The 54,202-nt window shown below is 34.8% G+C and overlaps 2 protein-coding genes across 5 annotated transcripts; one reads left to right on the plus strand and one right to left on the minus strand.

The window, feature by feature from the left end:
- Positions 1-13,383: 13,383 nt before the first annotated feature.
- On the minus strand, positions 13,384-25,801 carry Smp_144360 (myelin proteolipid-related; the record flags this gene model as incomplete). Its single annotated transcript, XM_018799600.1, has 7 exons — positions 13,384-13,509; positions 14,451-14,501; positions 15,604-15,695; positions 19,917-20,313; positions 21,846-22,005; positions 23,323-23,473; positions 25,798-25,801. 7 exons carry the CDS (start codon positions 25,799-25,801, stop codon positions 13,384-13,386), a joined length of 981 nt encoding a protein of 326 aa, XP_018651372.1.
- A 7,704-nt stretch (positions 25,802-33,505) lies between these two features.
- Smp_040720.1 (hypothetical protein) lies at positions 33,506-42,799 on the plus strand (the record flags this gene model as incomplete). Of its 4 annotated transcripts, XM_018799602.1 has the most annotated exons (6): positions 33,627-33,784; positions 33,822-33,893; positions 33,927-34,004; positions 35,090-35,237; positions 37,481-37,602; positions 42,370-42,799. In XM_018799602.1, 6 exons carry the CDS (start codon positions 33,627-33,629, stop codon positions 42,797-42,799), a joined length of 1,008 nt encoding a protein of 335 aa, XP_018651374.1. The 4 variants fall into 4 exon arrangements, with proteins under 4 accessions (XP_018651376.1, XP_018651375.1, XP_018651374.1 ...); XM_018799604.1 differs by having other exon boundaries at positions 33,506-33,893; XM_018799601.1 differs by having other exon boundaries at positions 33,506-33,784; positions 33,822-34,004.
- Positions 42,800-54,202: the final 11,403 nt, after the last annotated feature.

Here is a 54,202-nt window from a genome sequence, read left to right on the forward strand (position 1 = left end):
CATTCCACGAAGTTAAGCAACCGTTCACCAGTTGTCTTCAGTGAATTCCTATCTCACAACAGACATGGTTTGAACTCCATTAAATCTCCACAAAAACCCCTTCCGATTGTCATCATATACTCACTAGTGACTGACTTCAAGAGGTGATTCCTAATGCTTCTAGTGAGAAGCATTAACCAGTGGAGTTCAAACCACGTCTGTTGTGAGATGGGAACTCACTGAAGTTAACTGGTGAACGGTTGCTCAACTTCGTGGATTGCTTGGATTTTGATATTAACACCATCGGATGCCTGCTCAGTGGTCTATAGGTTAAGTGCTCTGGTGCGAGACTGGTAGGTCCTGGGTTTGAAACTCGTGAGGCGAGGTCGTGGATGCGCACTGCTAAGGAGTCTCACAAAATATCGGTAAGATTAGACTAATCAAAATATTACTTATTCATAGTGTCTAACTAAGATTGTTTTACTCATAACTTCAACCTTATATATATGGATATCTTAGCATTTTGTTTAAACTGAAGGATTAATTGGAAAAGTAATTAAGAAAGCAGTTTAGTAAAACTTTTAAATTAAGAAAACGGGAATAATACAAATCGATAGTAAACTAGTGTTGGGAGTCCCATGAGACGTTAAATGTAAACTTATTACTATTTGTTCAAGTCTGAAAACATGAAAATTGCTTGTGACATTATGTATGTTTTATTGAAATTATCAATTGCTCATAAGTAGAACAGGTTAATACAGTTATTTCAGCCTTGAATACATCAATAATGTCTGGATAACTATAAATATGACATATACTTATTTTAAACAGTTAGTAAGTAGTATCGTACATTTAGTCTATCGAAATTTAATAAAACATGAACTGTCAATTTAGTATGGGCATGAGTAATGAGTAATTGTCTGGATTTGACTGAATATTTTCGCTTTTTTTATGTATTTCTGGTCATAGTTATATAAATTATATAATATACCCTTGTGGGCTAGGGTAATTTTGCATTTGTTTTCAGGAGAACCAGACAACATCCAGACTTTCACGTAACGACCCAAACAGTACAGCTCAATCCCGTTTAACAGGAGAGCCAGACACTATATGGGCTTCACTTCTAGAATCTGAATAGTACAGCTCAATCCTGTGGCCCAACCACACAGGTACCAAGCACCCTGGTGGACTATTCGCACCATTCATATGCATATTCAAATCACATATATAATTATTCCTATCAGTGATCGCGTAAATCAATTATGCACAGCATGAACAGGCCTAGGTTGACCCATTCCATTTATACGACAGTCAAACTCATTAATGTTAGCGATGGCGACATGCCTTACAATGTACCAATAACAATGGTCCTTGAGAACACTGAAAAGCAACCACCAGTATGAATGAAATCGGTTAACCAGCAAACCAACTTATCACGTGAACAGCCAGCAAAACTTGCCAAAGCAATGCCGAACCATCCACAATTTCAATGGCGAACCTCAAGTCTCACATAAGACCTTCAGCTCTACATAACCATATAGCTTATACTGCATACAACACATATGTAGGGTAGTAAGCAAAATAGTCCAGCCTGAAGCGTTAGGTCATAAAGAACGCTTAAAACCCATTGTCTGGGATCGGATCATTTTTATGGCATTTGAAAAAATTTCATTTTTCCGACTTTCCAGACCCTAAGTTAGGGATATTATTCCTATGTATTTCTGGTTACAAAGTATAATCTAATCGAAATTGATTTTAAAAAATATCTGTCAATGTTACAATACATTAGCAATTTCTAGAATTACGACGCAATAGTAGGGCGGTAAAAATAAAACGTCAATTCAATCGATAAAGTTAATTAATTTTATTGACAAAGTGATATTACATTTTTCCTTTCTTTGATTTATACAATAAATAGTAAAAAGATCTTGAAAACATGTTTTTTATGGTCTGTTTATTTGTTGAAATAAAGTCTGTATAAGTTATATTTTATAGTACAGTTGAGCGTTTAAAAATACTTTCGATGGTGTATGCTTATTTTTAACTGAATGATTGATTTTCTCCAGGCTTGTGCTTTTACTGGATCATTTACTTGATTTACCGCTTCCAAAGTAGTCCATAACCTTATTAGAAGGGGGTTCGGTGGAGATTTTAGTAATTTTATATAGTCGAAATCATGAGTTAATTGAAGCTAGACCACCAGGACTCCTCAGCAGTGCGCATCCACGATCCCACCTTGCGAGATTCGAATCCAGGATCTATCAGTCTCGCGCCAGAGCATTTAACCAATATATCACTAAGCCGGCATCCAACGGTGTTGATGCCTAACTTCAACCGATCGACGAAGTTGAGTAACCGTTCACCATTGTCTTCAGTGAGTTACCATCTCCCAACAGACCTGGTTGAACCCCACTGGTTACTGTTTCTCACTAGAACTCCAGGAAATACCTCATGGAGCCAGTCACTAGTGAGCATATGATTATTATTAGAAGGAGCTTTTGTGGGTTCGAATCTCGCGAGGTAGGATCGTGGATGCGCACTGCTGAGGAGCCCCACAATGGACGAAACAGCCGCCCAGCGCTTCCAGGTTTTCCATGGTGGTCTACCTTCAATTGACTCATGATTTCAACTATAATATTATAAAGTTTCTTTAAAAAATTTGTTTTAATATACCAGGTAATTCAATTGGTATAAATGGTTTGAAGGCTTTATTGGAGGCAATTACATATCAAGTAAATTTATTAAATGTTGAAAATGCAACATTAAACTTGGGCACAGGAATTTTAACTTTGTTATTTGATGTAAGTAAATAGATTGTTCTTTCTAGTAGTTTAGTGTGTTTTTTCGCTTTTTTCTTTCACCGGGTTTACAAATTGATAATAAGTGTATAGTTATTTTTAAACTGACTACTTAAAATTGACTTTTAATTCGGGTTTTATTTATGTTTATTTATATAAATATACTCTGTAATTCATTTTTCGACTTACACTCTCTAACGTTATCAAAGATTTAGTTCATATCTGTTGAAACTGAATATCCCAGTTAGTGATTGCTCATTTAGAGGTTGAACTACATTCACAATATTTAATATTTACAATCTCAACTCAGTGGAGTTCATTAGAAGTATCGCATAATCAGTAAAGAATAGATCAAACTAAAGAAACTGTATATTTAATTCTTAATTTCTACTTTGTACAGAAATTTTTTTAAGCATTTATGTTGCCATGATTAGATGTCCTTAAAAAAACTGTCAGCAGTGTGATGAAACTGTATGTTAAAAAGGGTTCTATCGTCTTTTAGATGATATTCGGACTATACTTCAAGTAACCATAAACGAATAAACAGACAGTTAATTAACAATGCTTAACGTTTTATTGTTGCATAATTTCGTATAATATGTCTACTACTGTAATGAACGAGAACACCAGTGGTAACAATTAAACATATTTGAATAAAAAAATTACAAAATCTATTAGCAAAATCTGAGAAACATACATTAAATACTTCATTTGCAAAATGTTAATCAATTGTCGCAGTCTGAATGGTTCCTTCGTTTCCATACCGATCACTCTCTGTTCTCTTCTCCTTGATCTTCCTAACCTTCTGCCACCAGTCATTTCACTTCCGATTGGTGATGTATACTACTTATATCTGTCGACGTCAGTAGCCCACACCGCACTGCCAACACTGACAACGTTTAAACACAGTACTCTACTCCATTCCCATCAATTGTTACTAAAAGGATGAATATCTCTAAGATGATTTTATCTACACTTCAAACTTACACTAACATCGATTAAGAAAGACTACGTGGTGGCAACTAATAACTGTTGATGTATAAGTTGTTGGCGAGGCCTGAGTTCATTACCTTGCTAGTTTATGGATGTTCATTGCTTCAGATTGCCATACTAGAATGAAATAGTTAATCAATCATTCTTGGTTTTCTATGGATCTCTAACTCAAGTCAATCGGTAATGTTAACTATAAGCTAATTTATATTATGATGTAATACTCTGTTAAAGTTATACTGCTTACAGGTCTAAGCATAGTCTTATGTAATATGGCTCGAATATATGTCAGACTTGTTAATATTTCGTTACTTAAACTTATACATGAAAGTTGGAGAAGTGCATGGATAATTTTCATTACAAATTAGTATCACTGAAAAAGCAATATTTAAAACTTTCGATCCCTAAACAACATTACAAACAATGTAAACAATGATGGAGAATATCTAAAGCTCAAATGGATTCTTTCAGTGATATCAAATTGTCTCAATTAAACGGTTTAATTTCAAAGTTTCGATTATCATTCCAGAAAATATAATGTATAATAATTTATTTCATAATCAATGGTATTAAAGATTTCCATATACATAATTATGTAAACATCATATTTGTAGATATAAAACCTAACATAGTTCACTTTAATTTACATACAATATTGCTAACAATTTCAGTAATATATTTTCTAATGAGCACTGCTGAGGAGTCTCACAATAGAACGAAATGGCCTTCCAGTGCTTCCATATTTTTCATGGTAGTCTAGCTTCAATCGACTCATGATCTCAACTATTTTAATTAATAGTTTCTATGTTCTTTGATATGGATCATGAAGACATCAACATCTGGAGGGAAGCACGGGATACAATGGGCAGCTAGGATGAAGCTGAAAAATTTAGACTTCGCAGATGATCTGGCTCTTCTATCACACACGCAACAACAAATTCAGGAGAAGAAGACCAGTGTAACAGCAGACTCGGCAGCAGTAGGTCTCAATATAAACAGAGGGAAAAGCAAGATTGTCCGATACAACACAGCATGCAATAGTCGAATTACACTTGACGGAGAAGCTTTGGAGGATGTGGAAAAATTTACATATCTGGGCAGCATCATTGATGAACACGGTGGATCTGATGCAGATGTGAGGGTGAGGATCGACAAAGCAAGAGCAGCATATTTACAACTGAAAAACATCTGGAACTCAAAACAATTGTCAACCAACACCGAAGTCAGAATTTTCAATACAAATGTTATGACAGTTCTACTGTATGGGGCGGAGACGTGGAGAACTACGAAAGTCATCATCTAGAAGATACAGGTGTTTATTAACAGCTGTCTACGCAAGATACTTCGGATCCGTTGGCCAGACATTATCAGCAACAAGCTACTGTGGGAGACAACAGACCAGATTCCATCCAGGGGAGGAAGAAATCAGGATGAAGCACTGGAAGTGGATAGGACACATATTGAGGTAATCACCCAACTGCATCACAAAGCAAGACCTCACATGGAATCCCGAGGGCCGAAGGAGAAGAGGAAGACCAAAGAACACTTTACGCCGAGAAATGGAGACAGACATGAGAAGAATGAACAAAAGTTGGATAGAACTAGAAAGAAAGGCCCAGGACAGAGTGAGTTGGAGGATGCTAGTCGGAGGCCTATGCTCCATTGGAGGTAACAGGCGTAAATAAGTAATTAAGTATGTTCTTCAATCAAAACACTATAATTTAAGCAAAAGATTAAAAAAAATATATAATTTAAATAATAATATCTATTTTACTAGTAGTAATTTATTATTTTGATAAAATATTCAAAAAAAGGGACACAAAAAAAACAAAAAAAATTTTACTAGGAATAAAAGAATATCATAATTTTTTTTAACCTTAAATAATTGATCTGGAATCATTTTTTTTTATTGATTTATTATATTTTCCTATTTTTAATCCCTGTTATACCCTTATTATTATTATTACTATTATTATTATTATTATTATTATTATTATTATTAGGATAATGCATTCAATCCTGATTGTGAAATGATAACATCAATTCATGAACTTTTAGCATCACGTGATCCTACAGCAAGAATTATAAATAATGATAAAATCTTGGATTCTGAATTATCGAATTCAAATGTAAAATTATAATTAAATCAAATGATATTGTTGATATATATATATATAGTTTATGAAATATATACTACTTATATAGTTTGTATTTTCTATTTTCTTCTCTTCATGAAGGATTAGTTAGTTCTAATGTAGTGAACAAGAACACCGGTTGGAGACAATCGAATGTATATAAGTACAGATTACAGACTATCTCATTAAATTCTGATAACCATACAGTAAACAGTTAATTTGCAAAATATCAATCAATTGTCTCAATCTTCAGTGTTCCTTCAGTAAATATCAGTCCATCTTCTCTAATTTTATTGTTCATACATTTTTCTACCAATTGCGCTTTATTTTAGTTCTTTCCTTATCGGTCTTCTGCCAAAATACATTCTATGCCTGACCATCACCATATACTACTTATGTGGATATAAGTAGACCACACTACACTAATTGTGTAAAGAATTTATTTAAATTTCATCAATGATATTGATAGGTCTTCTTTATGTCATCATTATTTATTTTGCATAGAAACCATTAGGAAAGATTTCATCACAAATAGATACCATGTTTTTTTAATGAAAGGTTAAGAGTCACTATATTTTATGAACAATCTTAAGCATCATTTTAGGTAATTGAAAAGCAGATGATATAAATAAGTAATCTTTTTACATAAAACCTGAAAATTTAGAATGTATATGTATTTCACTAGAACTCCAGGAAATATCTCATGGAGCCAGTCACTAGTGAGCATACGATCATTATCAGAAGGGGATTTTAGTAATTTTATTTAGTTGAGATCATGAGTCAATTGAAGCTGCTTGATTAATAAACTTATTAGAGTTCTTAAAGGAATAAAAGGTTTTAAAATTAAGGTGGATGGCATACATAAGTTCCTTTGTATGACTTCAATACAATTTACTTTTTAAGCTTCAATAAAGATAAAAATAGTTCTTAAATCATGACAAAGCTGCTTAAATATTCTTAATATGAACCAGAGTTAGAGAGTCGGGTAAATAACTCGTAGTGATGACGGTCCGATGATTATAATCTTCAGGCTCTCCAACCTTTTTATAAACTAAATATTGGTAATTTTAACTTAACTCTTCAAACAGTACAACTTGTATGTCATGGAGTTTCAAGTTGTTATATCTCGAACTTAGATTCTTAGTATGTTGTATAATACCTGAGCACTTGAACGCTAGAACCCTCCCAAGTTACAAAATGAGGAGACAGAAGGCTAGTAAGTAGGAATGTTATTCCAAACAGTGTCAGACATGGTACAAAAATCTCATGTATTTATAGTTTTTTTGGCTGAAAGTAAATAATCATTTCAGACAGCCAATAGACATATAGAGGGGCCTTCTTATTCATCCAATAGGGAAGCTACACGTCGACATTTTGTAATGTTCCTCTAGCAGTGATTGGATGGAATGTCTTCGGCTCTTTTTGAGCTTCTTGAGTTTGCCAGTGAGCCATCCTGGCACAAGTTTAGCGCAAAGATCCAAAATCCATTATCTCTAATCTGATTGGTTCATCCATAAAAAATAGTACCATCAATGCATGGTAATGAACGACAGTTAATTAGTGTTAATATCTTAGATTACATTAGTTTTAACTCATGGTATCAAACGTATCACTATGACATTAGTTGGAGCGTTGTAGCCATTAGAAACCAAAATTATAATCACACTTGTTGACTTTTCGTAGCAATGTAGAAATTGGTGAACGTATTCAAACAATACAAATGTAAATAGCAACGTAAACAAAAGTCACTGTTGCACTTCCTACATGTATTTCGATAAGATTATTTATGTGTTTTAATACCACAGAGTAATAATGATAGCGATCAGAATCTCTAGTAATTATCCACTCTGTAATTGTCTAATACTACTATATATCAGCTATTTGTTAACACTCTATTTTTTGACATTTTCCTATTATTGTTGACATTGATTTTCATATGTTATGTCATTTTGCAGAGTAACTGATATTTCATAATAGTGCACAATTATGACCCCATAAAGAATTGAATACATGACTTTCAGGTACCGTTAAGTGCAATAATAAATTTGGATCATTGAGTAACAATTCAATGATCCGCGCTTTAAACCTCAATTTGTTTTATAAAGCACAATGGTCGTTAAATATTTTTCTCAGTTCTCTAACATCTATTGAACTCCACCGGTCAACAATAGGTTTTTACTAGAATTTTGGAAATCCACTACAAAGTTATTCATTACTGGACACAAGATTGTTATCAAAGTTGGATATTTCTGGGAATTATTCAATCTAAATTCAATTTTCATCAATAACACTTTTTTACTACTACATACTTCGTATAAAATACGTCAGAAACAATCACAGATCACTCCTATATTACCTTAATATATATTAATACTATCAAGACTCGTTTACTATTGTAGCATACTAAATTAGAATTTAAATTAGCAAAAATAATTTCTTGAATAGAAATCGTGTACTTTAATCAAATTCCATATGTTATTTCACAAAATATAACTAATCCAACATTTTCATAGTTGGAAGCGTAAGTCAATTGAAGCTAGACCACCAGAGAAAATCTGGAAGCACTGCTTGACGGCCAACTCGTCCCATTGTGGGACTCCTCAGCAGTGCTCATCCACGATCCCGCCTCACGAGATCCGAACCCAGAATCTATCAGTCTCGCGCCAGAACACTTAACCGAGAGGTAAATCCCGGAGTTCTAGTAAGAAGCAGTGACCAGTGAGGTTCAACCACGTCTGTTGTGAGATATCAACTCACTGAAGACAATTGGTGAACGGTTGCTCAAAATCGTGGATTGTTTGAAGTTAGACATTAACACCGTAGGATACCGACTCAGTGGTCTATCGGTTAAGTGCTCTAGCGCGAGACTGGTAGGTCCCAGGTTCGAATCTCGAGAGGCGGGATCGTGGATGCGCACTGCTGAGGAGTCCCACAATGGGACGAGTTGGCCGTCAAGCAGTGCTTCCAGATTTTCTCTGGTGGTCTAGCTTCAATTGACTCACGCTTTTAACTATGCAAATACTAAATCTCCACAAAAAACCCCTTTGATAATAATAATCCAACATTGAAGATGATTGAGAATAAATATGTTAAGATTTATGTATTTATAGAAAATAGGTTAGAAAATGAAATATTTCGGTGAGTAAACAACTCGTTTATTTTTTAGAAATATTTTGACCTTTTATGCTCAAATATCATTATATAAAAGTACATTCTTATTTTCGTAGTAACTGTTTTGCCACCATTTTCATTTTGCCTAGGACAAAAGAAAATCTAATTAAATCACAAACTCAATCGAATTACTCGTGATTATAATCTAACCATAAGCTGAGATTGTAAATTTTGTTTCCCTACTCCGATCTATCTCGGTTAAATGTAAATAACTAGAATAAAAATAGTGAATAAGAGAAGTTTTCATTTATATTTGACAGTAATATACAAACACTTGACTTCTACCCGAAGTTTGTGCTGATGATGTCGTTCAGAAGGACGATGAAAGCTCCACGATCAAACCATCCAGCTCAGAGAACAAACCCACATCAAAAACAGTAATATAGTTTGATTCAATGGATGAAAATATCAATGCAGATATTAAGAATGAAGTGATTAGTAGAAATAGTATTAGTTCAACGGAAAAAAGACATCTAGTCTTTTACGAATGTATTAACCTATGCATAAAAACTAATTGGTCACATTAATTCGATTCATGAGATTTCATAAACAGTTCATGTTTTCCATCAGTTTAATGGAGACATTATAAGCACCGGAAACATCTATTCCAGGTTAAACCGATATTTAAACAATATCAGTTTATTCTGTGGCAAGAATTCGTCCAATGAACTGCTTTAAAATCAGAAGAATGTTCTCATTAATTCACTAGGTTTTCAATTCTTGGGTAACTTAAAGCCCTTAACATTTTCAAACATTCATTAGTGACGATACATGGTTTACTTGTAATTCCTTTTGAAGTTTTAATATCATACCTACTGGTTATTCAACCTAGCTTAAGTTACTTCTTTTGTAAATTTGAATCCTTTCTAATAACTATTATATACATTTGGAGGTTGATTATTATGATTAAGATAACGTGATGCCAGTTAAATATAAGAATTAAATTTCTTACGTGAAAGCAGTTATAATGCTGGGATAAAATGAATTCGTTTGCTTTGGAGTTTATCAGCAAACCATTTGCTTGATGAGAAAACCAATGATCTCTTGAAGATTTTAACCCGCGTCACTTAATATTGCAGTCAGACATAACAGTTGAGCTTGACAAATAACCTATATTACAATTATTGTTGACGAGCATCAAGAATATCATATGGTTTACTCTTTTAATGTTGATAAGTTTCTACAAAGTTTGGTGTGTGAACTGAAAACTAAGTAGCTCAACACCATAGTCCGGTTTATTTATGAAGATGTGATTCTGAGTTTACAAAGTGAGACATAGTCGCTTCAAGGACATAGAGACTCAATCAGATGGATACTTAATAAACTTGCAACTACTCAACATTAACCAAAAGACGTTATAGTGTCAAGTCACTAACTCTAAGAACTACATTTTGAACTTCAGTTTATTAAACACCAAAAGATTGAAGCCTTTAACGCAAATATAGGATTTATCTGTGTACTAATTATATTCGACACTATACAATCAAGTCTACCTATAAATTTGCATAATTGCACGACAATAACCTTTCGGAACCATTTCTCCATATATTCAAAAAAATTACACTCTCAAAAACCCTGAGGAGTTATCATTCTTAGGAAAAACCTAAGTCAGTCAAACTATGTATAGAAGTGGAGAATTAGATAAGAATAATAATCTGATTTCGCCATCCAATTTGTAACATTTTGTGCGAACAATAAATAACTTTTTATTAACGCTTGATGAAACTTGGTTCCGAAAAAAGCATGCAGTTTTACAAGCCAGGCCAGAGAACGAAACTCCACAAAAATACAGTTTTACTGATAAATTCTTTTTGAGCAAATATATCACAGTGAAATTGTATCATGACAAAGATACTTTGTGGATGTCTTGAATCAGTGCAAAAATAGCTGGGATGCGTTTCATATCCGTTGAATGCAAAGAGTCGTTTCGCTCTGAAAAAAGTAGTGCGGTGGCTGAGTTGTCAACAAAACTATTTATACTAAGAATTACACGTTGATAAAATGGTGGGTGGTAAAAATTTTGCGCAAGTATGAAGGACTTATTTACCTAAACCTACTTACACTACTACTGTCACAAACGGGTTATCCTAATTCATTTTAAACCTCCCTTATGCATCAATTCGGAAATGAAACATTGATGATTGGATATGATGGTTTACATAGGAAATATTCTTAAGAATATTCTACGTGTTTTATTTTATTTGCATTCTATGGATTGATCATATTTTTAAGTTAGTTGATTATGTTGAATTATTTTTTCTGGTTAGCGTTTTTTTAGCGAGTTTGGTTTTCTACGGGATGGGGTCGCTAACCCCATGCCCAACCCTCCTCCTTTACCCGGGCTTGGGACCGGCAGTAGCCCCCGGAGGAACTACAGGCGGAGTTTTGAGGGATGTAATTGTATAACAACTCGAAAGGATTGCCCACGACAGAGTTGGATGGAGAATGTTGGTGAGCGGCCTATGCTCCTCCACGAGGGGTAACAGGCGTAAGCAAGTAAGTGATTATGTTGACATTCTATCATTTTCAGAAAATTCATAAAAATTAATCTTCCCCCATGGGAACTCTATACAATGGTAGATTAACTACTTAACAGTTTAACAACATTGAAATTTCTGTGAATTGTTGATAATTGCAAATGAAACAACAGAATGAATATAATAAGAACAATTTATTTATATGATTAAAATCAACCGAATAAAAAGAGTACACCAAAAATGCATTGATTTTCTCTTCACATGAATATCTCAAACGTAAAGTCAAACTAAAGAATAATAATCTGAAGTTCCAGTTTACCATAGTAGTAGTAGTGGTAGTAGTGATCATTATAATAATAACAAATATCATGGAATATTGAAGTAAACTATTGTTGTTTTTTTTGAGTTTGAGTATACATGTATATATAAACATAGAGGAAAGATTGATCCAAAGCTCTTTATCACTGAAACTTTTTAAAGAACTTTAGTTTACAAACAAACAAAAAAAGACATACGTACCATGTACCCATACATAAAGAAATAATTATGAGATCATTTTTTTTGGATTATAATGAAAATAAGTGAACAAGACTAGTATCATTTGAATTAAATACTTGGTGATAATACTTGGTTCTTTTCAAATTTAGGTTTTGCTGTTACCAACCCCTTGAACAAAATAAAATGCAACAAAAAAGGACATTTCATTCTATATAAAAAAAAACGTTGTACGTATGACATTGTAGAAAAGAAAAGGATAGTAAAAATGATAATGACAAGAGGAGAAAATAGCGAATAATGGTAGTAATTAACTGAGATAATATTGAATATATATATAAAAATATGTGTGTTATATCATTAAAAGTTTCTCTGTCCTGTATCATTTTTTACTGGGTTAATAGAAAAACAAACAAACAACAAAGCGGAATAAATGAATAGATAGGCAAAGTTTAGTAGATCAGAAATTATATGCGACAATCAGACAGTCAGATAGTACGATCATTATTGTCATCATTGTGTTATTATTCAATACATATATATGGTCTTGATTAACAATGTAAACAAAAATGTAAAAAGGGGGGAAATAGATGTAAAGTATGTTTGTGTTCGCATATACACAGATACTAATTAATAAATTATTGACTAGTTGTACCAAAAAAACACAATTTATCATTTAGTGAATACAAAAAAGGTATGTAAAAGATAAAATGGAATATCCTATGATAGGGATAGGCCAAAAATAGAAACAAAAACCAAACAAATGAATATAGAGTAAACACAGAACATATATTAAAAACTAATGTAATATATATATCCATATTGAGTATGGGGCAAAATACACGGTACTCATAATTACTTTTATTACTATAACTGATAGCAGTTAAACAAAAATACCTTGTCGAATTTGTATCTTTTTCTCCAAGCATACTATCATGTACATTAGGAATAGGACAGTTATCATTATTAAGTGGAAATAAAAGAGGCAAAATGCACATACAAACAAACAAATAGACAATGAATGGAACACATCATACATTGTCAAGTGTGTAGAACAACAACAACAATTGGAAAGTGTACACACACAGTGTATACAATTGTGAGAAATACAAATTAGAAAATAATTTAAACAAACCATGATCATTGTTATATTCCCCTTTTCTTTTCAACCTCTTTTCCATACCCACTTCTTCTAGTTTATCTTTCTGTTTATTGAGAAAATGCATTTTCACTACTTTGCTTTTAAAACAAACTAATCAACGTCATAAATATTGTCTTTTATTGTCTACAACACCGAGATTTTTATATAATAATAATAATACGTAGGGATTCTTCTATTTAAAAATAAGCTGATGGATCATGATTTTTGGGTGACCTTAATGCGATGCTCTGTTTGAAATCTGTCAGTTCTTTTGTCAATTTTAATCGAGTATAATAAGCTGACAATGAGCCAACAAATAGAGTCTGTGAAGGCAAACAAAAAATGGAGCAATAAAAAGAAACTCGTTAATCAAACAGAATATTATGTTAGACTTCTATAAAGTTAGTACACTTTACAGTATAGGTTATCAAAATAAACAAAAGAGTTTGATGTTAATCAGACGGCCTACGGCTTCTAAAACGCTACTAAACATAGCAGGGCAGGTAATCATCCAATCAGAAATGCAACACGTAACTCTTCACTTTCTAAATGTTTCTGAGAAACTTCTATCCAATGTTGATCAGATAAAATATTTCCTGGAATTTACAGGGACCGTATAAGCTTCTTTCGAGGAATAGTTTGGATCTCCCTAACAGTAGCAAAATAAAATCTGTACATGATTGTTGAGTCAGGCTTGTATTATGATACTACCTAACAATGATAATGATAAAAGCAAAATTATGCGCATTAGGCTTGATAAAAATCTTATTGGCTAGTAATTCATCTTTTCAAACATGAACTCTGAGTGCAAAAGAAACACGTGTAAGCCATCATTCGTCCGTGCCTCTAACACGGTAATCCGATTTCATTACATCCTTCTGTTTTTAATCTTTACATAACATATTTCTTATCCTTCCCATATCCGATTTCTTCCAATCATCTCTCCTCACTTCAATTTTCGATTATTAATCAACATTCTTTGACATATGATATGATGTAATCAACCTCTTGTCTTTCAATAGACTATTTTATTCGCAAATTAATTATAAATACGATTGTACAACTAGAGCAAATGATAGTCTCGAAAAGAAAAATTTCCTTCTTAATTGTCGTAATTCTTCTTCAATGACACCATACATTACTTTCGTTAATTTTACTAAAATCCTGTATGATAAGACTAAAATAGTAAAGTGTTTAATAAGTCTGTAAGCAAATAAAATAGACAAAAAAAAGAAAAGTACAAACGTTCCAAACCAAGTAGAACAAAAACAGCACCGCCAAGTGACAAAGCAAAAAGTGGACCCACTATCATAACCTAGATAAATGGGAAAAACGTTGTAGAAGCAAATGTGAATGTGATGGATCAGAGTAAATTGAAGGTAATAAACTTCATTCGTATTTCATAAGTTACATCACGAACTGATATTGATTAGACAGTTACTGAAACTGAAGAAGCACCGGACAGCTGTTTTGTCCTAACATGGGACCATACCTTGGCAATAAGAGAATGTCTTTTAAATATACTACACGCAACTTTTATCGAGAATTTCGTGACTATGACAGAATCGAAAAGTTAACTATCCATCATATGTACAATAGGAGAGAGACAACCAGAACATCGTTAAATTAGAAACTGAGTTAGAATGAATAAATAATTAGAGTATTCGAAATAGGATTGCAATGATTACCGACATTTAGAGTTATGACAATAGGTCTCACATGAAACAAATAGCTAAGAATTACTAAAATAGGGAATTCTGGAAGGGAGTAAGCATTAGTAGTTATTAGTCTATTAACTAAATAAATGCGGCTCAGAACATGTGCAATTTCAGTCATATTTTTTTTTACCTGAAAGGTAGAAATAGTGTTTTGATTGAATTTGAGCTAGTGACCTAATAGATACAAGTTTAAGTGTTCAAATCATTTGTCACCATAACTAGGACTTATCATAATAATAATAAGGCTTGACCTGAAGGTCTGCACTGACCGACATGGCTCAGACTAAAAATCAATAACTCCATGATCAAATGTCATATTTTAGTTTGGCTGCCGTTTCCAGTCTTAAACCGACCTGCTAACATATATGAGGTATCTAGATTTAGAAAATTGTGAAAAGCCAAGCACGTTGTTTACATTCGTGTCGAGAATTTGTCAGTCAATAGTCCACCATGACTGATGCAATATATATGTAACTTCGTATTGTGCATTAAACGTGAATTGTCCAACATCAGTTATACCCAATCATTCTACAGCAATCCATTTCCTAGTATTCCTCATTATTTTATTTATTCTCTAATTGCTTTTCAAGGTGTACTTTTAGTCCACCTACTATCCCATTCCATATTGATACAGTTAGTACTAACACCACAAGTATATGCTTGCCATTAATCAGTAACATAAGGATAAGTTAAACTTACTTCATCACAAAATCTTGCGAATTCATTCAGAGAAGTAATAGCTTCACGATAATTCAGTGACTCATCATACATCCATGGTTTAATATAAACACCTAGAAAAAAAAAGAGAAATATAGTGTACCCATAAAACACTGACACAGCACTAGGAAAACAAATAATTAATTTTCACTGGTAAATTTATAAAATGTTTGATATCACTTCAATAAACTGGAAATGTTCAACTCACTGTGTTCACTAAACAACTCTCTCTGTTTGTGGTTGTATTAGTAACAACAGATTTGTATAGCTGTTTAACAAAACGAATTTTTCTCCAAATTATCAGTTTATACTTTAATATATATCGTTTATTATTTAAAGCTACGTAAAATTTTTGTTAGCAGTAAAGGTTTTCAAAATGTTGTTGAGATCATTGCTCAAAAAGACGATCAGTCTTTTGAAGATCTGCATAAACAAGAATGAATATCTATAGCGGTCATCACATTCATTTAAACTATTATTCAGCTGTGGTGCAATAAGGAATAGAGGCGCTTCAAGGTCACGACACACTTATCAAAATAGAACGTTATCTATTGAACGTAAATGATAAGTACTGATGACGAAAACATTAAATACCTAAGGTTAGGGTTAAGGATTAAATGTAGAGTATAAGTTTAGGACGTACAGTTTAAAGTTAGAATAAAGGTTAAATATAAATTAAGCGTAAAGCCTAATCCCAATACTAAATTATAACTTCCACACATGAATCCTGATTGTAACTGCAACCATAAATTCTAAATTCTACATCCTGATCATAGTTGTAACCCAAACTCAAATTTTAAAATCTACATCATAATCTTAAATCACAATTGTAAATTTTGAGCCGTAATCATAACTTTGAATTCCATTGCTAAAACCTTAATCCTAGTTCTAGCATTACAAATCATTTATTTCCAATTGTTGTTTAATGGTTGGCTGAATATGATCAGAAATCTGTCACACTCATGATTTTCTCACAGTTGAACGTTACTGAAAATGAGTGTTTCACACAGTACATACACAGGCATTAAGATATTCATTTCAAATAGATGGGAACTTGATGATCGATAGGCTTATTCGTGCTTTTCAAAATCCCAATTCTAAATACACGTATTACATTGGAGTTAGAAATCGTTACATTGAATCAACTGTCAACAAACCCAATAGATGTACTTCTAAACAGACGAGATGGCTCAATAAAACGATCCATTTTTCGAAAACCGACGTGGACGGGTCAATATCTTAGTTACTATAGTTATTGCCCTGTACAATACAAACGTGGTTTGGTAAAGTGCCTTTTTAACAGGCTTCGTCGTATTTGCACAAATGACATCATTGATGACGATGTTAGGTTGTTAACCAAGACATTAATCGGGAATGGGTATCCACCTAAATTTATCAATAGATGGAAAGTTCAGGGCACAGCGAGACCTACTGTAGCCTTGGTAGAGAAAAAGCCTGTCTACATCACCTTACCATTTAGAGGTGATTCAAATAGCCTTTTATTGAAACAAAGGCTTAAATCTGTTATCAACAAAACGTATTGTGCTGCGAAAGTCATAATCAAGGGAAGAACGAGGTCCATGCTTCATTCAAAACCTAGACGACATGAAAACGATTGTGTCACATCCCACTGCGTTTACCAATTTAAATGTGTGTGTGGTCACACATACATAGAGAGGAGCAATCGTGATCTGAAAATTAGGGTGGGTGAACATGTACCAAAATGGTTGCAAAAACAAATACAGTCGAACGACCCAATAAGAGTAGAGGATACACATCCATCATCCTCTATTGCTAAACATATAATCGAAACAGGTCATAAGATTGATCTAAACTTGGCTTTTGTGGTGTTGTTTAAAAGTGTAAAAGGGCGTATACTAAGGTTTATTGAAGCCTTAGCCATACGAAAATTCAACCCCCCTTTGTGTATTCAAAAACAGTTTGCTCTCTCTTTAAACCTACCCTGGTAATATATGCTTATTATCCAGAGTGATTAGGTGTCAAATTGTTTTCACATTATTTTATCATTATTATCCTAGTCTATTCTTGTTATGACTTGACCTAGGCGGTAGCCAATTGTTATGACTTGATCAAGGTCGTCGCTGATTCGTTATGACCTTACGAATTTAACAAGGACGTAATCCGCGTAAATTATCCACCAATAGAATACGCCTTCTACGACCTTCACACTGTGACAATGACGTTCGATTAATATGAGTAATCTAGCGTCCTTATTGGTCCTTATCCGCCTAACCCGTCCACTTGAGTCCAAAAACACCAATAGCAGCTGCTGTAATGCGAATCGTTTATTTCAAACATACTTTATCTATATACCAGACAGGCAGACCACATCATACCATAAAATAGAAAATTATATTTGTACAAAACCAGGCCAAATGAGGCTGTAAGCGTGGGAGACAATAATCAATAAAACTGAGCATAACTTAGGAACAGTAAATCATACAATAATAATCAATATGTCAAAATGAAGCTTACAATAAGATGAATATAGATATAGATAATCTAGTTACCCGTACTTATGTCTTCGCTACTACATAACAATTCTTATACCCATTTCCAGTCTAGTTAACCTTTTATTTTTATATATAAATGTTCTTAACAAGTATATGTGTGATCAGATTGTTCGAAATGTATTCCTTTTATGTATTTCTTTTACAAACAAACTATTTAATGATCAATCAATTGTAGAATTATTCGATCAAATATTAGTGGCGATGTTCAAAAAGCGTATGTTTCTGTCGGAAAACAAGCGCTGAGAAAAATGAGATTCTGAGAGACAAATAATTGCCATAGATTCACTTAAATGATACGGATGATGGTATTATTCCTGATTTTACCGCTGCGTTAACATCTATTTTGTTAGATGCATAAAAATTATTCCAAAGCCACTCATTAAACTAGAAAAAAACCCATAACATTTTAAGGAATATAAAAGATAAGTAAATTATAAGTTTAGAATTATAAAAGGGGATTTTTCAGTACCAAATAAATAAAACACTTTACTGATACATAATATATGCAACTATACGATTTTCTAATCTGTCGTTCAAATGATATTCTGAAAGCCAAAAATAAAATGTTCCTCTAACCAGAATTACAACTACGAATAAATTACAGTTTAATATTATTTTCAAATTACCTAACAATATTCTTTAACTAAGGAGAAATCAGTGAAATGCTCGGGGTAAAAAATTGTAACCGGACACTATAATGTAATAAATGACCCTAATAGTAAATGGATGATATCTATAGGTGTAATTTTCATCGATGTAAGTGTATTATTCAAAGAAAATGAATGTATAAAAGGTTAAATCTATTTTTATGAGGATTTCGTCAGTTAACTACAATTATGAAAGCTTTGGAAAGAATACTGAGTGAATATACACTTGTATGTATGAAGTGTATAAAATGATTGATTTTGTGAATCATACCCTAATTTATCTTTGTTTAAATACAATCTAGGCTTCCAAATGCCCTGCTACAGTCGAAAGTGGGGAGAGTCAGCTCACCCTCTCCAAATGCTCTCACGAGACCACGCGTATATAGCCACTGTCATGAAAGTCCTACTCCCTGCCTTCTCGTTGCAGGGGTGTTGTTTACAAAATTGAGAGGGAAAGAAGCGAATGTCCGGCGCTTTAACCGGGTTGATGGATATGAAGGATCTACCTAGAGAATTTGGAAAACCCTAACTCCAAACGAACGATGCAGATAGGCTCCAGGATCCTGAGGGAACAAATGGCGTACGACCCTACTGTTCGTCACAGGGTACCATTGAACTGCATCTCCTAACGTTGCTCCACTGCCTTGTGGATTAAACCTTCAGGTCAAAGGCTCGAGGTGTGTCCACCTAAGAAAACCATCCGCCTCGGTTTGGGCACCCGGGCAGTAACCTAACGTTCACACAAATTAATGGTAACTACTACTAATCTCATTGTTATTGTGTGGCGCATATGTATTGGGTGACCCTTGTACCAATGTTTATGTGTTTAAATAATAAGTAATGTAACTAACCCTTATACACTGGACAAGATTACAGTCTAGTGCATAGCTAAGACGTACTTACATCATTATTATTTATAAAATTAAATGGACAATGCTCCCATCATGCCCACTGATTCGAATTCATATAGGTTCGTCTATGGAATATGAACTAGTTACTATTTTATACCAAATGGTTTAGTAACTATAAGAAAACAATATAAACATGTAAATGGTTTATTAAGTACAAGATTAGGAAGTAGCATTAATAATAATGCTTTCAAAAACATCCTTACCATAATGTGTCAAGTTAAAAATGTAGTTGAAATCAGGAGAATAATATCGATTGGCGTGATAATTTGGTAGATTAGGTGAGTTTCCCAGATTAACGAAAGGAGGTCTGAAGCTGTTCTGAGGATCGGAAGGATTATAGCCCAAATTGAGATTTTGATAATAGTAGGCAAGACGAGCTGTATACGTTTCCGCCAGATAATCTTTACGATCTCGTAACTCTGACAGAGAAGGAGCAACACGGCCATCAGGACCAGGACGTCGTGCACCTGGTCCATGCCAAACATCAGCTAACTCAGCAGTACAAATCGAGTTGAACATTGCCCAACAAAATGTAGGAACAACAAGGAATGCTAGGAATATTAACCATACAATTATGGTTACATATGTGGTGCACATGAACTAATTTTTTTAAGGAAAAGGAAAGAAAAAAATTGAAAATATATAATAATGAAGTGCAAAATAGTGTAGTGTCTCATAAAAATATGTTAGCTAATTATAAATACGAGACCTAACAATAACTACAGAGATACATACTCTTATTTCGTAAGTGCCATTGATAATTACAAAAAACTCCACATCCTTGGCTGGAAAATCTATCAGTAAGTCAATCCCCCAATACTTCGGAAGCACTGAGAATTGACTTCATCAGTATGTCAGTGACAAAAATATGTAAAAATGGGTAAACTGAATTTTCAATGAAAACATAATTAGTTTTGTCAAGTCAAATAATAAATAATCATAACCACTCAAACAATTATGGAAGTTTCAGTAGGAAGCCATTGGAACTGTGAAATAGATGTTTAGTAATTCGATTAATCGACAAATGTAACCAAAAGATATTTCAAACTGAATAATTTCCGATGTATTGATGAATGTCGACCAATGTTTCTTAGAATATTCTGGCATCTCCATTTTCTTAACACTGTCATCTAGTAGAAAGGTTTTTGACGTAGGTTTGTTCCCTGAGCTGGATGGTTTAGTCATGGAGCTTTCATCGTCCTTCTGAACGACATCCTCAGCACAAACTTCGGGTTTTAATTACATTTTAATTAATAACATTTTAATTACACGTGATGATTAAGTGAGGTTGCGAATGTAAACTACGAAACAAATAATATCCTCACACTCTGATCCCATAGTCAACTGATGACCTTAAAATTATCCAAATCCCTTCCGAAACGTTCGTTTTCTTTGGGGGATAGAATTAGATACAAAATCATGATAAAGATCATATTTTTAGTAAACTAAAAAACAAAACTCAATGCCCACTACCATCAAATATGCATGGGATGTGACAATTTGAAGAAACATCAATTGACATGGTGTAAGTGGATTCTGTCAAGGGAATAAAAGGTATTTCAGTACACTTGATTACAAACAATTCCAAACTAAAAAGTAGGTAAACTGTAAACTTTTAGTACATTTCAAGGGTATTTGCTCTACGAATCAAAATTAACCGCTAATCCGTATCAAGAAGAGCCATTGATTGACTTATAATCAATGGGTTGTAGGTTGAAACCGAATCTAACTAAGATTTGAGTAGCTTTTAAACAGTAAGTACGACTCGTAGCCTGAGAGGTAGGCTTGAGTTGTGTTTATTGAAATTTAATGTACTCAACTGATTAGTTGTTGGATGTTGTTGCCTACAAACTAGGAAAAATTTTTAGTATAGGAGTTTGTGGAGATTTTCGGATTTTATAGTTGAAATTACTGGCTGATCCGGGTCCTTGATGTAAACTACTAAAAATAATTTGTCTCTGATGACTCCGGGGTTACACTTAGAAACCCTGGAAAATAAACCACATAAAAGCATAACATCTTATGACTCTCTACACACGATAAAAGAATCCTAGTAAATTCTGTGCAGGCACACATACACACGATTTATAGCAAACAAACCGACTCGCCGAAAATAATTACAAACTTCTTACCAGAGCTGCTGAACAACGCCCACCCATAATGTAGCGATCACCACGATAGATGCGGCCACGAGTAGCATTATTCACAAGTGTTGAGAAAATTAGTATAAGAAAAGCGAGTAGAACGGCGACTGCCCCATTCACAACTGCAGCTATTCTTAGATAAGGTAAACTGAAAGTTAAAGAACATTTGATATAACTAACAACAATGGCTTCTAAAAAGGTCAGAAAGAAGAAAATCAAAGGCAACTCAGTGATCCAGTCGCAATCAAGATAGAACCTGGTACATGTGTACGTTGATTTAAGTTCCTGTAACTGTTAGCGGAATATAGATTGGATTAAAGCACGTTAAGTGCAGAAATATGTCGGTGCACGCTGATTGGCTATTTCCTAACCAATCAGCGCTAATGGATACTTGAAGAAGACTTTAGAATCTTCTCGTGCAAAAGCCATAAATATAGTAACGTTTTCCTTATTGTGCTTCTTACTTCCATCTACTCTTGCTGTTTGGAATATAATTTCGTTCCTGTTCAAACATTTTCTGATTCAGGGGCTTGTCGAGTGAATTGGTGTTCAAGAATACTAAGCAATAAGAATAACTGGGTTGTAATAAGAGGAATTATAACAGTAACCGACTAACACTACGAGATGAATAGCGAAGAAAGAAAAATAATGTATTAGCAATGATAACTAAGGTGCAACTTTACAGAAAAGATGTCTTGAAAGATAATCAAAGAAAGATTGGTTGACCGAAAATGATTAGTGAAGCTGATTGGTTTTCAATACTTATATCTAAAAAGCTCAGTAAATGGACACTATGGGATTAGTCATATGAAATATAAAAACACTCGCTAAAAACAGCGGGGCATAGTAGGACAGTTTTTCTTTTCAATAAAATTCTCTAGCTATAAGGCCTATGATGAGGATTTAATTTGTAAACTAAAATCTCAGAAAAGTTTGTTAGTATATAAATCATGTCAATTCTACTAAAATTATAGATGAGACCGAATAGGTTTTATCGAAACAGATGCCCCTGATCGAAAATGATTTATGTGCAGTATCTTATAAAAAACGTTGATGCACTTCGTGAAATTGAATTTACTAGAGAATAATGGATATATAAAACCAGTTAGATAATCAAAAAATAAAGTTTTGTGACCAATTAGTTACTGTTGTATTCCAGTTTGAAAATTCAATCTGGAGTATTCACTTGGAAAATGTGGTGGCGATAGACTTTCACAAAAAGTACAAGCTATATATAGATGTATGGATTCTATTTCATTTTGTTTTAAAAGGTTGGAAAATGCAGAGAATAATACTCACTGAATAGTGTACAATGTTAAATGTTGACCACAGTTTTAAGTTAAAATCAACTTGAGGATTCTCTGCAGTTGGTACAATTAGCAGTAACTTTACTAAAATAAAATGAATGCCAACATATTCTCCCAAATAAAATTATAAACAAAACATTAAAATGTTGTTAACTTACGAGTAAACAGGAAAAAAATACAACCGAAAGTATGTATCGATACGTGATATTCCAGAATAAATTGTACCGCACAGAACACCACCTCCAACAAGTACTAGGATAAATCCAATCACCGAGTTATAAGGAACACGACCAAGACAGCTTCCTTTATCTAATGTAAAATTAATTATCTTGATAAAAATTACAAGAATATATTTGTCTGGACACCAAGAGTAACCAGTGGTCTGATAATTTTTAAATACTTTTTATGGACGGAAACGAAGTTAGATAATAAAGTTAGAAAAATTATGCTGCATAAAACCAACACATTGGTTTTGAGATGAAGAATTCGAAAACTAGTTAGGTGCCACTTATCTTAAAATAATGATGCAATAGTGTAAAGAACAGAAATATCAGTTGTTCATTCATCACACCAAGACTGATTTTTATAAACGCCGTCAAAAAATTAACTTCAGAGCACAGAGATGACAAATGTGTTACTAGGTAGCACATTGACAGGTTAAAAATGCAGTTTTCAATAAGATTATTAGTCAGAACTTTTATTTAGCCAGTTCAGTGATATAACTGGGATACAAAACGAATCACTTTTTCATCTTGGATGAAATCACTCCAATCCTATAAATACGTTAAGCCCAGATAGATGTGGGAACTGGAAAAAAGGTTTATTACTTCAAAATCTCCGTAAGTAAAATCAAAAAATAAGAGCATCAACCACGATCTTAAGGACATTCTGGTGCTATTAAGTAGTTGGAAGCAATTGACTAGACGCACTGGATCTAGTTTTTGTGCTGGTCGAGATTAATCGGCGAGTTGTTTCGGGGATCTTGATAGAACTCATGTTTTTTATGGGATTAGAAGCCATAATTAAATTTTGAATAGTTGTACAACTTCAGCCAACACAAACTAAGACTATGATTCATAGACCTTTGAGCGACGCTAAATGACCTTGAGGATAGCCACCTACTAACTAGAACTAAATGGGGGTTATAAACCATTGTTAGGAATTAGAATTATGATTCAAAGTTAAGAGTCAGGGTTAGGAATTAGATTTAGGGTTTTCATCACGAACTGACGTCAGTTGAAGTGCCAAAACTTTATTTAGCCAAGTAGATGGATGAACTTGGCGTCAAAATCTCAGAGCTGTTATCTTATATCTGATTGGTCAGTCCACAAATTATAGTCTCGCCCTGATGAACATTTACTATAAACGTATAACAGACATTAAATATCGCAACTGACGATACACGCAGACATATCTATGAGTAGGCCAGACGTCCATTTACTAAGGGAATTAAAGCGCAGTCATATTACTGTCTTTTAATTAATTGAACGTGCATTACTTTGATCATCAAGCAACTACTTTTCAACAATCGCCAATGAAAACTTTTGCTTTGACGAATTATTATGGTGCTTCTGACTGAAAATATGTATACAGAACGACGGTTGTAGCAAATATCGATATGACTATCGTAACCAATGGTTGGAGACTCTAAGTGACATTGCCCAGAATCGATCACAATGGCGTAGGTGTATACACTCTTCATCTTCCCTTAAACTATGAGGTTAAAATTGCTTCATATCTTTTTTCTTCCTGTATTATATCTTTATATAGAACCTTTATACATATTACCACCACTAAATTATCTACTATGAATTCGGTGTTGATCTTGTTGTGCGAATGAGGTATGGCAACTTGGACCGATGTATATATGTGCCTGGTCCCACGTTGTAGCTGGATGTTGCTTCCCCAACAATTCGGCTGATAACAATTACTTGTCAAGACAGACGAGTTCAAAGCATAAGATTATGTGTTTAGCAAAAACCGCCATACATTGGAGAAAAAAACTAAAGGTCGTATATAATGACTAATTACTCAATCTAACCTAAAAAACAATGATTAAAACATAAATCAACGCTCTTAGCACTATGTACAATCGGTTTAATCTAGCCCTTTAATGGAGCAACAACATTATTTAACCCAGGTGAATTGAGAAAAAACCAACTGAATTTTATGCAATCATGGTGTTCAGTTATGATTACAGCAAGAAAGCTATAGTCTACAAAGATATTTACATCGAAGAGTCAAAAGACCAACTACACTTTGAACAGCGACAGGATATACATTTTCATTGGAGGGAAATTAGGATTTAGTGATTGCCTCTCTTATCAAACACCATACCACTAATTTAAAAACAGAGGTTCCGACGAAGTGAAAAGAGACTGAAAAATTGAATATAAGAACTCTTATGATGGTTATTTTGAGAGAACTAAGACCCACAGAGTCCACAAACTTAACTGAAATTAAGAAAATTACTGATATTTAAACCATTTTAGCTAATAATCAGGTATCAAAAGTAAACGAGGAATAGTATGAAGAACCGACAAGAATTATTAAATACTATTCACGAACTATCTAAGACAAAAATGTCTCCCAGAATATAACCAGACTCACTAAAAGAAGACACAGGAACTTACCCATCTAAAGGACATTTGAGGCGCAAGTAACGAAATTAGCGCCTTCAAACTCCCTCGATTTAAATTTGTTTATCATACCACAGTATTACGACTAACATGTTGCCAGCTATATTTATCCCGCTATTATTTGTTAGTTTGTAGTTCCTTCTCAAGTTATTTAACGCTTTAAATTTGTTTAGGGCTTAATGATTAAACAATCTTTTGATGCACTGCATAAATGTTGGTACAGTTTTCTTGATGAAAGGAAAGCAGTATCGCTCCTGTTCAGATATTTCAAGTAATTTTATAGAAGAATGTGGGGGTCAATGGATTCACGCGACAAATAGTTCCGCAGGTCATCGACATTGATACTGACCACATTGGTTTTACTCGGTACACCAACCTCAAGGTGATTGAGCATGCATCGGTACCAGATCACAAGTGTGAACGCCATTCTAAAAATCTCTTACATTCGTAAGCCGGCATAGATTAAAAGCTCTCCGATATATCGAAAGCCTCTCAAACATATTTTTGAACCTCTTGATATCTAAGTTCTGATTTGACAGGTTTGTTATACCTTACCTATGAAGGTGTTACCGATGAAGCCGTTGTCGAACTCCGAATACCTGCGGCATCTTTAAGTTTGAAGATGCTACAGGTATTCGGAGTTTGAAAATGCTTTAACCAGTAACACTTATTATGAATCGTACCCACCAAGTGAGATCAAAAGACTGAAGAGAGGAGATAAAAGATAGGTTACCAATACATTATGAATCAACTGATCTAATCTGACTATCGATTGCAGAGGATGTTGAGCACGGCGTTTCCACTCTTGATCTGATGCGGATGTACGACCAAGCTCCTTCAGCTACGTGAGTCTATTAAAACTTACATGCTTGGTATCAGATGTCAAGGACTTACAGAGTTGTTTATTTCGGGGATTTATTTACCACTACAAGCTCATTCGTGTTTATTACTAGGCGGACGTTCTCTGTAGCTCACTTTGATGTCATAACATGCTAGTGTTCAGTTGAAATGATGAGATTATGAGGAGTACCATAGATAAATTTCATTTGCCTTCTAATTATCATTTGGCTTCGGAGTAGGTAAACTAAAAGCTCTTATAAATTCTGAACAGAGTTTATCATTTAGTCAAAAGACGTCTCTCTTGTAGTTCTAAAGAAAATTTTCGAGAAACCGACCTTCGTAGGTCGAAAACGTGGTACAAAAGTTTTGTAGGTGAGTATAGTAAGTAGAATGTACTGAAACTTTTTACGAACTGTTTTATGCCATGTCATAAATACACCTTTAAGTTTTCTCCTTGAGTAGTATCATTCTTCTGCCCAACACTTGACTTACTATGCTTTCTCATTTCACCGTCTTCACTAAAAAGTCGATAGGGTTTCGACTTCGGTACTGGATGCCAGGCAAGTGATACCATGTTCTTCTTCAAATGAATGACATAGAACCGTCGATCACATCTACTCTTCGGCTGTTTAGTACAAGCGGTTATTTAGTCTTGAGGATACAACGGATATTCTAGTTTTACAACTAGGTACCAGTAGCACCTTCTATATTCGATCGTTCCCAGTCAAATAGAAACCAGAAGTCAGACGAGAAGAGACAGGAAAGATATATTTCATTCGTTACCAATATATCGAGAGACTTCGTTCTTAACTGGCTATTGTAACGTAGGAGCTGTGTCCCACGCCGTGTTGCAACGTGATCTGGTACGGATGCATGACTGAAAGCCTTCAGCTAAACAAGTCCACTTAAACAACGTGGTCAGCATCCAATGTCGAACACTTAATGAGCTATTGATTTTGGGGAATTATTTACAGCTACAGATCACTCCCCCCCCTAGTGAGGTAGTGATGCCCCTGAGACGTGATCAGCCAGAAGTTTAAGCCCAACGAGTTTGTCGTTGGTAAACACTCTTCTGATAGCTTGCTTCGTTTAGCAGCGTTTGGTCGTCTTTCCTTAAACTAAGGGACCAAAATGTACAACATAGCAATAAAGAAATATAGTACAATGAAAATTTTAGTTCCTTGCGAAACTTTGTCGTTCTTTTCCAGCCGTCCTGGAAAAGAGGAAAAATAAAACGTGTGAGTGCATGTCAAAAATACACTCGTACTTGCGTAAGGACACAAGATGAGCGGGAAAAATTAAACTAATACACTTGCAAACAACGTAAAAGCGATTGGAAAAAAAAATGGTTTTTTTGGTTTTTTTTACATATAAAAAAAATATAAATACGCTCAAAAAAAATTAAAATGTTTTTTTTTATATATAAATAAAAAATGAGCATAATAAAAAAAATTTTTTTTATAATAAACAATGAAAGGGTAATTCAAGATAAAGCTTATGTCCTACGTGCAATATTCGTTAAGATGTTCTGGAAATCTTACTCGTCTTCCAGAACGCGTTGTTTTAGGTTTATCTATTGACGTTGACGAAGTATCAAGTTGTGTGTCGGCTGTTGTGTAGGGTACTACGATTGTAGTAGCTGTGTCGTTTGCTTGTACTGAAGGAAAATCGACGTAGCTAGGGTTTCCTTCTAAGTACGCTGCTTTGAGTCGATCGATACTGATGCTATCGTTCGTGCCGTTCTTATCGACTACATAGTACTTAGGTTCGTGTTGAAGAACTTTGAAGGGTCCTTCGTATGCTGATTCGGGGGGTCGTCGATGTGAGTTTCGACGAATGAAGACGTGTGTACTATGTCGTAAGTCAGGTTGAACGAAAACATCAGTTGATTGAGGTCGAGTGTGAGCAGGTTTAACTGAACGCATAGCGTTTGTAAGCCTACTCATGTAAGAGTTTAGATCCATGTTCAATGAAGAAGCTGAAGGATCCACGAATTCTCCTGGGAGTCGGAGTGTCGTTCCGTAAACGAGTTGAGATGTAGTGTATCCAATGTCAGCTTTCACTGCATTGCGGATACCTAGCAAGACGAGTGGAAGAGCGTCTGTCCACTGTGAAACGTTTGAAGCTGATAATGAAGCTTTTAGTTGTCGATGAAAACATTCTACCAACCCGTTTGCTTGTGGGTGGTAGGCGGTCGTTCGGAAGCGTGTGATTCCGAATAGTGAGGTCAGACAACGGAAACGTCCAGATTCGAACTGGCTTCCGCGGTCTGTAGTGATTGTGGAAGGGCGGCCGAAACTTGCTACCCATCGTTCGACGAAAGCGCGAGCCACTGTTTCAGCAGTAATGTCCTTAATCGGTACTGCTTCTGGCCATCCTGTGAAACGGTCTACGCATGTTAGGAGATATGAGTATCCGTTCGAGTCGGGTAAGGGTTCTACCAAATCTAGATGGACGTGGTCGAAACGAGCGTCAGGGGTTTTGAAAGAGCCTAAGGAACATTTGTTGTGTCTTATGACCTTAGATTTCTGACAGCTTACACAGGAGCATGCCCACTCCCTCACGTCTTTATTCATGCCAGGCCAACAAAAGCGTTCGGCTATAAGTTTGACTGTTGCACGAGCACCTGGATGAGAAAGATTGTGCAACGTATTGAAGATGTTGCGTCGATAATGTCTTGGCACTATTGGACGATCCCTACCTGTAGATGTGTCGCAAAGTAAGGTTTCCTTACCTGTTCCCATCTGCTTAATACTTAGTTTTAGAGTTGTCGAGGATAACTCATGCTGAAGATCAATGTCTTCTTTTTGAAGCTGAGCGAGTTTAAGAAGGTCGGTTCTTTGGAAACTGTTCAAGGAACTTATTCGAGACAAGGCGTCTGCGACTACATTGTTAGCTCCAGAAATGTGCTGTATGTCTGAAGTAAACTGCGAAATGTGGTCCAGCTCTCGAGACTCTCGCGGTGAGTACTTGTCTGAAGATGAACTTAAAGTGAAGGTAAGAGGTTTGTGATCGGTAAAAAGCGTGAATTCTCTTCCTTTGATGGAATGTTGAAAATGCCGTACAGCACAATACATAGCTAGGAGTTCCCTACCGAACGTGCTGTACCTAGATTCCGCTTCTAGCAACCGTCTCGAGAAAAATCCTAAAGGTTGCCAAGAGTTGTCAACCCATTGTTGTAAGACTCCTCCGATTGCTGAGTCGGATGCGTCTACTGCGATACTAATGGGCGCTTGAGTGTCTTAATCACAAGCAGGGTTGCTTTAGCGATGTGTTCCTTAACTTTGGAGAATGCTTTACGGGCTGTGTCGTCTAAGCTAATTGATTTTGCATTTCCACGAAGCTGATCGGTTAACGGTTTCATAAGGGATGCGCATTTGGGTATGAACCGTCTGTAGAAACTTACAAGTCCGTTAAACGTTCGCAACTGTTTGATCGTGGTCGGTTCTGGGTAATCTAGAATGGCCGCCACTTTACTTCTAAGGGATCGGATGCCTTGAGCATCAACAGTGTGTCCTAAGAAGTCTAAGGAGTTTGTTCCGATTTGGCATTTCTGAATGTTGACAGTAATGCCATGCCTTTGGAGTCAATCGAAAACAATGTCCAGTTGCTTGAGATGCGATTCTCTGTCAGGACTTGCTATTAGACAGTCATCAACATACGCATGCACGAAGTTGAGACCTCGAAAGACGTCGTCTATAAACCTTTGGAAGGTTTGAGCCGCATTTTTTAAGCCAAAAGGCATTCGCAAGAATTCGTAAAGACCGAAAGGAGTGATGATGGCGGTTTTAGGAATGTCGTCAGGTGCCATCGGTATTTGGTTATAAGCTTTCACCAAGTCCATTTTCGAAAAGACAGTTGTACCTTTCAAGGTAGTTGTCAAATCGTGAATATGAGGCAGCGGATAACGATCGGGAATGGTTTTAGCATTCAGACGCCGATAATCACCAGTTGGCCGCCAATCGTTGCTGTCCTTTTTAGGGACCATGTGCAATGGGGATGACCATGGACTACTTGATGGTCGAATTATCCCTAGGTCCATCATGTGGTCGAATTCGTTTTTAGCTAACCTAAGTTTTTCGGGAGCGAGTCGACAAGCTTTCGAGAATACAGGTGGTCGTGTAGTCGAGATGTGATGTGTAACATTGCTGGTTACACAAGGCAATTTCGATTGCGATCGGTATATCCCGGGGTATTTGTCGAGTACTGATTGGTACAAGGGGTCTATGGTGCGCTTAATCGTGACTGAGGATAACCTGCAACCAGAACAAGGAGTTACACAAACAGATAACTTAGTGTTTCCGTCTATTAACCTTCGTGAGCGTGTGTCGATGAGTAGATTGTGATATTGTAACAGGTCCATACCAATGATTGGCATAGAGACATCTGCAACAACGAAAATCCAGTGTATGGGTTTGCGTAAACCCACGTTAAGGTAGACGTACCTTTTACCGTAAGCAGCGATCGGCTTTCCGTTTGCCGCCTGTAAACTGAAAACAGACTCTTTAAGTCTGTCGTTGGAGGTCGCGGGAAGAACGCTAACGAGGTAGCGAACTTTCGTGGTCACATCAGTGACATATAAGATGCGGCTGTGTTCGCCGGCTACGGTTGCCGTTAACGCGTACCATCTTGGAAGTTTCCCGAAATCTCATTCGTGTCAGTCGCCTTAGACTTCGGGTAATTGCAGGGCTTCCTGCATTTTCTAGAGGATTTACCCTACTGGTTGTGATACCAGCACCAGTCGGGGTTGTCTGTCTCTCGTGGTCGAAACACAGATCTCTTATGTGAAACGCTCCTACGCGGGGTTTTTGACCGACTACGGTCATTACGAACTCTAAGATATCGTGTATGACATAGTTCGGTAATGTCATTCGAGGTCGTTTGAGGTTTTTCTATGACGGAAAAGACCTGGGCCTTAGACGATTTAGTGATTTCTAAGATTCGGTCGGCAGATGCAGCCAGCTCATCTATGGTTTGGTCATGGAGCTTTCATCGTCCTTCTGAACGACATCATCAGCACAAACGTTCCACAAACGAGCGTTTAATAGATTAAGACAAACTACGATCTTCTGTATAGTGCACGTAATAATTTTTCATCACTTACACATAACAGTATGAAAACACAGGTTTTATGCTTTAATGAAAAAAACAGTGTCAAAAAGTACGAAATGTCTCAACTGCAGTGCATGTACTATATAGCTTAGGGTTCCTGTGAAATAAAACTGCGTACTTCATGACGGTGAATTTTTTACTGGATATTACTGATAATAACATGATAATCATTAAAAATATTTGTAGCAAAAAAGCGTCAAACAACTATCCACAAGAGACTGTAGCTGTAAATAATTCCCCAAAATCAATAGCTCATTAAGTCAGTCAGTCACAACGTAGAACTTCGTACGTACGTACATCAGTTCGAGTTGCCATACCACATTAGCACAGAGATGCAGTTGTCGATTCAAATCCCATAGTGGTAGAAGTAGTAGGAGTATAATCAGAAATCCAAAAGATTAGGGGTTTCAAGAAATTATTGAAGGAGTATAGTACAGTGAAATAAATTTGGAAAGAGAAAAAGATAAAGACATGAGGAATTCAGAAGATTAGAATTTGGTAGAACACAAAGAGTGGATGCATCTTCGCCATTGCAAACGATTTTGAGCCATGTCATTCAAGGTCTCTAACCATCGGTTGCTGTCATCTCGCGAATCCCAACCAGGTAGTCTACACCTACCAACATGGCCCAGTCCACTTGTCAGTGACTTCATTGATTTGTGCCACGTTTTGGTCTGGCCACCCCTAGCTTTCTTCCAACCTACTCCTACACCATGAAACATTAAGTGTTCGACATTGGATGCTGACCACATTGTTTTAAGTGAACTTGTTTAACTGAAGGCGTTCGGTCACGCATCCGCATCAGATCACGTTTCTACTTGGCGTGGGACACAGCTCCTACGTTCACTAGCCAGATTAGAGCGAACGCTCCTCGATATATTGATAACGCATCAAATATATCTTTCCGATCTCTTCACATCTGACTTCTGATTTCAACTGGTTGGGGAACGCTTCGAATATAGGTGTTACTGGTTTATAGTTGCAAAACTACAATACCGGTCGTATCTTCACTACATCAAAATCACCCACCTGAGCTACAAATCTTCTCCACCATCTCAAAGTTTTCCTCATTCACACGAAATACTAAAGGTTATAGTGAGATCTTGAATGTACACTGAAAACTTATATATACAGCTTTGGAGCAAGGTTGCACGATGATCTGAAGAGAGGTCTCATGTTTCAATAAACTTTGTCAGCCATGGAATGACAAATGAAATAGGTAACTAAAGTACGGCATTAAGAGGAGAGGAAGGGAGAAGAACGTTTCTGGTTTGGGTTCGTACCTCCCAACACATGTATTCGAATTCAAGCACCCAAGAACTTTGTTGATTTTAAGAATCTCGTACTCCACAACGCTTTAGCCACAACGAAAAAGATGGCGCGCCAGTCTCAAGGCATTATTGATTGAAAATGGATTGGAGTTCTCTAGCCAGAAGATAAATAAACAACTCTTCGGAGATGGATGCAAATAAAGAACCCTTGTATAATCTATCCGGTTCGATGTGCAACATTTCACTTCTGAGGTCATATAGAAGATATCTTTTTTTCTAAACTTCACAGAACGAAACTGACATGTCATCCTACTACATTTGTCTTTTAAAAATATTTCCAAAGTTATTTTTGATTAAACTTAGATGGTGAATGCCCTTTACTGCTTTTTTAAAACCATTTCCTATCATCTGACTGAAAATAACTGCACTTCTATTACACCAGTTTTATGCACCTTTAGGTCATTATCGCGCAAATGTCTGGGGCGCAGTGTTTGGTTGCATAGCAAGGGGTCGAGTTGACGATGTACATAACTGTGTGTTGACTACATATTGTAGTAAAACCTACTTTGGAACTCCAAAACCCTTTCGTCATCTTAATTTATGTTCCAGATGAAACTTTGTGAGAAGCTGTGCTTTGTTGGAGCAATGGCTTTTCTTCTTACTACAATGTGTTTCGCCATCATCAGACCGGCGCTTGTGTTATACAGCTTTTCTTTTGTTTTCATCCTGCTATACTTCCTGAGGGTTTACAACTACTGGTACCTTTCTTTTGAATATTGTGGGTGACAAATTTAGGAAGAATAAATACTTATTGTTCATGTTGGACCCATGCTACTTTACCAACTTTGCGTCGTTGATCTTTATCTGGTTAGTATCCGTACTAAAATTTGTATTTCACAGGTTATTGCCGCATTCACACGCCATGCAGTTGTTCCACTTCGGTCTTGCCAATTCGCTAGCCTTCGGTGGGGCGTTTTTGTTCCGTAACACCCTTGCTCTGCACGATATCCAAAGACTTACCTCCTGTCTTATACACATCTTGCCTGCTCTCTTCTCATTCCTGCAAGTTCCTGTTTGTTAGTGTGTTTTCAGTTGATACGATAAATTTGCGTTCCACAGAATTTTACCCCATACTGTGTTTTTATAATTTCTTGGGGACTGGAATCGACACTATTCACAACTACTTGTCCTACATGAATCCAGTTGAAATTTAACTAAACTGAAATGTTCTGCGAACACCTATTCTGAGAAGTCTTTAAAGATAACTGTCTGGGGTCAGGAGTTGCATTTGTTTGAAATTTTCGGAGTTCGAAAGGCAGTATTGATCCCATCTAACTGATCTTATTTACAAATGATCTAATTTTACAAGGAAAAATGAAAATCGTCTTGTAACCACAGTGCATCAATCAGTCGATGTGATATATGCGGTGTTAACCGACAATCATGAAGCGCGTAACTTGGTCTTGGAAATAGCAAACCCAAGAGCAGCCAGCAGGTTTCAGACCTGGTCCTGAATATAGGAACCTGACTGTAACCTTTTAATATGTCCTGTAATTTCTACAAACATACTGGCTCTACTGCAGTAATATTTCTTGATCTGACGGCGTCATATGGCATATCATGGGAATCACAGTCTACTGAAGGTCAACTTTACGTGTACTACTGGTTGGGTCAGAACTGTCAGTGAACTATCTTCCAAGTTGATCTCAACAAGCAGTGTTTATTAGGGCTACTGACTTTCCTTATGCTTAAACGCTTTTGTCAAGAATATGAATTAATGGTTTGAGATTTTTTTCTTATGACTTGGCAAGGATACTCTATCATAATTCATTTATCTACTAATGTAGATGACATAACTCTACCCGAATGAAACAATCACCAAATGCTTTGGAAACGATCCAGGAATATTTGGAATAATGGTGTCGGTCTCATTTTGATAGATATTCTTACACACGTCTTAAGTTTGTGATTTAAGCTTATGATAGACTAGAAACCGTTAGCTATTTGTTAATGTCATAGGTTTTGATGTGTTCATTTTTCTAAATAATCTTTTATTTTCATAGAATTCGGTGGCATCCTTCGAAAACATCAGTTTGGTGGTATACCAACTTATATGATTCCCATGCTTCTCTAGAATTGTTGTCCTGGAATAAAGATATTGACTGGTTCTGGCTTGTTTCAGCTCCTACTTTATTCCATTTCATACGTGAGGTAGTTAATGATTACACATTTTTATCTTCCCTTTTTGAATATTCGCATTTATTCCTTTCCTATTTGCCAAATAATCCTCACTTTCTGTCTCTGATCGCGCTTACTGGCTGATTAAAATGAGGTTAGACCATCAAACTACCACCGGCGCTTTAACCGGGTTGGTGGACACGGAGGGTCCACCTAGGGGAGTTGGAAAACCCTGATTCCAAACCAATGGTGCACATGGGCTCCAGTATCCTGATGGAACGAATGGCGGACGAACCTGTCATTGGTCAACGGCTACCATGGGACTGCATCTCCTCACGATGCTCCACTGCCTTGTGGATCAGACCTTTTGGTCAAAGGCTCGGGGTGTGGCCCCCTAAGAAAACCACCTGCTTCGGTTTGGGCACCCGAGCAGTATCACAGCCCACACACACAAATAGTGTGGCGCATATGTACCTGGTGCCCTTTTGTACCAATATATATGTGTTTAAATAAATAAATAAATAAATATCAAACTACCACCACAATTTAAGTTGAATTGTTAATAATTTTATTCACCACTCATGATTAGAAATGGAAATTAAGCTCTGTGAATTTGATTAATCCCCAAAGGTGACCTAGTCCCGTAAACCTTATTTATCAGTATTTCTGGGTTCCTAAAAAATTGGGTAATTAATTAACAGATTATACCTGGGGAGAGAAATGGTGATATTTGACGGCTTCTAAAGCGATTGAAATAAAGGAAAGTGCATGAAATTTGACTAAAGGATATATGAATTTAGTATGGTATAATATAAGTTCCGAAAAGATGAGTATATGATGATTATTTTTGAACATCAAACATGTTCAGCACCCCTTTAAAGCGTTCTACGACAACTATTCTGGATTAATGTGAATGTAGGACATCTGATATTCTTGGAAATTTGAATATATAAGGTGTAATTTCACATATTCTAACCAAATAATGATAAGTATGAATGGAGCTACATGTTATTGAAAATGAAGGCTAAGTAGTAGTAGTAGTAACATATTTGGGTCAAAAATTATCCAGGTGCAGTAAGTGGTAACGACAGTTATAGTCAGTTACTCATTAAATGGAGTAAGCCATAAAAAATAAGGTTAAGAGAAAACTGAAAGTATACAAAAGGTGTAGTGCATTAGAAATTTAAGCATTTTAGGATTAATTGTTTTATGGGAATACACAAACTTGATGGTAGTACATGTATTACATTAGATGCTTCATAAAAGAACATTTTGATAGTGTTTGTTAAACATGCGTCAACCATTTAGTCAAGAACATATGGTCCGTATATATATACTTCTTATTATCTAATGGTTGATTTTGTACGCACATAAATGTCACATCTTTTAGATAAAACTGACCTATGAAAGTGAGTCAGCTAGGAGCAGGTCACTCCTAGGTTACAAGGCATATATCGAAGCAGAATACTGTTTGTTGAGCGTGGTTGGTTGATTTCAATGATGAAAACAGAACTAGATGCTCAAGTTTAGGGTTAGGAATTGGACTCAGTCGTTAATATATTTGGGCGTTTTACCACCTTTTTAAAAAAACTAAGTCGTGGCGAACGTTAGTTTAAAATAGTTTATGCATTACGTATTCGTGATATAGCTGAATTGATGGAAACTTGTTATGTTCTTTTGTTGCGGAAACTCCAAACATTTCTGCATTATAAAATAAACTATTTACGTCTTCATTCATATGGTTGTTTTGTTATTGATGTATATTTATGTATATTCACTTCGTACGTTTTTTTAAGTGGACAATGTAGTCGCGTTAATGGTGTTTAGATTTCGTTTAAATTATTTGTCTCCATCATCTAACAGTATAAACATATGTAGTTAAGCAGAAAAAATATATTTAAGTAACTAAACACAATAATATTCTTTTATTTTAATTGATACATCCAGCACGGTTAAATTTTGTTATTGTGTATTCTGTTCATCGTTCTTTGATAATCAACTTTGTTCATAGTCTAGCGTAGTTTCAATAATTGTGTTCTGATGTCAATCAACTACAAACTTTTATGACATTTTTTTGAACAGGAGGATCTTTAAGTCAAACGATTTACTTATGCGTTAATCTTAAAAATGCTTGTCAAATAGTGATGTGCATGACTCAAAGATAACGACATCAATATGTTCATATTTCCGTTCATACTTTACCGAAGTATTAGTTGGTGTATTGATGTATTAATTATAAATAACTTCATAATCGGACATTATTACTTTTTTATTAGGTGTTATATTATACTATAACATATGGAATTGTAAAACCCAGTGATGAATATTTAGATAGTTTCCGATATTTACATAAAAAGAAGATTCTATGGCGTTTCCTTTGGAAATATATTGATGATCGGTAAGTATATATATCATGTGAATGTGTTGCTATAAGTATTCCAATGGTATATGATGTATACGATTTTTGGTACAGTACAATTGGAAAGTATTTCTTATTACAAACTATCAACAACTCTTATTTGTCACTACCAAACCATGCAATGTAAGACGAAATGTTTATTTAGTTGTGCTTTCTCTTCAGCAATCAGTTTTCGGACATTATGTACGTGTATTTATGGTTGCATAATTTCCTAATTTCGATCAGTTTATCTAACTCATTTACCAAGTACAAATTCATGCACTTATCTTGGAGGTAAAATTTAAGCATGAGATCTGGTGGTACTAACCGGTCGCATAGACCGAAATATATGGAGTGGGTTCGAACCGTTGGATTAGTGGCTTGGAGCCAAATGCCTCAACCACTGATTCACCGCTTCACTCTTTGGCAAGTTAACTTGTGCTAGAAGACAGTCGTTTGATTGATGTTTACTAATTTTATGCAATCATAGTAACTAAGATAGTTGATGTATAATTGTCTGTTTATAGTTTTGAGATATAACTACTAGTCAAGTTGCTCCTTTGTGTCTAGATATTATTATTTCCTGATTACTACAGCAAATTATGGTCACTATCTGTTATATAACGCTGGATACACAACTATTTGTCATTTAATAACTTTAACACTGAGTTTATAGCTCAACGCCCTTCTTGTATGTATTGTGATTTGGAGAGTTGATTAATGGCCTGTTCATGGTAGCGTTGTTATTGATATTTAGATGTATCTTTTATTTTAGAAGCAAAAAAAATGGCATTAGTGATTGTGTTTCACCCCTTAGTCCATTTAATAATGTCCAACAATCTCCAATATCAAGACTAACAGTTTATTTATTTGTTGTACAACCTTCGTAAGTAATCATCTGATTTTAGATTATTGAATCATTATCAACATATATCAAATGCCTTGGTACTGCCGAGAGTGGAGAGAGTTCTCTCTCCCTCTCCAAATGCTCTCACATGGCCACGTGTATATAGCCTCTGCCAGGGAAATTCTACTCACTGCCTTCTCGTGGCGGGGGTGTTGTTTACGAAATTGAGAGGACAAAAAGCGAATGTCCGGCGCTTTACCCGGGTTGGTGGACACGGCGAGTCCACCTAGGGGAGTTGGAAAAAACCTGATTCCAAACCAATGGTGCACATGGGCTCCAGTATCGTGAAGGAACAAATGGCGTATGAATCGATCGTTGGTCACCGGCTACTATGGGACTGCATCTCCTTACGATGCTCTATTGCCTTGTGAATCAGACCTTTAGGTCAAAGGCTTCGGATGTGGCCCCCTAGGAAAACCACTTGCTTCATTTTGGGCACCTGGACAGTATCACAGCCCTCACACAAATCAAATGAGATTTTTGTGGTGCATATATATCTGATGCTTCCTTGTACCGATATTTATATGTTTAAATAAATAAATGAAAATGTATAGAATTTTAGAGCACAAGAAAATTTACTAAACCAAATCTTATTGTAACATGTGAACGTATCATCATTTGTAACAAATATTTAACAGACATTCAATAATATTAATTCTAATGTACAATGTTCTTAATGAATTATGTTCAAACTGACTAAATCAACATTATTAAAGATCATAGAAACAATAAATAAATAAATAACAATAAATGTAATCAATATTATTTTTATTGTAATGTATATCAATAACAAAACAAACCTTACTAAATTATAATGAATTAATAAAGTCAAATAAGGGATTATATAAAAATTTATTAAATTCTGTTAACAATAGGGTCAATTGAATAAGGTTAATGTTAATGACTAGTTTATTGTATTATCATTTAACATGTGAAATTTCCTAAAAGTCTGATCATAGTTATTCTTTTTTTATTATTCAGTTGTCATCCAATATAAACAGTTTGATAAATTTAAAGGGTAGAAAAAAGACTACAATTTTTACTCAATATTATCTTCACATCATTCCATCTATTTTTAATCTCTGTTATTACTATTATTAGTATTAAATTCATTTAGTATTGTTTGTTTGAATCTTTCCATTGATGTGTTAGGACTGCAACTGGTCAGTCTCTAATTGGCATATGTGCATACTGTGTGTATTGCCTCGATATAGCCTTAATCCACAAGCATGGTAATCAAAGATGGATAGTGGCTAGCAGTGAAATCCAGGACGCGCGTTTTGTTTTATTTGGGACTCGTCAGCTGGATGTACCTGCATCTCAGAGTTGATGTTCACTCTGGGACACGAACCCAGTCTCTTTCGCTTCAAGCAAGTGGCTTTCAGGACTCAGTGGCCAAGTGAATAACGCGATGGCGTTTGTAGAAAAAGGTGCTGGCGAACATCAACTTTGAGATACAGGTACATCCAGCTGACAAGTCCCAAATAGGACGAAACACGCGTCCTGGATTTCCTGCTAGCCACTATCCATCTTTGCTTATTATTAGTATTGTTGTCATTATTATTACTACTTATTTTTCTTCCTTTTATATTCATAATAATGTTATTAATATTTGCCATGGTTTATAAATTACATTGCTTGGATCATCAGAGGGTCGATTTCTTTAAATAGAGAGTTTTTCCTAGTCTATAGGTAGTTTATTGTAAATTTCGATAGCGTAATGAGAAGACGAAGATTATCAGAACTATGTGATATATTAGCGCAATACATTTCGAACAATCTGATCACACATATACTTGTTAAGAACATTTATATATAAAAATAAAAGGTCAACTAGACTGAAAATGGGGGATAGGAGGAGACAAGAATGATAATAATAATAATAATAATAATAATATGAAGACAATTTGAAACCTGATCACTCTGGATATTAAGCTAATATTACCAGGGTAGGTTTAAGATGAGAACATCGTAGTTGTAATACAGTACAAACAGAATTACTAAAATGTTTCAGTGTCATTATTTTCTTTACAGTTAACCAAAAGATTATTTATGATAAACGTAAAAAAATGATCTAAGGGGCTTTCGCCGAATAATATTCCTTCTATCCTACAGTTGTAACAGGTATGTGTTTCAAGTAAACATGTATATGACTAAACTTGAAAATGTGTTTTATTTTCAATCTACTAGTTTCATAAACATTAATTATGACTTCGAAAAAATTAAATTAATTATTCTTATCAGAGAAGGGGTTTTGTGGGGATTTCAGTATTTTCATAGTTGAAAGCGTGAGTCAATTAATTATTCAGTTATCTTAAGCTTTAAATAGGATGCAATTGTTAACTGTAATGCCATATCAGAACTTTTAGTCTTTATCTATTCCAATACGCAGTAGCAGGGTAGTAAAACATCTGTAAGAATCAAAAATTACCAGTTAAGATTATAATTTTTTGTTTTTAATGTTGATTGTCAACTAAAATATGAGGTTCTGTATCTTGTACTTAGTAAATCTCCGATTAAATAATTTTTGTCAGTTTAATAAAGATTCTCCGAACTAAATTTTTAACATATAACCATGAACGAATATTATGTATGTTGACTATTGTTTGAGACTAATCACTTGATCTTCGTTGAATAAATTATTATGAACCTTCATTTGCGTTCGCTCTCATACTCTTACTACTTCTACCACTATGGGATTTGAATCGACAACTGCATCTCTGTGCTAATATGGTATGGCGACTCGAACTGATGTACGTACGTACGAAGTTCTACGTTGTGACTGACTGACTTGCGTTCGATACAAAACAATATATTTATTAAGGACTCCACTTTCTCTCACCAATAATATATTTCTTCTAAACTTTCATTGATTTATAATCATTAAGATTAGGCTTTAGGATATTAAGAGAATATTGGATTCTAGAACGATTAACCTTTATAAACTTATATAAAGCGACTTTGTATTTCAATTGAATGAAAATCCGTAACAGTGAATGACTTTCATCAGTTTCAATGACCTTGTGTTATACTTACTTGTTTAAGTTAAAACTATTGTTTTCCATATGAATTAAATCTAATTTGAATCTAATATACAGATTGTTATCTCAGTTATTTTATTCTCGGTGTTCTAGTAGCATATTTTAAAATTGAGCTATGTATAAGTAGCTGTGCTTTACACTGTTATTTAATTTCCAGTGATACAGAAATAGTATATCAAGCTAGTCAGACAATTACATAACACCAACTAATGTAGGTTATAAAATGAAAATTAAGTTACATCTATTTAAAAGAAGTATATGAGGCAAACTGCGAGAAATCGTTATTCAGGCTATTTATTTATGTTACTTAGTTAGTAACACTATCCGGCTTTCAGAAGTAAATCGAGTTCAAACTTGTAACCTGATGATTCGTGAGCTTCTCAAAAAGTCAATTCAAGATACTTAATTTGTTGAATTTTACTTTGAATACTTTTACTAATTTCTGTGTGCGCTTTGTGTACTTAGGACTACACAAACAATTTTGGTCACTACTCAGTGAACAATCAATTGCTCGTAACTCCTCAGTCTTATAGGAGGTGATCAGTCTCTATCCGAATAGCTCAATGGTGTAACGCCTCCCGTAACATGAAGCTGGGTGATGTGGGTTCGAATCCCACAGAAGGCGATATATCCATCAAGATCTCAGGTATGCTTCGCCAATGAATACTGAATGGCATGAAACGTAGGTACCTAATACAAATAAGGAAATGAATATTGAGTTTATTTTTACTTATCACATAATAATTTAATTTCCAACTGAATACTCATTTCTGTTCCTTATTAATATCTCTATTTCATTTTTATTCATTTATACACTAGATGGCATTTGATTAGTTGGATAGCCTGCAGTATCTTACTGTCTACAGTTCTCTTATTAGTTGCTGTCGTTGCATGGTGCAATTATCTATTCCATGCATCTATGTTAATTATCCAAACATTAACGTTAATATGGAATGGTGCATGTTTTTATTTAGACTTTTTCCCTATTGAATATACACGTAATTTACGAATAGAACCAGAGCAAGGCATGATTACTATAACTAAAAATGAAAATCACATTGATAAGAATAATGATAAAGAAATAATTGATGAACGTATAATAAACGATGATGTTTATAACAACATAGCTGCTAGTGTATTTTCATGTTATCCAACACCAGATGAATCAAATTCGAAAATTTATGAAGATGGCCATATGACAGTTGATGAACAAAAGGGATTAAAATATGAAAGTAATACTTCTCATTAAAAGATAACCATGATTTCTTTATGATATATATATATATATATATATATATATATATTCACATGATTATTGATCAGAAAAAGTTTATTCAAATCATTTCTTACACAATCAAACTACAAAGCTAATTCAATTTCTTATTACATTACTGTTTTTCACCGGTCTTCTTTATCCATAAAAAAGCAATCAGTACTTTGAATTATTATTACGATCATCAACCCTAATGTATTTTTATATGGCTTCATTTGAACGGATAGTTATCATCAACAATTTGACAGAAGAATATCTATATATATATTAAGCCGACTCTGTATAATTCCGTACATGTCTCATCTGGTATCAAATCATGTATAGATTTTTCATTATTTTAACCTGTTAAGTTAGTGGAAAAAATGGTATAGTCTCGTGGATTTCTTATTTCATCATCATCTCCTTCCTTTATTTACATTAATTCATTTCCCTCTATAATTTCGATTTTTATTGTAAGATGAATATTTTGTGAATCCATTTCTCGATAATCATGAATTCTTCATACTTCATATATTGGAAGCAATAAAGTCCCTTTTTATAAATTTCGATAGAGCAACATTTTTTTAGAATAATTTTGTCTTCTTATTGTACTTCTTATGTATTAAATTTTATTCTTTAAAAAAAGAGGTAAACTGTAAAAAAAAAACTTTTTTTTATTTCTTTCTAGATAGATCCAGTTACCATGACTATATTGTTTACTCTATAAATGTATTTTATAATGATGTAGTGATTAATGAATTTTAACATTTCGTTTTTATGTATTTGAATTCTATACTTATAAGATAGTTAATCCATACATTCGGTTATATGTTACAGTTTAAGTGACTGTACAAACTTTTAGTCATCATCATATTATAAACTTTCCCTATAGTCTAATATATCCAACCTTATTATGTGTTATTTATTTATTTATTTCAAATATCATTTGATAATCAACTGGAAAATTACACGCAAAAAAAAACAAACAAACAAACATTTTAATCTCCAGTTTTTAAATGAAAGATAAATGGTGAATACCCTTTGATCTTTGTTTTTTTTCTTTTTACACTTTTCAATTATTTAAGATTAATACAGTCATTTTTGTGTATATATATATATAAATTTAATTTACTTTCGATGTGTTTATCTATGAAATATAATTAGAATGTGAGTTTATTTAAATTAATTAAATCAGTTTGACTATTAGCATATTTCTATTATATACATTAATTTTCAACTTATATTTTACAATTACATCTAAATCAGTGTTAATATCATCGAAGCTGTGACTAATTTATTCCGACCATATCAAATGTCAGGTAATTACCAACTAAGTACATTGAAAGATGATTGTGCAATATTACGAATTGATTGTGATGTGTGGGCGAGAATGACAATGATTGGTTGTTTTGTTGAGTCAGACATTAGATAGGATGACAGGTGTTATATGTGATATATATATTCCCCTATCCTTCTTATGTATTGACTGTTCCTTGTGTCGGATTTGGTGTGGAAATATATTGACGTTTTAGTCAGGCTAATCTCGTGTTCTTGATCTGAGTTGTGTTGAAGTCCTGTAGAATAGACACTGGGTGGGAATCTAGTGTAGATATTCGTCTAAGGTAAATTAGCGTCCCACATACGTGTAAAAAGTGAAAGGACTGTTATAACCAGAACTCTAAAGTTATAATCAGTATCCTTTACGTTTATAACAGATTGATAATAAACATGTAAACTACTGGATACTAATTCAATGTTTTCAAAGTTAAGCGATTACACGCGAAACCAACCGTCCTAGGTTTAATTCCTTGTGACAGAGTCGTAGATGTACATTGTTGAATAATGATATACCTTGAAATAAACATTTGTCCTATACTTCATGGTACCCCCAAATGCTCTGGTACAGCCGAGACTGAGGGGAGTTAGCTCTCCCTCTCCAAATGCTCTCACATGGCCACGCGTATATAGTCTCTGCCGAGAAGTTCTACTCATTGCCTTCTCGCACCACAGGTGTTGTTTACAAAATTGAGAGGACGGAAAGTGAATGTCCGGCGTTTTAGACGGGTTGGTGGACGCGGAAAGTCCATCTAGGGAAGTTGGAAAACCCTGATTCCAAACCAATGGTACACATGGGCCCCAGTATCCTAAGGGAACAAATGGCGTATAAATCAATCGTTGGTCACTGGCTACCATGGAAGTGCATCTCCTTACGATGCTCCATTGCCTTATGGATCAGACCTTCAGGTCAAAGGCTCCGCGTGTAGCCTCCTAAGAAAACCACCTATTTCAGTTTGGGCACCTGGACAGTATCACAGCCCTTACACAAATCAAATGAGATTTTTGTGGCGCATATGTATCTGGTACCCCCTTCTACCAATATTTATGCGTTTAAATTAATTAATCAATCACTATTAAAAAATAAATAATTTTTTTGTTACTAAGTCTTATTGACGTAGTTGAATTCAATTATATTTTTTATTTGTTCTAGCTTAATTGTTAAGAAACAAAAACAACTTTAATTTGTATGTTTTATATACCTAGATTAGCTGGAATTTTTTGTTTTTGGGGTACGTGATACACTTACATTTGTTTGTTTGTGTAATTATTCAAAAAATGTATGTCACATTAACAATAATTAAATTATAATGTGTATTTTCAAACTCGATATTAACTGTACAGAATGATACTAATTCCTAACACTTTATTAATTAAATTTAAGGGTAATTTGTTCAATTAAATTATTTTTCTTTTGTTACCTAAGTTTATTATTATTTGGAAGTGATTTCTTGATCAGAAATCAATAAAAGTTAGAGGGGATAGTGAATAAAAGTTTTTGTTTCTTTTTAGCTTAGCAATTGTCAATGAGGTAATGAACAATATATAATTGAACCATTGGATCGATTATGAATGGTTCAAAGTTTCTTAAATTTTACTAATAATATTGATTTGTGATGAAAAAATTAATTTTTTAAATGTAAAAAATTCTCGTGATACATCTTGTTGATTGGACGCTATACTCGGATCTTAAGCTAGTCTTGTACCCTCAAGCTAGAACTACACAGTGACTTGAACACGAGAGAAAAGGCACAAAATATCCGAGAAGCACTTTACTTCAAAGGTTCATTTATGTACAGAAAATTTAGGGTTTTTATAATACTTTAGAAGTCCTTGGGTTTTCCTAAAGATTCCATAATACTACTAAACATAGTAGCAGTGTAGTAATTAGCCAATCAGAACCTCTACATGTGACTTTTCATTTTCGTGATATTTCTAGTAAAACTTCTAATCAAACGCTGATTGGATAAAAAATGCTTCTTAATGTTTCCTGAGCTTGCGAGTAATTTTCAGGATCGCCCCAACATCTCTTTAATATCACTTAACCAATGATAATTGTGTGTTCATTGCTGAGTAACTTTCAGATAGATTTCTTTTAATCTTAGTAGAACATTATGATTTATATACAGTTACCTAACCGATTATAAAAAATTGGTGATATCAAAATATCACAGATTAAGTGAAGTGGACTATTTGATTTCAGTGGTGTCGAACTCATTGTTAAACCTGCAGATCATGGATTTAATCATGTTTGGATGAAATTTTTCAAACGAATACAAAACAGCTTTGCAATTTACCATGGTTTTTTTTCTAGCTGATATCAACTTTTAAAATCTAACTATCCATTGAATTATACAGTTACGTAATATAATCTTATTAAATCATAATATCAACCAAATCAACTGTAGAAACTTTTTAAGACAAAGTATGAACTTGAGATTGTAAGTAAGATAAGTTTGAAAGAAAAAAAAACTCCCAGATGGTGAAAATCTCATTCCAAAGTGGGGTTTTTTTTCGAATTCACTCTACAAAAGAGATTTGCGTGGTAGAGATAGATAGTTTTGTTTGATTTTTTGACATGATAAATGGTACATTGTTTCCATCATTTTATTACAACCCTACAAGCATATTGTAATTTTCACAGTTTGTTTACTGAATAATTCTCACTAATTTAGGAAACTTTTCCTTGTTATTGTTTTACCAATATTTAGAATTTGATTATCGCATTAGAATGGACTTTTTAGAAGCTATTTTAAATAATAATGTCCAATCAGTGCCATTTTCCCATTTGGACTCAATTTTAGTAGCTTCAAGAGAAGATAACTAGCTGTATATTTGTTTTTATTACAATGTAATCCTTGGGTGTATGTTAATTATAAATGGATTATTTTCACATTTATTATATATATATATATATATAGCTATCTGTAAACTGTTATTACTGAGTATAGTAAGTGGTAAGAAGAATTCAATCTGAATCAGTCTTGATGGTAGCAACTGTTAAACAGTAAATTAGTAGACAACTATACAGGTGTCGAAAGCTTCACTCAACATTCAAAATTTCATTGAATTATGAAACAGCAATTGGTCGCAATTTCTTCAATGTTAATCAATACACAATTCTTTAAATAATGCTGAAGGGCAATTGGTTCTCTTTTTTTAAAATTCTATAGTGTTAGATTTTTTCTGAAAATATCTTCTGTTACAGAAAAACAAGATAGTGGTAGAGTATGTGAGCAGTTCATAAGATCTTGACAGCATTGAATAAAGAGTTTCGTTAAGATCATGACATAGTGATTTTTACAATGCCCATATAAGATTATTCTAGCTTCTGGATTGACGAATGATTTTTTTTATCTTGTTGGTTATTCTACAAACCATATATTTGGACTTTTTAATTGTTCTTATTTAACCCTGAACGTTTTTATACATGGGTGAATGAAAGTACAAAGGAGTCTACCTGCTCAAGTGTATTTCGCACATCACACATAAAAGCTGATTTGATGTGTCACCAAATTGCACGCGCTGTTTATTCACTGCATATTTTGTCATTTATCTGACGCTTAATATTCAAATGTACATAATATGCGTATCCTCAATTCTTTTTTATATTAGATTTTTATCCCTACTTTGTATTAATATGATCATTTGGCAGGATATTGTAGTGTCGGTTGCTATGTTAAGCCCATATAGCATATTCGAGCTTCCGGACAAGCCAATTTATTCATTCTACTTGAGTTACATTTTGACCTTGTTAATTTTTCGCCTATCAACCTTGACTGTTTTTATATGGTCATAAATGTGTCGGTTGCTTATACCACTCATCAAATGTCTGTAACTTATTTTTGTTCTGACTATAAATATTGAGTAACGCTCAGTTAAAGTGAGTTGGTTCACATGCCTTCTCCACTGAGTGTCGTTTCGCCTCACTCTCTTCACTTCGTTTCTTCGATCGTTTGTCTGGATCAATAATTGTATAAAATATACGTATTCGAAATCCATTCTCGTATTTGACTTATTTAATTCCGTTATTCACTAACGCGAGTTAGGTCGTTTGATATATATGACGATAACCAGGATGTATATTTTGACAGCAATCACTCGATAACAATCAGAAACGATCTATCTGGAGTCAGATCGCGGACCACTAAAATAATATACGAAGTTAATTAAGATCTATATTTTTTCACTAACATCATTAAATTAGTGCTGACACATGGCTATCGGTTTACCGCTATCGAAATGTATGTGTTTTAAGTAGGATGGTTTGACTAAGAAATTAAAATTTTTAAATGAATGTAACAATCAAACAAGATTATATAAATGATTACATCTTGAAAACATTAGGTTAAGTTCTGTTGGAACTAGACATTTCATCAATATCAAGCCTATATTTCATACAAACAATCAAAATTCGAAATTCTCAGTTATTGTTTTTTTATTGACCTTTTGGTGTCAGTCTATTTATTTGAAATTCCCAATACAAATAGTAACCGTAATTAATGTCACAATACTGACTGATTTACGAAGTTTTGGTAAATTAACTAGCAATATATAGTCGTGCAAAATCACAGACCACTTAGAATTATCATTCCAGGGTAAAAAATTATATTTACTTGAGAAGTACTATCTCTTCCGTATGATAAATTTAATGTATAACTCACAAATAGTTTTCATATGACCTCTTTTGAGACGTAGATAAGAGATCAATGTGACAAAGCAAATTGTTGTTCCAATAAACTGTGAAAGTCTCTAATTTAATGAGGTTCCTCATCCAAATGTTTTGTAATGCATTTCTGGAGGCTATTTATATTCCTGTTGTATACTGATGTACTAATAACGGAATTTTTGAACTAATTAGGTATTAAACTTAACATGAATTAGTTCAAACTGAACAATATCTGGAATAGCTACAGAAAATACTAGAGATTACCATAATACGATTGTGGTATTTCAATAAATCATATTTAAGATAATTAATAAGGATTTGAACTGTGACAAAGTGAATCGACATATATTCAATCAATAAACCCATTGTGAACGGTTAATTCTTCTTACGAAATTCTACTAATAATAGATTGGAATACTTACTTACTTACTTACGCCTGTTACCTCTCGTGGAGGAACATAGGCCGCCTCCATCCAACTCTGTCCTGAGCAATCCTTTCCAGTTACTATTCATCCTTTTCATGTCTGCTTCCGATTCCCGATGTAATGTGTTCTTCGGCCTTCTACTTTTCCTCTTCCCTTCAGGATTCCGAATTAGAGCTTGCCTCGTGATGTAGTTTGATGATTTCCTTAATGTATGTCCTATCCAATTACAACGTCTTTTTCTAATTTCCTCCTCAACTGGAAATTGGTTTGCCCTCTCCCACAGTAGGCTGTTGCTGATAGTATCCGACCACTGAATGTTGAATACTTCGCGTAGACAACTGTTTATAAATACTTGTACCTTTTTGATGACGATTGTAGTAGTTCTCCGAATATCGGCTCCATACAGTCTTGACGTTCGTACAGAAGATTGTAACTTTGATACTGGTTGACAGTTGTTTTGAGTTACACATATTCTTCAACTGTATGGATGCTGTCCTTGCTTTGCCAATCCTTGTCTTTACATCTGCATCCTATCCTCCTTGTTCATCGATGATGCTGTCCGGATACGTGGAAGATTCCACATCTCCCAGAGTTTCTCCATCAAATGTGATTGGGTTGGTGTTCTCCGTGTTGTATTTGAGGACCTTACATTTTTCCTTGTGTGTGTTGAGGCCTACTGATGCAGAGGCTGCTGCTACACTAGTTGTCTTCATTTGCTGGTGTGTATGGGATAGAAGAGTTAGGTCATCTACAAAGTCCAAATCGTCTAGTTGCATCCAACCTATCCACTGTATTCCGTGCTTTCTCTCAGATGTGGAGGTCTTCACAATCCAGACGACTATCAGAAGAAAGAAAAAGGGTGAGAGTAGGCAGCTTCGTCTGATTTCGATCCTCACTTGGAATGCGTATCTCAAATGACCTCCATGCACGACTCTGTAGTGCAGACCGCCGAATGAATTCCGTATGATGTTGACGATTTTCTAAGCTACTCACTCCATAGTGCCGAAGAAGTTTCCATTTGGTTCTCCTATCCACACGATCAAACGCCTTCAATTAGTCAATGAAGTTGAGGTATAGTGATGAGTCTCACTCAACTGATTGTTTAACGATGATCCGTAGTGTCTCAATTTAGTCTGTGCACGATTAATCTTTACGGAATCCAGCTTATTGTTTTCGAAGTTGGACGTCTACTGCGTCTTTTATCCGGTTCAGAAACACTCTGTTGAAAGCCTACCCCGGTATTGACAGTAGTGCGATGCTCTGTAGTTCTCACATTTTCTCTCATCTCCTTTTTTGGTATCAAGAGGTATCCTTTTTTCCAGTCTGCCGGTGGCACTTATTCTTCCCGAAACTTCCTGAATGGAAGGTGAAGCATACTTGCAGTTACTGCAATGTTTGACTTCAGTTCTTCTGCTGGTATATTGTCAGGTCCTGTTGCTTTCCCGCTCTTGATTTGTCTGATGGCCATCTTGACTTCTTCGATGGTTGGTGGAGTGACATCTGTAGGAAGGTCTGTGTGTGTTGCTTCGATGTCCGGTGGATTCAATGGAGCTGGTCTATTCAAGAGTTCCTCGAAGTATTCTATTCATCTTTTCATCTGTTATTGAATCTCCGTGATTGTCTTGCCTTCCTTGTCCTTGACGGGTCTCTGATTTACTATATTTCCCTGCTAGTTTCTTCGTTGTGTCATATACTCGTCTCATATTTCTTTCTCTTGCAGCATTTTCCACTGTCGTTGCTAGCTCTTTCAAGCATTTCTGCCCTCAGCTCTAAATCTCATCTTCACTTACTTTTTTCATTCTGTGTATTCCGCTTGTGCCTTGACTTCCTCTGTTCTTGTCCGACTGTTGTTAATTGTTGTCTTCTTTATGCTCCTTTCTTCAACCCTGTCCAGGATTTCTATAGAGATCCATTCCTTATGATGATGTTTGTTGTGGTCCAGAACCTCTTGACAAGTTGAAGTTAGTGCTTCTCTGATCCCTATCCAGTTTTCTGTTGGGGATGTCTAATCTCCAGAACTTGCTTGATAAATGGCTTAATTTTGTAATTTTATTTTGAAAATTTGAATTTCTTTGTTTTCGCGCCAAAAGCGCTCTTTTTACCTTCACATCATATTTCCCACTTGTAAACTATCTTAAACGCTATTGGTCCATTGTTTCTTTGAGTGCTCTATTTGATAATGATGCCCAAGGACAATTTGTTGCTGTGTATATACGTTTGACTTTTTTCAACTTATGATTGTTGTGCTTCTGGCTGCTACGGAATGTATTTCCCCACTTCCAATTTGGACTTCTTACTCTAGTTAGCCGGGTCTGGGTCGCGTCAGAATAGCTAGCTTATCGGTCTCTGGTCACAAGTCTTTGTTCCGTTCGCTAACTAGTGAATTCGTAACGCTTCAGATATAACATTTTCCTTCATAATAGTTTTCTCTACTTTCAGTAGATCCAGTAAGGCTTGGAATCTGTTGTTGAGAGTTATCTTGAATATGTGGATTTTGTTAGTATCTCGAAGGAAGGCTGTACTGAAGCTTTGTAATGCTGTTTCCCCAGTTGTCCAGTATTTCTTTAGTTTGAATTTCATCTTGGCCACAACTAGGTGGTGATCTGAATTTATGTCAGCTGCTCGCCTTGTTCTCACATCTTCGATTGTCCTTCTGAATTTTTAGTGATACAAATATGACCTATCTGGTTCTCTATGATGTGATCTGGTGAGACCCATGTATCTTTGTGTGTGAATATTGTGCCACATATAACCAAGTTTTTGAATGAACATTGATTCGCAAATCTCTCAACATTCTCGTTTCTTTCTCCTATTCAGTCCATGTCGTCCCATGATATCTTCATATCGGTGTTGTCCATTCAGACTTTGGAGTTTAGGTCTGTCATCAGGATTGTTAGGTTGTTTCCTGGGAACTTGACTATGATTGATTGCAGCCTAGAGTAGAACCGATCTTTATTTTCGTCGTTGCTATCATTGGTCTGTGCATAACATCTGTGGATAACATTCATTGTAATTCCCTCCTTCTTTGTTTTGAAGGATGCTTTGATGATCCTGGATCCATGAGGTTCTAATCCTATAAGTGCATTTCATGCTTCTTTGGACAGTATCAGAGCAGCTTCCTGAATGTGTGGAGCGTTTTCCTCTCCATGACCGGAGTACAGCAACATCTCTCCTGTACCTAAACTTTGCTGTCCAGCTTGCGTCCAATGGATTTCGCTGATTCCAAGTACTGCCAATTTATATCTCCTCATTTCCGTTTCTATTTGACTGGTCTTCATTGTCTGGACGTTCCATGTACCCATAAAAATTGTTTCTGTGGTTGTTAGAAGGGTCACCGGCCTCGTGACTTCCGAAGAATCTCGGCTTTCATCATGACGCCATAATTCTTCCTTCAACTTGGAGGGCAGAGTTTAAGGGGTTTGAATTATTTTTTTCTGGTTAGCGCTTTTTATCGAGTTAGTTTTCTACAGGATGGGGTCGCTAACCCCATGTCCAACCCTCCTCCTATACCCGGGCTTGGGACTGGCAGTAACTCTAGAAGAGCTACAGGCGGAGTTAATAGGTTGAAATAGGTGTTCATAAATATTACGTACTAATCAGAAGTAGACACTGACCTGGTGATCATTTTATTTAGAGCTAAAAGTCAATCAGCAATAGAAGTTATCTAAAATTATCGTGTACTGTGATGAAGAAACACAAAATAAGATTGGTTATGCTTTAAAGTTCCATTATTTTCGTCATCCTCAGCTTTCTTTTAGTGGCCATTAGACACAGAACAGGTAGGCAAATTAATCCTCTTGACCTTTCACTTGCCATCCAAATAATCTTCAGAATATCGTCGAGCTTTACTGACTTATATTTATCGCAGTAGAACATAAAATGCCTAATCAATGAATCTGAGGTCGAGAAGTAACATTATGTCTGACAGAATACTGGTAAATTAACAAATTATATCAATAATTTATCACTTCTATACTGTTCAAAATAAAAATTATATACGGCTAGCTTTTCTGCTTATCAAATAACTTGAATGGTTGTAAAAATGGAATCAATAATCTCAAAGTTACGGAGATCTTTTTATTGATCATTAAAAGTATTAAGGTTTGAATCCTATATCATAAAAATCTGTATTCACGAATTTGAGAAACACTACCATAACTACCCGTTCTCTTCTTACTGACAAGAAAGCAAGCTCATTTTCGAACTCCATATAGGTGAATCAACAAATATTGATAGGGTACAATTAATGTTAGTAAGTGTCATGATTTGCAAATTTGCATTTAGATGTAGGCTTTTCAGATTCATAATAATTTCAGAAGGGGGTTTGTGGAAATTCTAGTAATTTTATATGGTTGAGATCATGAGTCAATTGAAGACAGACCATCATGGAAAACCTGGAAGCATTGGACGGCCGTTTCGTCCTATTGTGGGACTCCTCACACTAATTTCCATTATAAACCGATGAATTGTGTAGTAAGGTCATTTAGATTCAATGTAATCCATGTGAAATATAAATTCGGTTTATAATATAAATAATCATAAATGAACAATAAGTCAACAACAAGCTGTCATTTTTTAAACCGTGAGTAAGTATCCTAAATCTATGAATTGTTGTAAAGACGAAACAAATTACATATTATGGCAAATGTTTTAATTACATGGCGCCTTATACGTTTCATTATCAAATATCTTGATTAGTAATGGGTTTTAATAATACTTCAAATGGACTTCTATTTGAATCTGAAGCTTTTGATTTCGTTCAAAATGTTGATAACAGACAGGTTCACTAATAAACCATAATGCTGATAGAAACTAACATTCTCAAATACATCCAATTAATATCAGAAGGGGTTTTTTGTGGAGATTTAGTATTTTCATAGTTGAAAGCGTGAGTCAATTGAAGCTAGAACACCAGGGAAAAAATTGAAAAAATTGAATGACTTTTTTTGCAATGGTTTAAAGGTTTATTTG

The sequence above is a fragment of the Schistosoma mansoni genome, chromosome 3, assembly GCF_000237925.1.
Source record: "Schistosoma mansoni strain Puerto Rico chromosome 3, complete genome".
Lineage (NCBI taxonomy): Eukaryota > Metazoa > Platyhelminthes > Trematoda > Strigeidida > Schistosomatidae > Schistosoma > Schistosoma mansoni.